The 72,089-nt window shown below is 41.1% G+C and overlaps 1 protein-coding gene across 1 annotated transcript; it reads right to left on the bottom strand.

Moving 5' to 3' along the window:
• Nucleotides 1-19,946: 19,946 nt before the first annotated feature.
• GYPC (glycophorin C (Gerbich blood group)) lies at nucleotides 19,947-51,584 on the bottom strand. Its single transcript, XM_082484630.1, has 3 exons — nucleotides 51,420-51,584; nucleotides 24,185-24,235; nucleotides 19,947-21,593 (listed from the first exon to the last, which is right to left on the bottom strand). The coding sequence occupies exons 1-3, from the start codon at nucleotides 51,451-51,453 to the stop codon at nucleotides 21,397-21,399; spliced, it is 282 nt and encodes a 93-aa protein (XP_082340756.1). The 5' UTR covers nucleotides 51,454-51,584; the 3' UTR covers nucleotides 19,947-21,396.
• Nucleotides 51,585-72,089: the final 20,505 nt, after the last annotated feature.

Raw genomic sequence — 72,089 nt, 5'->3', positions numbered from 1 at the left:
GTTCCTGGGCTTCAGCTCCAGCTCTCTAGACTTTGTGGGACACGTTCATTTCCACCAAAGCACTTCTGAATTCTTCACATTTGTAATTTGGCAGGAAGAAAAGCCTCTGAAGAACAATGCAAGCAATATGCCTATTTACTTCCTCCCTGCTCTAAAAGCTGATGAAACTAATGAGAGGTTTTCTGTTGACTTCTGGAACTGGCCCATAGAGGGGTGACATACTTACAAACGGTGCTGTTACAAAGACTGGCAGAAGAAAAACAAATTTGCTAGAGGTATGCAACATGGGAGGTAACTTCAAGGGGCAATTGAGTTATGAGGCAGCAATAGAGAGGTCTTGCTGATTTATAAATTGCAAATCTATGTACATTGCGGTGGGGACCCAGTCTTCCACTGCCTATTAACTTCCATCGTTCGATTTGCAAATAAGCAGGCAGACATGTAAGTTATTTTGGGCATGCTGCTATCCAATTTGCATAGCAAATAGAGCCTGAGATGTGCATGAAAAATTCCCTGGACAACTGTATGCAAGTTTTTAAAAACTTTGGTTCTACCTTGAGACATGCAGGTGGCTGAGTGTCATCTCAAGGAATGGATGAGATTTACAACATTCATTTTAGAGGTGTTTGCTCAGAAAATAATATCCTAAGGTTGTTTGGAGCTTGCAAATCACTCCCTCACCTTAAAGAATTTATGACACAAAATGCATGTGAGTTCAGTGCAAATTTGGGGAAGTACTTAATGTCCAACACTGCAGAAATTTTATTCCTCTTTCCACAGAGGCTGCACAGCCCTCTGCTTGCAAAGATTCATTTCCTTAGTGTTCTGGCTTTACAGAAGGTCTCAGATTTCCAGAGTACGGACCACATCCTGAGGAAGAACCGCCCTTTGAGGCACTCTGAGCTGGACTGTCTTCTGTCCTCTGTCAATCAGCCGCTATCCCTGTGGCAACCCATACGGCTACTCAACTGGAAAATAAACACTGGGAAAATATTTATTCTTTAGATGTCTTAAAGCAAAATTACCTACCTGAAAACAATCAGAACAAGCCAGTCTTTCAGAGTGGAAGATCATAGACCTCGTTTTGGTAATCTGTGCTACCTATGCTGACGTATGGCAAACCACTGCAGGAGAACTTCCAGCCTTCAGCCACAGGGAAGCCAAACGCTGCTCCTGGAGCCAAGCTGGCTGTGGTAAAAATCCTAGTAAGTGGATCTTGTTTGCATATCAGAGAGACAGCACAAGCAAGATGTACTGCAGATGAAAGGACTGCAGTACCAGCAATGGTTACAGAACTTGGAAAAAGATGAAACAAATTTCAGACCTCTGTGTCACCTTCTTTTCCAAATACCTCACTGGGATTATTCTCCTCGTTCTTCAGCTGTGAAATGAGGCCCATACTGCCTCCTTTTAGTGATTCTACTACTTAGCACAATATCTCACTGTCAGCAAATTTTCATTAAGACTGCCTAAATTTTCCTTTGCTCAGCTTGGTTTTAATAACCTTCTCTGTCAATTCCCTCTCCAACAGTTAGGTCTGCACTTCCCAGTTTTTCTAATCTTTTCTTACAGATGCTTAGAATAATAATAATACTCATTTGAACATTTTTCCACATTTAGATATATTTACTGCCTGGGAACCTTATCTAGGCAGAGTTTGAGGGTGTGGGGCATTTTTCCAGAATTCCTAGCTGTTCCAGACATATGCATGTGCACAAATGGTCCAAGCTAGCCTCTGTTTCTCAATTCCCTCCTGATTTTATCTGTTCATGGACTGGAAAGCTCAGCTTGAAATTTAGGAGTCCCATTCATCATGCATAATCTCCCACATGTAATCTGCCGTTGTGTTGAACCTCCTACTTGAGTAAGCAGTCCAGCTCAGATACAGTGGAATTTCTCAGCTGTGGGGTGGACCTCAAGGGTGAGTATCAGAGGTCCTTAAGGCAGAGCTCTAGAAGAAGGCATTCTGTTGGCAACAAGGAAACAAGACCATTTGCAGGCAGGAAAAAGGGATGCAAGTTATGAAACTAATTTGGAGGGGGGTACTGAGGAGTATAACATCTAGGAGAGACCGAGGCAAACATTGCTCATATCAGCCTCTACACCTCTGCTTTTGGTGATTCTCAGCAATAGGACTATTTACTAATTCATCTGTTTCATCACCCTATTTGTCATTCCCATTTCCCTTCTCTGCTGATTTGATTCAAGCAAACAGCAACATCTGAAGCGTGTGGGGAGAAATTAGAGCATTCATCTTTAAAGTGACCTGTTTTTCTTTTTAAGTAACTTCTATGCACTACCCAGGCTTTGGAAGTTCTCTGCTGGATAATGCAAAATGACACTAACTGGGCTATTTATATCACTGCAAAGTGACTACATGATGGGATAATTAGCAGTGCTATATCTGCTGGAGTGAGCGATAACACCGTAACACATTTTTGCGTTAAACAACACGAACAACAATGCCTGCAGGTTAAACAGTACCTGAGCAACTGATAGGCCTCCTGCACTGTTATTTCCAGGAGGCAATATCTACTGGCTTCATTCATGCGTGAGTCACAGTTGTAATGCTGGTTTTATTATGTCTTGAAGTACCTGCCCTCTATGCAGGTAAATGATTTTTGCAAACAAGCTTGCTTTGGGCAAGTATGGGTACTCAAGACATTTTGCAAATAGGTATGGTTGTGTAGATTTGTAGATCTGGTAACTAAAACATGACCCTTGGATGAAAACGTTCAAGTGCTTGGCCAGTCAGTCTCACACTGTTACTTCTGGATGGAGTCTGACAGCTTGTGCTGTGTTCCAGCACACATATTGCTTCAAAAAACACAGCTAGTCTTGACCTGAAGCCATAGAAGTGTGTGTGATCCATTTAGCCCACATCTAGGTAGAAAGATTCCAGCTTTTCTGATGAGAACCTTGGCTTCTTTTAACTGTTAGTACAGCCACAGCCTCAGAGAACAAGAACCTGTTATGTTCTGATTCAATGTATTTCAATGGTTAATCACACTCATTAAAAATGTTTAATTTGAATTTGCTCAATTTACATTTCCATAAATTGTCTGTTATGTCTTTCTCTGCAAGATTAAAGGACCATTTTGTATATGCTATTTTATCCCCAGGAAGGTTACTAATGCACTAATCATGGCTGTGTCAAATCTTCTTTGAGATAAGATCAGATTTGCTCCCCTTAAATATTATTCTCCATCCCTTGAGCTATGTTTGTGTCTCTTCCCTGCACACCCTGTAGTTTTTCAACATCCTCTTTCAAATGTCAACACTAGAACTGGACATGCCATTCCAGTATGCAGGACACGTGCCAGTATCAAGTAAGCAGTGCCAGACCGGGAACTAAAATCTTTGCAGTGCTTGCCTGCTGGTGCATCCAAGGAATGAGTATGTTGACCCATTATATCGCCCTTGCAAAGTATGTTGAGTTGTTTCTTTGATATGAACTATATATATGACTCACCGGTTACTAGGGTTTGGTTTCTCACTTCTTATCTTTAGATCAGTAATACTGCATTTCACGTAGCTGAAATGCTTTTTTTTTTTTTTTTTGGATGGACCAAACTTTCAAAGCAAAATCTGTAACTGCCCTTATTGACCCTTGTTCATCATGTCACCCCCTCTGATGAGGAGCAATTTTATATTTACCTCCAGCTCACCTATGGGATACCCCATAGGAAAGTGGACCAGGAACTGCATAACTCAGGCTTGTAATTCCCTGGTTCTAATGCAGAGCTGTTTCATGTTTCACAAAAAGACAAGGAAAGTCCTGTTTAACCTTGGTAAAGAATAGCATTATGATTGTGAAAAGAAACTGGAGAGCGACGTGTAGGTGAAACATTCTGGTAATGTTCCCATGCTGTCAGCTAGTGTGAAATATGCCACCTCCATGACTAGGATTTATCCTGTCTGCAGTCTGCAGCTGCTTTGTGTTAGTAGAGATTCCTGCCACCAATTTATCTGGATTCCATAAGCAAGTCCATCCAAGATAAGACAAGCTTTGGGCTCAAGTCTGTTAGGTATCCATCAGGACTTTGCCTTGCGTATTATCCTGGTACAGTCCAATGAGTTCTGACACAACAGTTCATTATCTGGGGAAGAGAACAAGTTTTCACAAAGTAGAAGACAAACTTGTATTTTTTTTAATATCAAGGCTGCACATGAAGTCAGTCCTAAAAACCTTCTAGTAGTATATAATAACATGAAGATTAAAATGGTGTGTGTTGCATAGAAGCCATAGATTGCAGAGTGTTATCTTCTTGAATAAAGCTGCTGCCACAAAGTCAGTGTCTTGCTGACTGTATTATGCAGAGAATAGGTGTCAAGTTTTAAAAGAGTTATTTAACAGAAGTTGAGAACAATAAAAAAAAAATCTAAAGAATACAACTTTCTAGGCAATTTACTCTCACATTGTATTTGAAAGTGCTGCTGTCATATAGGACAGGTCATATTACTGTAGCTGTCTTAAGTAGCCACTCAGAAGGTGGTTTTCCAAGTGGCATGAGGATCACCAAGGCAGTAAATGGAATAATTGTTGGTCATCTGTTCTGACGTAAAGACTATCAGGGCTCTGCTGAGAAACCATCAGGGACAGGTTCAGAACAAAGAAAAGGAAGTACTGCTTTATTAAATATGCTGTTGAGCTTTGTCGCTTCTTGCTTCAGCACGTCTGAAACACGACGATTATGTGAATTCAAAACATTACCCTATAAGTTAATGGAAGAAAAATGCTTCCAGTCTGAGAACACCACGACCTTCCTCTGATATAGGAAATCCCTAAATCATAAAAGTTCAGAGTATATTCTAGAGAAAGTGCACCGTAAGCTGCCTTTGTTCTTGTATTCTTCCCTTATGTATCTGCAATTGGTAAAGAATTGGAGATGAGGTACTAGGTTACATGGACCTTTCTTCTGACCTGGTAAAGCTCTTTTATGTTTTGCTTACCTTCTTACAGAGCTACACACATTCCGTATGATACAGGAGTCAGCATCTAATGGCTTCTGCAGTTTACTGGGATATCAGCATGAGGAAGGTGAGAGAGATTTGTTGTCCTGACTCAACTAGAGACAAAAAAAAGCTGAAAGAAAAGCTCACTACACAGGGAACCAGAGTTAGTATTCACCGGCGGGAAGCAGCTGCTCTAGTAGCAAATCAGGGCTAGACGGAGTGAAGAGGTTGATAGCAGGGTGGCAACTGGAGAGGAGCAGGGGAGAGAGGTGCTGCCCAGCAGTGTACTTACTTGTCCCTACAACAGACCAAAGCGTGTGAGCTGTGCCGGGTGTAGCTCATGTCTCAATGGGAATCACGTGATGCTGAGATCTGCCTGAGAAGCCCACATCTCACTGACGGGTGGTGTGCAAGGAGGCAGGAGGGTGGGGGAAATTGCACCCTGTCTAAGTATCCTGCTCTTCCAGAAAATCAGTCTTAGGTAGACTAGACATATAGAATTATACGGAAATATGGACCTGCTCTTCTAATTTAGAGTATCCTGTTCTGCGGGAGGAGCTATTTTTAGGTGCTCTACGCTAAACATCACTGCACTTTCACACTGCAGCTTTTCATCCTTCAAACTTTTCTCCATACTTCATCTTTGGCTTGAAATGTATTCTGAAACCCAAATGAAATACACTCTATTTTGCACCCCTCTAGCCAAATCAGAGGATTGACTGAAAAACTTCCTTATAAAAGCTTCTCCCCAGCTGTAGCTATTTACTAAATAGGAGAGGATTAGCTTCTTAGTGGAAGCCGGCATGAAAGTTAACTACATCTAGTTGCTGTGTTAGATTGCAAACCCTAGGTGACTGGTAGGATTCACGACTTTTGGATAATAGCAGTATTTTTGGGAATGAAATCCAGGTGTGCAGAAATTGAGTCAATATCAAGAATCGAGGTATGCTAGGAGTTCTGAGTCATTGATAAAAAGCTTCTGGTCATTGAAGCCTAAAATAGCTTTGGTAGAATATGGCTTTAGACTGAAATGAGTTTGAGGGACTTAATGGCAAAGTGCTATTGTCAGTCTTAGTAGCAATGCATAAATAAAGTCTTTGTTATTGACCTTACTAGGCAATAAGTATAGGCTTTTTGAGATACCTCAACGGCATAGGTCTGCCTCTCGAAGGCATCTCTTCAATTTTCTGTTAGGTCTAAAGGATCCAACTGTGTATCTCTATTTCTTACCATGAAGCAGTTACTGATAGGAAGGCTGCTTCTGAAGATAGGGTTCAACTCTGACTTAAAAACTCTAATCAAACCAGGGGTCTTCAGGCGGATTCTGTTCTCAGTTATCTCTGTAGAAATTGAGTAGCTTTATCAAAACCAGCTGATAATATAAGAGCCGAGCAGTGGGCAGCGTATACTCTATCTAACTTTGTCTTCTAAATAACCTTCCTTGTACTGCTACTAAATCACAATGTTCCTTTTGAAAGAGTATCTGAAGTCACTACCCTGCAGAACCAAAGGACTAGCAAAATTTAGAGCATTCTTCTGTTTTCTATTTTATTCAGTCCTGCACTTAATTAAAAAAAAGATAGGAAAAATAACCTAAATATTAAAAAATAAATAAAACTGATTTTGTGAACATTGAACCTTCACCCGCAGTTCACAGACTGAAGGGGTGGGAGAAGAAAGTTGCTCTTCCTCTTATTGTACACTTTAAGGGTGATGTCTTTGCTTTGCAAAGAGCTTGGGTCAGGGATGGTGGTAGAACAAATTCTATTTTCTGTTCCTAATCTTCTTGTCTGTGACTAACTCCAAATTTTACCCTCCTTACCTGCCTGTGATAATTTCTAGCTGTCATATGAACAGGATTACTTATTCTAAGTATTATAGATCCGGCAGTCAATTCCCAGATCTCTGGATATTCTGAGTCAGTGAACTATATTGTATATGTCCTTTTAACATTAACAGGCAACTTAAATTTTGTTGGCTTTTTAATATGTATTTTTAAAAAAAAATCAATGACTTTCCAGGAATTTTGATCCAAAGTAAATACACTTATGAAATCTATACTTTTTTCTTGACTGTTTCAATTTCTTGCCATTACCTTAAGCTGTTGCTGTCCACCGAAAATGTAAGCAAAACTGTGTGCCTCCTTAAGAGAGACTCCACAGCTTACACCCAATGCAAGACCTTGTGCAAGAGGTGAAAATATATTAAAAGTTATTTCTTTAGTCCTCTAAGTCATTATGTGCTTGTGATGGATGTAGAACTTTAAACTTTTCCCCTTGCTCTGGATATTCCTGTGAGGTAACTAACTTTGGACAGGACCACGATAGTAAAACATTGTCAGTAAGTCTTTCTTTTCAAATGAGCAGAAAAACTTGTTTAAAGCACCTTCCACATTCGAAAGCATTTTCCCCTTCATAAACCTTGAAGTGCTACAGCAAGGCTGGAGCTGTCTGCATACAGAAGCCTGCCTGTCACTTATGGAAAACTCGAATTTCATATATCAAGGGCTTGTGTGAAAATTGCTTTGATTCTTAATTGCCCAAATGATTCAGCTTCATAAGAGCCTCTCTTATGTACTCAAGTATGTCTTATAGCACGCTGAGTGCCAAGCTCCAATAGAGAGACAGCTGTGCTCTGCTCCCAGATGTTTGAAAAAGATAATTCTTGCCCATCGTTTCAGTCCCCCTCCTAAAATTCTGAGAAATTTGTGTAATGTAGTCATTAATTCACAATAGCGTATTTTTTCTTTTTTCTGTTAAAAAAATACTCTCCCGGGAATGTATGCGAGTTTGCCTTGGCTTATAATTACAGTAGCACATTGTCAGATTAACTGCGCTGAGAAGATAAAACAAAAGCCATCAGTTCTGCAAAATTAAGACTCTGCCAATATAATTTAGAAAGGATCAGATCCCTCTGCTTTCAAAGATGCTGTTTGTTTGTTATGTTTGAGGTCATTTTAATTCTCCAGTTTACCTATTGCAACATGAATTGCTGTTGGAAACCTGACAAAAAATATACTCAGTGCTAAGTCTTGGATCGAAGCCGTTTCATAATTATTCTTCATTCAGATCTCAATTTTCAACATGTTAATGTATCAGATCCTTGACCAATTTCTATTGCTTAGGTTTTTTTAAGTCAAAGTAGCTATGTTGAATTAAGGGATCTGTGTTAATTTATACCAGCTGCCTGTGGGCTGAGCTGAAACCCTGGATCCAAACAACAAGAAAACAGCCTTTTACAGGGAGATCCTGCTTGGACTTTGACTATCGGTGTGCAGGTGCAGAGAATTTCAAGGAGAGGTTTTCTGTGCTATATGGCAATAAAATATTTGTGAGATCCACGGCTTGATCTTCATAGTGAGTGACTACCATTAATTGCTGCTCCTATCTGACTCAGCTGTCAGAAGGGATTTCTCTCAGACTATGTTGTAACTGAGTTTGAACAACCACAGAGAGGTGCTGGGTTAATTCAGCTTGTCTTTGTGGCCAGGCTGCTCTTGCATCACAAGTATATGGCTGTATTTACACAGCGCAGGTGCTTGGCAAGATGAGTTCACTTTCCATGGTTCCCGAGGTACCATGGCAGAGCTCATCTGCCTTCCCAGGTCCATGTGTTTGTGTGTTCACCCACCAACACAGCATTTCCAGCTCACAGGTTGCTCTGGTTTTACAGCATCCGATCCAGCTGCTGTTGCGAGTTATGGACTCTGGCCAGCATCTCTAGCCTCTTTCAGCTGTCATTAAAGTTATTGCAAAGTCCGTTTCTGCTGGTTCAATCAGAGGTGATAGCTAATGGCCCTCACAAGCTGGAGGCGGATGTTGATGTGGAGGTTATTGAGGCTGCACTCAGATCTGAGAGACACGAGACAGCGGAGCTCCTTGTGGCAATGGTGGGGTGAAGCAGCTGCTCTGAAACAGAGCCACCGCCACAAAAAACGGCTTACATCTGGGGAGGCTGGAGCGACTCTAGATGCTTCTCCTTTTTATGAAGCTAATTGAAGCATTTGCTTGTATCTCTATCAAATGAACCATCCAAAATAAGAACATACACACCTGGGGATACAAATTGTCCCTGATCTTGTTCCCACCAGTGTTACTGGGTACAGTGATGCAAAACTTATCTTTCTCTACACAGGCTTAGAAAAAGACCTTAAGAAATATGATTTATATTGCTATCTTGTCCTCTTCGCTGGAATATTAAATTCTGTGGTTTGCAAGGTTGTATCAGAGAGCTGCTGTGCAGCCAGGGTACGCCGCTCACAGTAAACGTGTGAGAGAGAGTGCTGTTCCACTCACCATCAGCACGAACTTAGAAAACACCAGCAGAAACACACGGGCAGAGACTGGCCTTCTCCCAAGGTATAGAGTTCTTTTTATTTCTGCTTTTTTACATTCAGGTGTTGCCTGTAGGTAGAAATACTATTTGGATTAGACTAGTTTAGCAGCCACAGCAGCCACAGACATGACAACGGAATGGGCATGTAAATGTTCTGCATCCCAGCAGCTGCGCATAGCCTTCTGGAGCAGAAGGCTGTGTATCTTTGGAGGAATTACTTTATTTTACTCCTATCAGGAATCGCTAAACTATACTGCTGTTAAAAAACACACCACACCACACCCCCCCCACTTTAATAAAGTCCCAGGGCAAATTAAGGCACGCTCAGAGGCCTTGCTCGTAGGACCAATGGAGTCTCTCTTTCCCAGTTCATTGTAAACTCTATTGTCTTTTTGGATGGGAATGCCAACTTGACCAAACCACCCTGGATAATTCACCTTATAGACTTCCTGATCTGACTGCTTGCTTTTGTCCTTGATTTCACAGAATCATAAAATTAAAGAATACCAGGTTGGAAGGGACCTCAAGGAGCATCTGGACCAATCTTTCCTGGCTAAAACACAGTCTAGACAAGATGGCCCAGCACCCTCTCCTGCTGAGTCTTAAAAGTGTCCAATGTTGGGGAATCCACCACTTCCCTGGGGAGATTACTCCGATGGCCGATTGTTGTCATTGTGAAAAATTTTCCTCTTGTGTCCTATCACAATCTCCACGGGAGTAGCTTGTACCCATTACCCCTTGTCTTTTCCATGTGACTCCTTGTAAAAAGGCAGTCTCCATCTTCTTTGTAGCCACCCTTTAAATGCCGGAACAGGGGTGATAAAATCTCCCCTAAGCCTTCCTTTCTCAAGGCTGAACAAACCCAATTCTCTCAGCCTTTCCTCACATGGCAGGCTTCCCAGTCCTTTGATCATCTTGGTGGCCCTTCTCTGGACTGTCTCCAGCCTGTCCACATCTTTTTTTTTGTACAGCGGGGACCAAAAGTGAACACAGTATTCCAGGGGTGGCCCAACAAGCATTGAGTAGAGTGGGATAATTACTTTATCTCTGCTGGTGACGCCCTTGTTGATGCAACCCAGCATCCTGTTGGCTTGCTTTGTCTCTGCAGCACACTGTTTGCTCATATTGAGCTTGTTGTCCACCGGGACCCCCAGGTCCCTTTCCACAGAGCTGCTCTCCAGCCAGGTAGATCCCAGTGTGTGCTGCACTCCTGGATTATGTTTTCCCAGGTGCAAGTCCTTGCACTTGTTCTTGTTGACCTCCATAAGATTCTTGTTAGCTCACTTTTCCAGCCTATCCAGGTCTTCCTGCAGGGTGGCTCTCCCTTCTGAAGTGTCCACTTCCTCACTCAGTTTGGTATCATCAGCAAACTCTATCACGGTACACTTGATCTCATCATCCAGATCACTTATGAAGATATTAAACAGCATTGGGCCCAGTATCAATTCCTGGGGGACCTCACCTGTGACAGGTTGCCAGTTTGAAAAGAGCTGTTTACCACCACCCTCTGGGTGAGGCCTGCCAGCCAGTTCCTCACCCACTGCACAGACCACTTGTCTAGACTAATGCATCAGTTTCTCTGGGAGGAGGCTGTGGGGAACCACATTGAAAGCCTTGGAGAAACCCAGGCAGACAATGTCCACTGCTCACCCTACATCAACTGAGCAGCTTACTTTTTCATCAAAGATTTCTTAACAGACTTCCTCCATTCCAGTGTTGAGGAGCTGGAAGGACGTGGGAAATCACAACAATCCCAATTTGCCTGAAGGTCAGCTGACCTTATGGACTCAAGTGTTTATCAGCTGATACCTTTAGAGACTTGTTCACCTTGGCAAGGGGCCTTATCTCCTGAGTTCCGCAGTACTAACAGTGCATATCAACTGCTTTTAACTAATAGTGGATATTTCATATGGGAAATACTTTTAATATGAGTGCTGGCTCCTTGTTACTCCAGAAACTGCGAGAAAAATAAGACAACGCTTAACTATTTCATTGTTAATTTGCTGCAAGTGGATATTTCAAATAGTCATTGTTTTCTTTATCATTCTCAGGAAATGCATAATTTCTATTCTGATGGGGTTTGCTAAGCAAATAAACTGTAATGGGCAAATATAACTGTTCTTTTGGGGAAGTCTTTTTTTCTGCTCCTTAACTCATAGAAAGCTTGTTGTGCTTTTATATTGCCTATAAGATATTGTACAGCTGAAGGGAGCCTCCTAAAAATTTTTTTTCTACCTTCAATGGGACAAAGTATTCATGGCAATATGCTGTTGGGACAGAGAACTAAATTCGTGTTTTATTGAAAAGGGATACTTGTTGAGTATGTGTCATGATGATCGTGACGGAGACCTGCAGGAAGTGACTTTATTTTTTATAAGCCATCCCACTGCATGCTTATACCAGTACACCTCTTGTGTATTAAGTGTTCCTGGCCAACTAAGGATGTGAGAGAGGCATCAGTCTCAGCTGGAAGCTTTTAGTTGCTTAGCTAGCTCTGGAGAGGCTTCTGCTTTTAGCTGTTACAGTCACAGTTCCAGTTCATTTTATGACCAATGGCTCTTAATGTATACTACAGAAGTCTTCACCTTTGTGGAAAAGAGTAGAGCACCAAACCTGTTATTGTTAGGATTCATTGAGCTTTACCTGAGAGACGGGATACTTTTGGTTTACTTGCAGAATCCAAAGGGTTTTCTGGTTTTCTTCAGAACCAACTTTATTTAGGAAAGCCAAAGTCAGCTTTGACCATGCCAACTGAAATGAAATGAACATCCCACAAACCGACTACTAGCAACAGAATGTACCGTGACCCAACTGCATCCTTATGCAGCCTTGCACTGATAGATGATACTGCAATTTTCTCAGGCTTTCTGGAAGAATATTGGCTGAGAGTTTAAGGAATATTAGCTGAGAGTTAAGACTGAAGAAATACAGTCTGCAACTTACATTCACAACAACAAGGTGGAGAAGACAATGTTAGAAAATGCTGGAAGACCCTTACCAAATCGAAAATAAGGATACGTTGTTGCAGATAGTCTGGATAGTGACTAGGGAGATACATGTTAAATATACAGTTTTAAGAAACTGTATAGCATTTTCTCAGGGGTTTAATTTTCCATAATAATACCAATAAAACAAAACAGAGCCCTTGGAAAGTGTGAACTCCTGCCTGGACTCAGAGCTAGGCAATGAATGATTATATATATTTTCCCAGCTCCGCCTTAACCCAATGCACACAGAGAGAGAGGGCAAGACCTGGGAAGACACTGCACAAGAAAAATTATTATTAGATAAAATGACACAAACACATTCCATGAATGTTACTATAGAGGGGAGATGAAGCAAAAATATTATTTTGCCTTTGCGCAATGTTAACAAATTTTACTATACAGCACAGAACTTCCAGAAAATAAATAGTTTTGGTTAATAATGACTTCTTTTTTGTCTGTTTGATTAAAAAGGTTTTTTCCTCAGGCTGATTATTTACTCTATATTGTGGAGAGGAGTCAATCATGAGGAGCTGAGGTTAATGTTTTTCAAAACCAATTCAATTTTGGCCAAGAAATTGGTTTATAGAAAAGGCATTGTTTGGTTCATGTCAGAACAATATTCTGGTAATACTTTCTTTTAAATCTGAAGTGTCCCCCTGCTTTGGGATGGGAGATTGACCTTTGTTGGGAATGTGACCTTCACTCACAACTATGCCATTACCTTCCTTACTGAAATGGGGTTTTACAAAAATGTTTTGTCAAGTTGTAAGTTTTTTGTATGGACCCCCCCACCCCCCAAACAAACCAACACCAAAACAGACCAACACCAATCCTCTCCCTCCCCTGAAGACTGGATCTACGAAAAGGTCAGCCAGCACCTAATAAGAAACTTCCTGATCCCACAGCAGGAGAGGACAAAATCGACTGGAGGGCTGGGGCAAAATGAAAAAATTGGGACAGGCTTTCAAAGTCCACGTAACATATCTCCAAGTGGAACAGCGAGTAAGCTGACTTGGTAGGTCAGATAAGGTTTAAAGTAATCTGATCCTGAACTATTTGCTCTTCTCCTTGGGCCTGTAATTCATTTTTCTTTGCAGTCAGTGAAGCTGCAGAGATAAAAGATCTGGTTAAACTTAAACACAGATGCCAGACGCTTTTTGGGGGGAAGAAGGGAAGAGAGGCATTGAACGCAAAGACTAATAAAAAGAATTCTTTGGGGGCTGGGCACAAGTCTCTATGACTAATTCTTGTGGATTAACTTTTGGCAAGTGTTCAGCACCTTGCTGTTCAGGGCAATAAGCTTGTTCCTGATTCTGCGCCGTGCCTTTCATTTTTCATTCTGCTGTCTTACGTCCCGGTGTCAGAAGCATCACTCATGCCATGCAAGAAGAAAGACTGAGAGAGTCCTGAGCTCCCTTCATGGAACAGCAGTCTTTATCCCTTTACCAGAAAAATGAGAGATGCAATAATCTCTCTTATTCTTCGATTTCTGTTCTGGTAGGTAAGTTGTGCTGCTGCTGAACAGAAGGGAATGGAGATATTTCAGCTCTATAGAAGAATTTCTGAGCACAAGGCTGTATTTATGCATAACATTACAGGAATATTAGAAGAGGTATGGAGAGCCCTGAGGGTCACACATGCATTTGTGAAACAAAAATTTATGAATGGAGAGGCAAGCAGAAATTGACAGTAAAGAATGGCAGAAAGTGTAATTTAATCAAAATACAATATAAAATCTTACTTGAGTTAAATATGACTTACAGCGGGCTTTATTAAAATGCTATTGATCACTCCATTAGGTGTTAGAATGAATAAAGATGATTGTTCCCAGTAACCAAGAATATGGTGTTGAGTTGCATTTTATCAGCATATACATACGTCACATTGAGAAGGGCTTTCAAGTGAATCTGCTAGTAATCCCTCAGGGAGATTAAATACTTTCTTTCCAAGATACTGGAAACCGAGTGACCACTCAGGTCTTCCGGTCATTAACGACACATCAGATTTTAGGCAACCTCTCTACCTGTAGCCCTAGCAAGACTGGCTGCAAAAGGTTTACATGTTACATCTTTCTTTTTTATAAAGCTGAAATAGAAATGTTAATCAAAATCTTTGCTGGGAAGCAGGTTCATTACTGCAAGGTCTGGACCCTTTTCTTTCTCTGTATAGTCAAAATATCCTGTACTGAGGCCTTAGGTTCAGCACTGGTAATAGAAGAGGTGTGAAGCAAATCATGTGTATGTTTAAGATGTTGCTATAGGAGGGCATATATTGTTGAAAACTCTTATTTTCATGTATTTCCCTTTATTTGGTATTTTTTTCCTTTACTCAGCTCTTTGTTCCTGCTGTAAGCTTGTCAACTACTGGTCATCCGTAAAGGATGAATTTGGTCCCAACACACTTTCATTATTTCTTGGTAAACAGCCTATGATCAGTCTCCGTGGAATTGTACGCCATGTCGTGACACTGGTAACAGTAAAAGCCATCACAGATTTGAGCTGCTGAAGCACCTCCAATAACACCGTATCCCATTGTCAGATGTGGTATGAAGTCAAGGTCAGATTTCCACAATGTGCCGTCTAACAATGGAGGATCCAGTGCGTAGTCTTCAGGAGTCTTACCTCTCTGCTTGTTATCACAGCAAGGACATTGCTCATGAGCCTTTTGGCTATTGCTGGCCTCCAAACAGTCCTACACATCAAAGTCCTACTGCACATGAATGGTCCATTGGAAGAGCTGTTCTTATCACAACTTCTCCACTTACGGAGTGCAGAACTGAGTTGATTCACAGTCCCTCTGGTACCCTCCAGGTTTTCACCATTTTGAGACATCTTTTTTACCCAATAACATACCACTTAAAGACCTACTGTTTTGTTTGTTTTGTTTTTTTTTTTTTTTTCCACTGATAGCAATGATCTTTGAAAAAAAGGGTGGCAGTGAAAGATTGCAATGCGTATTGTACTCGGCATAGCCCCTGAATATTCCATAACTAGGGATATGTTAAGATAAAAGAGAAATTTTATGGAAAGCATGAAAAACAAAAAAGCAGTATTCACATTTGGTAGCAGTTGGGTTGAAGGCAGGCCGTCCATCAGTAAATACCCATTAGATGTTTTTAAGCCCGCCTAGAATTTCTAAGAATACTGTGCCTTAGATAATAGACCAGTGTACAGGTCCACACTGGCATCCACAGGGTAATGTTCCTTCAGAGAGAATTACTGTTTGATTTCTTATTTGAAGTTTGACTCCTTCTTAGATCTATCAAAAGCTTCTCTTGCTTTTTTAATGCAAACACCAGCAGTATATCTTTTAGGGTTTGCATGTTGTATTAAGAAAAATTCTAGCTACTATTCCTTTTTGATCTACATTCTTATGAAAACAGCATAATTGGCAATTCTAAAAGTTCATGGTATTTTAAAAGAGAACAAAAATGGGAACACTCTTTTAAATGCTGAAAATGACAACTTTAATTATAAAGTTACTTATTTCTTCATATTTTAGCTTCCCCCCACCCCCAATTCAAAATATAGTAGATTTACACTAGCAGTGTATTAATAGCTTTGGTAAATACAAACTTTATAGTCAGCTTTAACACGGAATCAGTAGCAAGCTTTGAACGCTCTGTATTCTCTATTCTTGTAATAGCAATTCTGCAATTCAAATAGACTTCAATACAATATATCAGATACTTTCCATCATATATACAGTTTGAAACAACAGAAATATGGTGTGAAGGCAAGAGGTAAGGCTGAAAAATCAGTGCTTATAAAGATTTCTACTTTAATTTAGTGTGTTTCTGACATGTGTGGGAGTACAATTTTTTTCAGGAAGGATAAATACAGTCATTGAAAATCTTGTCCAGCTGAATTCAGTGGAATTTTATCCCAACCACACAGGGAACAGTCATGTCGATTCCTTATTTCCAGTCACTGACAATATTCCCATCTTGAACTAGAGAAGGACCTCTACTGCTACAAATGCTTCATTTCTTTGTAATATGGTTGGAATTTTTACTCACCACGTATGTTTTTCTTTGATATCATTAGCTTCCTTTATTAACTACCTGTACTTCCAAACATCAAATGTGTGTTCATTGCTTGTTCAAGGATTCTTTAGTTTTCTGTCTTATATGAACTGTTGCTGTGAAGCTTCTCCATTTTCTGAACACACAAAGCTCTCATGTGAAGAACTGAGAGATTTTAGAGAATGCAATAAACAGCTCTTAATACATTTAATGTGAGTACTCTTTGGGTATGTATTTGCCAGCATTTTTTGATTGGACTGGCACACGCAAGGAATTCAAACGCCTCATATAATTCAAAGAAACTTGTTGTCAGCAGTTACCTTCAGCAAATATACTTTGATTTCTCCAAACAGCAATATCTATTTTCTTTGATGAAAAAGTGCTCTCTCTCTCTATTGGTACCTCATTAGCTTCTCCCCCTCTGTATCTTTTTCCTGATTTACATCTTGACTCAGTGTTTCCTGTATTCTGTGAGGAATCCTCGCAGGCTGTAGCTAGTGGTGCTATCCTACTTATTCTGCAGCTATAAATGTTTCAGCACCTTGTCTGCATTCCTTGCTGAAAGGGAACAGTCCTTTTTATTTTCCTGTCCTGGTGTTCCCCCAGTGATCCCTAGATTTGACTTAAGAGAAAAATTGATGTCAATGTTCTAAGGGATCAGTTGGTATTATTTTTAATAGTCCCCCAAAGTGATTTGGTCCTGTTCTAAAAAAAAAAAAAAAAAAAAAAAAAGTAATTATCTGGACTAGTGGCTGATTAAATACTCCTTGGGACTGCATTCATGTGTAGTGGCACACTGGGCCTCAGGAAAACCTGGAATGATAGAGGCCAAGCCCCAGAAAAAAATGCATACCAGATCCAGTAATGGGTAGCCAGACACACATTTGGGACTGACTGCTTTTGGACAAAATTACTCTGCTGATCTGTAATGCTGCTACAGAGGCTGACACTGGCAACAGTAATTTTTGTGTAGGGAGGACTGTACAGGTATCCTCCAAAAATTAGAAGAAATTCAGTTCCAGATGTTAAGGCAGAATGGTAGAATATTGAATCTGTGAAGCCTGTTTTCAACGTCTGACAAGAAGAGATGGTTTAAAAGGAGATTTGTTTCCTTTTGCAAACAATGGTTCTTTTTCACGGAGAGAAATGGAAAGCTCCACACACCCACTCTTAAAGCTCATCAACGTAATTTGAAATACTATGTTTAACTCCTGTCATTTCCATATATCCTTAAAAAATGTCTTGTGTTCCTGCAAGATCCTATTTACCCTCTCTCCTCCAACTCCAGCAAATAGCGGTGGTTTTGATGCAGAGCTTTCCCGTACATCTTTGAAAAGGACTTACGCTTCTAAACATGGGCCAGTGGCTTCCTGTGCAAAGTGGGATTCGACAAGCTTTCACAGGGCATTAAGGCATCGGGACAAAACTGAGTTGCTTGAGGGATCATCATGTCGCTCCCTTGTTTAGTGAACGCTAGAGATTTATAGCAACAGATTTAACTAACTAGAGAGCTCGCAGTACTATTTTTAGACTTATTTTCTGTGAAAACATGGCATATGTGATCACTCTACAAATCAGTCTCAGGCCAGCTTAGTCAGCTTTGATCAAATGCGACATAGGATTGGAAGTCCAAAGGTAAAACCTTTGTGAAAATTGGTTCTTGGCTGGCAGAGAGTATCTTCACTGATAGAAATAAATAAATAAATACATAAATGAATGGCCAATCCTTTGCCATAGGCAAGGCAGTGGGGATCCAGCTGGGAGCCTGGGGGACTGTGGACAAGAATGGCAGTCACAGCTTGGGAGACGGAGCACCAGAGAGCTACAGGACAACAGGTCACAGCAGTGGAGGCACCTGGGGTAAAAGTATGTGGGGCAAAAAGAAACTGTTTCCTTAATTCTCTGTTCAGGAAGCAAATTGTAAAAATAATTTCTTGGTCAGTGATGAAAAGCTGTGGCTGCCAACAGAGTCGTCTTGGCATTGTACATAAAGTTTGTTTGAGCACAGCGTGTTGCTTGCAGAAGGATGTTTTGCTAATTAGTCCTGAAAGTTATAGGAAGTTTGTAATGCACTCTTTTTACAACTCAATTGAATGACTCAAGACAGTAGAGTTATTGTATGAGTAAAAAATAGGAGGATCAGGCCCTTAGAGTCTGCCGGTCATCAGATGTCATGAGCTTTCTTCATTACAAAGCAAAATTTGTCCTGAAAAAACCAAATAAACAGAAAATCTCCACAAATCACCTCTTCTCTCTGTTCAGCATGCTTGAGTCATTTCTAAATACACAAAGCCCTGGAACCCAAAAGGACACTGGAAGAAAATAAACTAACTGAAACTGTAGCTCTTGCCAGAGTCACTGCTCTGCAAATATTCAAAGTAGCTCATTACCGACAGGGAAGTTGTTGCTGTACGCTTGGACTGTTTGTCAGCCTAGATGAATAGGGGAAATGGGATAAAGAGATTTAATTAAGCTACTAAGAAGGAATATAGTCAAAGTCCACTAGTTGCATTAAGTTCAGAGTTTCAGGAAGCAATGACACGACGTCTGGTCTGGTCTTGACTGAACTGGTAAGAATTGGCTGAGCTCCACTGAACTTGTTGTACCACCAGAAAATCTGGCCTCTGTAGTTCCAATGTGGACAGTTAGTCTGCCTCACTCCACCTCATAATTAAAAAACTCACACACCCCCCAAAAGAGACACTAATTCATGTGCTCTTGTGTATCAGGTATGAGCCAGGTGTCTAATTATAATCAGCAGGCTCATGTTGCAAAAACCAGAATTTCAGGACTGGGGAGGGAGACAGGAATTTATTCCCCGTGTCCCTCACACCTTCCTCTGAAGTCAATTTTCTTTAACATCCAGACTTACATTACACGGTTCTGAGTATATGAAGGGGGACAAAAAGCTGGCAGTCCTCTAAAGGTCCTGCTAGCACTGGAAGAAAGTTTTTTGGTGTTCCCATGCCTTGTGTGGGAGATGCAACAGAGCCCAAGTCACCCCATTTATCCTCTCCTCAAAGAAAATATTTACATTTTTATTGAACTGGAGGGTCAGGGGGCTTCAGTTTTAAAACTCAGTCTTACAGCTAAAATTAGTGAATTTCTCTAACGTTTGTCCTAGAAAAATAAAAACAGATTCCTTTTTCAAAAGTAGCAAAAAGATTAAAACAGTGATATATCTTAGAAGGAAACAGTGAGGTGGATAATACCAAAACATTTGAGTTCCGCTAGTGCTGGGCTTTGTCCATTTTATACTGCAATAGGCACAGAAGACAATGTGGTTGTGCAATGGTATGTTACAAAAAATATCTTAAGCATTTAGTAAATTTGGCATGATATTCTTCAGTTAAAATGCAAACACGTGGTGATTTAAGATTTAAAATCAAAGCTATAAGGATTCTAAGAGTAATTCAGAGTCCATTTCCTTCAGGTACTGAGAAAAGACTGAGATTGTGATTGAAAAGACAAAAATATCCCATTTCTACACTTGGGTCCTCAGAGTTTTTCTTTTTCAGATCTGTCTTCTCTTCCAGCACTTTTGGGGCCAATATCAATAATCAATACTGGAGTACAGGAGCTTTCCAGTCTTTGGTGGCAAGAAGTGAGCACAACTGATCAGCAACAACGTCTTGAAAGCACAGTAGTAGATGACTTTACATATATGTACACACATATATAGATCAAAACACAGGAAAAAACATATCGAGTTGAGCAGAGCTCATCAGTGTCTTATTTGTTGTTGTGTATTTCTCCCCCTCTATTTTCAGTAGTCCAGGGCACCATCGCAGCTGGGGATGAACAGGTGCAGAGAACAATTATCCTATTTCCGGAGCTAATTGTGGGTTTCAATTAGGAAGCCAACTTACTGGGGTAAAGAAACTCATCTCCATGGGTTCTTAGGCGAGGAATAAGAACTTTTCATGTGACCCACCACGACTAATCTATTTATTTATTTATAATAAAGCATTGATGGTCGGTGTAATTCTCTTACCTAGCACAATGCAAATGCTATACAGAGGGAGACATCAATACAAGCCAGTGGGATGCAGATGAGCAAGCTTCTTTATAGTGGCAGTCTTACGATTACATTTGTAAAAGATTTATCAGTATCTGCAGCAGAGCTGAATTCCTCCCCCTGCAAAAATCCAAAATCCTGCTGGCGGGTGTGCAAGAGAATTTTCCAATGCAAAATAAATAAATAAATACTCAGGCAAAAATATCTTACTTGAAAAAAATCCAGCTGAGCTCCGTTGTTTGAAAAGGCCTGTTCAAACCAAGATGCTTTACCTTTTAATATCTATCTATTTATACATGCATGCACGGAACCTACCAACTAATTGGAATCATATTTGTAAGTCTACTATTATATACTACATTGTGAATTCCAACAATTTGCAGCTCTCAAGCTGCCATGCAGAGCAAGTTAGAAATAAATCCTTCATTCTTACATTTTCCATGTTTTCCAACAGTTTTATTCCTTTGAAGTGTATTTCACTTTACTATATATAAAATGCAAAAAATTAAAAAAAAGCCCAGTCTTAATCCCCAAACAAAACAAACTCCTCTGTGCCGATAAAATTGCACATTTAAGGGGAGGGGGTAGATATCTGGGCTACAAAGCTATTTTTGTTCCAGCTACATCAGCTTTATCTAGTTTAATATTTGTTCTGTGACCATTTGAAATTCAATTTCAGGTAGTTCTGTATCATATCAGCATAGGATGCATCATTAACTCTAAGAGGATGTTTTCCATTGGCATCTGCTATTTTCACCAAATGTCAAAGCTTGACATTTGCTATCTTTATCTGGTTTTGGTGTATCACTCATACTGAGATTTTGTTTCTTCTTATCTGATATTGATTTCAGCTGTGACAAGCTGTGTTGCTAATAAAATCAACAGGCAAGTATCTGGCATTTAGTTCTTCACCAGTAGAGGAAAAGAAACAACTCAGTAGACAAAAAAAAGTAAAGAAATACTTTTCAATTAGGATGCTTGCCTGTATCCTCATATTATCCATCTCTTAGCATTTCTGTTGATGCAGCATTTCTGATTGATTCCCTTGGGGAAGTCTCCATGGAAATCCTTGCCTCTCAGATGAAATATTCCTTTTTGCTCTCATCCACTGCTTCCTGGAGAGCGGGGTCATTTTTCAAAGCGGCATCTGCACTTTCGGCAAACTCAGTCCCTTTTGCCTCATTGGTGTGGTAGGTGCCCTTATGTCTGTACATGTGCCTGACCATCACTACCAGCAGGCAAATGAGGACAAATACCACTGCAGCAATCACACCTAGAGGAAAGAGACAAGTTAAATGTATTGTCAATAATAAAATGCAAGCAGTATCTCACAGCCAGACGTCACAACTTGAATTACAGGATAGGGGAAAGTCCACGTATCATAAGATGCTCACATGCTGCAGTGGCCAGAATCAGAACAGGGTACGATATTGAAAAAAAAAAAAAAAAAAAAAAAAAAAAAAGATGGGGTATAGATACTGCAGGAATGCAGATCAAAGTCTCACTAACTTTCTTTCAAATCAATGGCTTGATTTGATTGAACTCATTGGAGCCAAAAGTTCATTACAAAATGAGGAGAAATAAAAGAACATAAAGGAAAACCAATAGGTTTCTTTCATCCTTCTGGTAACATATATCCAGGGGAGCTTGGAGGCAACCCGACCCTGCCTCCGTGAGTGCACTCAATTTCAGGAGTTCAGAGCACTGAATGCTTCTTAGGAGACACTCAACAAACAGCAGGATCCATGTGACTGCAGTACTGCTCTGTATTTGCAAGCTGCCATTTCATGCTGTGTTCTAATTAAGGAAGGCTGATTGTAATGAATGTGCAAGTAACACCTGGGAGGAGGAAGGGATTCTGGGTAGATCTTTCCTGTCTCCTGGCCTAAGGCTAATTACTAGCAATGTGTTGACTGGACAAAAATTTCCATAGGTAGCCCAAATGTGCATAGGACTAAATGGTGAACGGAAGCACTCCTAGTGAAGGAAAGTAAATCCATGTTCCAGGGGTGGTTGTGCAGAGAACGCTGTGTTTCCTTGCTTCCCAGACCCCTTCCCTTTTCTTCCTTTTCTGCCGTGAAAGATAGAAGTCCATAAAAGAGAGGAACCCCTGAGAAGTCTATTGCTGAAAAATTACAAGCTGTATCCCCTTCCCTCCAGATGAATGTGTTCGCTTAAGAACCCTGAAAATAAATGAAATATTTCAAAGTTTATTCAACTTGTATGATTTTTTTAACACTTTTGGGTACAACTGGGATGGGCTTATAAACTCTTTAGCTATGATTCTTACAAGTACATGATACTGAGTTGATTCTACATTCACATGACTCCAAGAGTATAACAAGCATTAAAGCAGCACACAATAAAAAGCACCAGAATAGAACATTCCTAGGAAAATCCCATACGTGGAGCGTGAAGCTGCTGTGAGGATGCAATAAGTAAGAATTGATCTGATTCATTGTAGGCATCTGGAGTTCAGGAGGCTCCACCTGAGTAACTCCCCTTGGGCTTTCCCCAACATCAGACACTTTTAAGATACAGCAGGAGAGGGTGCTGGGCTATCTTGTCTAGACCATGCTTTTGCCCAGAAAGGTTGGACCAGATGGTCCTTGAGGTCCCTTCCAACCTGGTATTCTATGATTTTATGATTCTGTGATTTCTCTGCTGTCAGTGGACAGTGTGTGGTGGGTGATTCCTCTTCTAGAACTGAATTCCTACATTTGGTCAGATGAATCGCTCTCTGGAAACGCCTGCTCTTCTGCAGGGACAATGAGGGGTATGCAGACAGTATCTCTCTTCTGTCCCCTGTGTTCAGGATGGGTGGCAGAAGCGAGCATCCCCAAAGCTTTAGACTTATCAGCATCAGTAAACTGAGTGGGGATACCCTATTGGCATGAAAACAGGGGAACGGAGGGAACATTAGCAGGGTAAATAAAAATGGTAACTCTGTCTTAAAAAATGTGCCTGCAATATTATCCCACAGATTTTATGGTGCCTGGTTCTGGAAAGTGAAGTTACTGCTAGCAGAAATGAAACTGCTTATTCAAAGAACTTTAGGTTTACAATAATATCATAGTTGCAGTGGGAGCTTCATCAATTTTTAGGACCTCACTGGTATATCCCTTGACACAAGAGGTTTTAATAGGCTTTGGATGTAGCACAATATTAATAAGCCTAAGGGACTAAGTACAAATCAATTTACCTGCTACTTGTTCATAGAAAGCTGAAATTAAAGTTACAGGAGATGGGACCTGAGGGAAATCTAGCAGAACCTCACCAATTTGCACTAATGATTGGTATACCCCCTTGTGAATGACTGAAATTAGTGCGTTAGCATGGAAATGAACAAACACAATAAAAATAAAAAGGCAGGTTCTCTCTGTGAACATAGCTTTGCTCATTTATTCTGACAACTGTATTTAGTTTAAATGCATGAGAGAGCTTTAATGGAACACCAGGAAATGCACCGTGGTATATTCTGTAAAAATAAAGGGTGAGCTGGTATGAGCTAGCATGGCTCAAATCAAAGGTGCTACATCCGTTTTGTATTAAGTAACAACCTTGGCCCAGTGAATAATGAAGAATATCAGAGGTTGACTTTGCTGCTGGACTCTTACGTATTTTGTCTTAAAATGAGGAAATGGATGGGGGTGGTAGTGCTCACTGTATGGTTTATGCTCATTATCTCATCTCGTTATCTTGCCAATAGCCCCTCTGGGAGCAGATTTCCCACTGGCCTAATTAACTCTAATTGTGCCACTCCTGTTGTCTTGTCAGCAAAGTAGGGGTTTTGCAAAATGCAAGACATCAACCAACCCGCTATTTTAATTTTAATGGTGCTGCTTAGTACGGTCTGCTGCTTACCTCCAATAACAGCCACATCTGCTCCAGCTGTGGGGCTCTCAATTTCTCCATCTATAAATAGATTAAAACATACAAAAGTTAATTAAAGAAAAAGGAATTGGATCATATGTAACAGCAGTGACTATACTGACGGTGCGGTATTATTTTAACCTCTGAAACTCAAACAAGATCTCTCGTTAGCAAAAGATATTTATGAAACATCTCATTAGAATTAGCTGTACTGTAACAGTTTTCCGTCACTATAACACTGGAAAATAAATAGCTAGCACATTATGCAAACTATCATGGCCCTCAGGGAAACACCTACTGTTTATTATGAGCACTTACCTGTAACATCCTCCAGTGAATGATTAAATTAAGAGTGTTCAGGTACTGTGATTACTCTCAGAAAGGCAGTTTGGGGGAAAAAATGTTGGTGCCTATTTATTTTCCCATTTATGGCTCTTCAGAGTATGGTCTGGTCCTTGATTTGATGCAAATTAATCTGGCTCTATTGATTTCAATTAGTATTTATTTATCTGCAATATCCTGTTTTTAATCTTAACATTTGTTTTCTTTTAAACCTGCATTTGGAATCAAGGCAAGCCTGTTATGTGTGTGGTATAAAACACAGTTGTCACTTAGAGTAAGTCTGAATTAGGTGCTGATAAATCAAATTATGTTCTTTACTGGATTATAATTTATAAAAAAAAAAAAAGATAACTTTGCAATTTAAATGCAAAAAAGTACCTGACCGTGTCTTTTTAAGAAGAAAGAAATTGGTCTGGAAAGCTGTAAGCTGCTGAAAGAGCAATTAGAATTTGAATTACATTTTAGTCTTAATTATAGCACTTACTAAAAATATCCCAAACAACTAATGAATAGCCAAAGTGTTTTAAAGGGGAGAGGAAAAAAAATCTTAAAAACCAATATGGATTTTTCTCTCGTTATCTGATATAGACCTTAAATGAAAGTAAATTCATATAGACAAGCATTTCTTCACCAGATTCTCTGTAATTGGCCAGGGTACAATTTTGATCTTGTTTTCTGCTCCTTATTTCATGTCATTGGTATCAGCCCACTTAGTCCTGAATTACGTGGATGTTTGAGAAGGTGATGAACTCCTGGAGTTTTTCCATGCTAGGTTTATGACAGGACACTCCTTTCTTTGTTTATTATTGTACTATTTATACAATTCTAAATTATATTGGTTTCCAAATAAGGCAAATAGCTTTATGCGAGGTCTTTTTTTATTTCCCTTTCGTAAATACAGTGGATAGAAAAGTTCTCTGGAAAAGGTAAAAATGCTAATTCCAAATCCTTCTATAAATTCACAGTGGCACTATGGCTGATATGTGGCTCTCCTTTTGCTAAATCTGTGACAGATGATGCAAGGATAAGACACTACGAGCAGCTTTCTCCTTACTCATGTCCGGCCTCTTATATCAAATTGCAATAAACAGAGGAGAGCTGAGATTTAAAGGATCCTTCTCTTCCCAAACATGGGAGATGCTTTTTTTCTGTAAAGGAGTACTCCTTTCCTCTTGCCCAGAGATCCTTCCCACGTTTTCATCCAGCTATACGCTGATGGGAAGATTGAACACGCCTTGTGTAATTTAAAAACTCTAATTATGTCTACGTCCATTCAAAACCCACGTGCCTCAGAAGAGATTAATTGCTTCAAGGTCGAAGTGTTCTGTATTTCTTTATACACCAAGTATATGCTGCTTGCCAAAAAAGCAGGCTCCTCTACAGCAATCAAAAACTTGAAGGTGTGAATTCTAAAGTGCTTCCCTAGCCACACAGCGTGCTTCCAAACATTAATTCCAGATCAAATCATTATCCCTTTAATTATAAGAAGGTATGCAAGTAACTCTCTGCTTCTTTCCTGTCGTTCCCAGGTGCCTCTCAGATTCAGATAACAGGCAGGTGCCTTATCTCTAGTACTTGCCACCAAAGTACTTTTTGATAATGGATTACAGTATCATCACTTTGCAGAAAAGTTTTCATTTCCATACTGTACTTTCTAAGTTTTCAGGAGTGCTGGACCCACCTTCAGCTGCCGTGTAGTCGGCACTGATCTGTTAAGCTGAAGATGCTGTGCCGTTCAGCGACCAGCTAACGCTGCGATGGGGCTTCACTTACCGCAGTTCCCATTTTACTGCAAGCACGAGACTCTGACTTCTCCTTTGTGTGTTGATTTTTTACCGCAGAAAGTGCTTCCTGTCCTCCCAGACGGCCTTTTGCTGCATCATCCTGAGTGCCAGGACACGGCAGCTACTCACCAGAAGTTTCCAGGGTCTCCCCCCCCGATCTTTTTTAGAGCAAGGACGGTGGAGGGGAGAGTAGGACCCTCAGTGCCTGTCTCAGAGTCCCTGAAATTTCACTCGGTCCAAAAATAGCTATGTGATACATGGCGATATCTCAATATTGCTGGCAGGGAGGAAGGTATCAGTGTCATTCAAAATTCGAGCAGTGTCACCCTTCATGAAACACGACAGGAAAATGCGAGGCATGTGCTCATGAAATGAGCCCCTCTTCCCAGGGCAGGGGTGGGACAGCAGCCATATGGGACAACATCCAGATGGGAATCCATGCCTGGCCAGGAACCTCAGCGTTTTCTCTTTAACTTCAGCTTAGTCTATGTGAGAAATACACTACAATACTGTAGGACTGAATTGTCACTTTCTGAGGCAGAAAAGATATCCAACATACTGGAGGAATTTTTAGCTGAGCAGCGGCTGTAGACTTTGGCCTTCTTGTACCTTCTTTATTCTGTTCTTCTTCATGTGCAGAGTGCTCAGAGGTCTGTGTTTCAGTAACTGCTGTTGCACCTGTTTTGGTTATTTTCCCTTGTTTCAAGGACATCTTTTGTGTTATCAGCTGCTAAATTGTCCTTGCAAAACTTCCTCTTACTGTTATACTGGCCCCTGTCCAGAGCCACAATCTGGTCCCGAAAGTGTTTAGACAGTGTTGTTATTTAGTGCCATCGGTTACCATGACATGCAGAAATCAAAAGATTGTGGGAAAACTTGTTTTTCATAAAATCTCTGGCCATCAAAACGGGTTGGCTAAATCAAGAATAGACCATACAAATCAAATTGCCTCTTGTTGGAAAGTATGATTCTAAAAGCCAGAATGAAGGGAAATAAATGCCTTTGTGCCGTGACCTGAAATTCATCAAATTCCTGTTCTGCCCGTAAACTTACAGATATGGAATTTTGCAACAGAACAACAATTGCTGCCTGTCTCATTCTCATCCATCAAAACATGCTGAGAAGGCAGCAGCCTCTGAAAGCCCCGGGAATATTCTTGACTTAAACACTGCAACCAGATCTCTGGCTTTGCGCTTCAAAGGTGAAAAGGCAGTACAACTAGCTCTTATGTTAATGTGGCCAGGGGTGAGTTTTTCCAGCTAAATTTGTCAGTAGATTTGTTAAACCATCTCCTCCAGGTGCGATTTTCCAATAAAACTTGACTTTTATTAATTTTGATAGTTTTTTTTTTAGTTTAAACTGATCCTGTTGCATTTCGGCTGAGGAGCACTCTTTTGAAGGAGGCACGTCCAGCAGTGGAAATGTTTCTTTGAGGTTCAGCGCTCTCCTTGTTTTGCTATGCACTTCTCCTGGCAGTTGTAGTAGCTTCTGTTGTTCTTTAAATTACAAATCTGAGCCACTAAAAGCTGTAAGTCACTTCCTGCTCAAAAATTATGACACTGGCTTTAAAATAATTTAAAACTTCTTTTACTTGCCCTTTCTTTCATACCTGAGCTTCATTCAAATCTTACTTTCCAGCCCTTTTCTACAACACCAAAGACCAAATGAGCTTTGTAGATGAAAAATAAGGCTTTTGCATGATTTTGTGACACCAAGAAACAGGTCTTTAAGGAAAACACAAAGTATTGTGAGAATCCTGATAAAGGTGCAAGACTTATCAGTGACCTACTTTAGAAGCGTAACCATGTTAAGACATCCAAACTGACAAGCCCGTCAACTTACATGCTGATGGGAAGGGGTATATTCGTTCCCAAAATATTTTCTCCCCTCCAGCATAGAAAGCAGACATTTCAGATCCTGCTGCTTGCAGAAAACAATACCTTAATGCGCTTCTGTGGCAACTGTCTGTGATGGATGGAATAAATTTGCAGAGTTTCAAGCCTTCTAATATTCCAGGCATCATTTTTTCCCACTAAAGATGTTTCTAGAAAAAAAAATCCAGTACTTGCACCCCTAGTGGTTTTGCAGTCAGCCCTGTAGTTAGCAATTTAAGTACCTACATGTTTGTTTGTTATGGATTTACATACAGAAAAGGCATGAAAGGAAAACTGTACCTGCAAAGGGATCCCCAATTGGCGCATTTAATATGAATGCATGGGAATCGTCCTACAGGATAGATCTAATCTACTGGTGCAAACTGCCAAATCTCTGCTGTGTAATCCACAAGGGCAATTGGAAGCGATAACATAGACCTTATCCCAAACTTCTCAGTGTGTCTCTCATTTCCTAAGATAAAGCTCCAAACTAAAGCTGGACAAGTGCTTACTGCTACGTAGTGTTGAATATAGAAAGAAAATCCTGAGATTACAGTTCATGTTGTCCCGATTTCTTTGCAGCTGTGGGTGATACCGCTGTTTTGGAGTGGGTGAGTCAAGTTGAGTGAGTGTACAGATATCTACGTGCGATAAGCGGCTTTTACAACGCAGTTTTCAAAGCCACTCAACACCAGTCAGGCAGCACTGCTCCTGCTCCTGCCTTTCAGGATTTTCCTACCCACAAGCTTGTGTTTTCAATTCTTAGGAACCTAAGCCATCCCTTATCATGATGCTCCGTTGCCGCTTGCTTGTGGTTACAATCTCAGACAAAGCCTGGGCTGCTAAATTACACTCAAGCAGGTCTCTAAGTGCTTTCTTGGGCAGCCCATATTCTCTCTTGATGTGCCTGTTCATTGCATAAGAAGTGCTTGAAATTCATTCAATTCCTGTGAATGAGGAGCTGAGCTCCTCGGGGCAGTCATTTCCTTCTTAGGACTTTCCTAGGTGTGCAGACTAGGAAACGCACCGTAAGATTTCATCTTTAATCAGCTCACCTCACCGCCTTACGAAAAACACTGCTGCCAGCGGGACTTTTCCCGATGAGGAAATGCAGGTATATCCATGGATGTGCTTTGCAGAACCACCCCAAATATTGACCATGTCGTTGCAGGAAGTGAAGTGTAAGCAGTCTGCGGGCTGAAATGTGTTTTTAGAATTCGACTACTAAACGTTCAATGGTTTTGTCTTGCATATATGTGGCCAGGAGTGAGTTTTTCCAGCTATATATCTGTGCACTTCCAGTAAACAAGGGAGATGGCCAAACTGAGTGACATCCAGTTCATGATTCAGGTCAAAGATAAACGTAATTCAGAGAAGGATTTTTGCCTCTGTATTGACTCTTCTTTCATACATTCATATATTTGAAAGAGAGCTTTAAGCATTACTGGAGACTAATGAAATACATCTGACTCAGCAATACTGAGTCTGGTAAATTATTGTCTATTTATTGGTTTGTATCAATGGACCTAACACAACATATCATACTGATTTTGCCTTATTTTAAAAAAGTTGTAATTTTAAAGGAAGATTGCCTTATTTCCTAAAGAAATTAGGCAAGGTTTCAAAAATCATCACTGATCTAATTGCTTCCACTGGAGATGATAGTAAGGTATTTAATTGGGCTTGGTAAAACATTATAAGCTTCTGAAAGTATTGAGGAATCTACAGAGTCCGCCATGATGCTTCTGCAATTGTTAAGAACCTTTACTATAATTTTTGCAATTTCTTATTTTTTAATATCACGCATATAAAAATTTATTTATTACAACTATTCCTTTCCCAGGGGGCTCTTTTTTGTTCTTTGTATGATATTCCGCAGTCATCATTCCTCTTGACTGTAAAAGCAGGTCTTAATGTGTCCCTATTGTCATCACTGATGCAAGACTTTTCTTACCACATGTTTAGTATGGAAGAACTAATGAAGTCTTACCATCTCCATTGTTTATGCAACTGTGGTATGTCCTCCTTGCCCTTTGGTTTATGTTTGTGCCTTGCCAACACGCTGCATTCATGAGAAAATCATTAATCTATTAACCTTAGCATACCGATTTAATTTACAAGCTCTAGTTAGAACTGGTTCACTGCAGCTGCATGTGTAAAAATGAGTTGAACCAACTTCTGAAAACTTCATGTTAAAAATATGTTAATTGCTCAAGCTGCTCCCTGGCCTGTGTTACGCTATCAGATGCATTGCACTGAGGCTTTTCTGGATTAAAAAAAAAGCGCCATTACCTATTTTAGTATTTGCCAGTAAGCGTGCAGTGCCCTGCCAGAGTTGGCATCTCTTATCCCGAAGGGTCATCAGCGTGAACCCATCATTTTGACACATTCAGCTGAAAAAGCCATCACCATCTCCCATTAGATAATGAAACACATCAAGGCTGCTCTTTCAACATTAAGGAACAGTTTCTCATCTGTCAATCTGGACAAGAGACAGAATAATTTGGCTGCCATTTATATACTAAATTATTATAAGGCCAATAACGGTGACATACAACAATAACCACATGATCTTTAGGGTAACTAAATGGACTGTGCTCCAAATGTAAGGTAAATCATGCCAATTAAAAATATCTACAAAATTAAAATCCACTGGGCCCCATCCTCTTGCTATCTTAGCTAGCAAGTACATTGTCATTAATTCTGAGAAGACAAAATCCAGTCTCATTCTATTAAAATAAAGGTCTGTTTAAGACTTTTTAGACTTTGTAACACAATGAGGATAAAGGGGCATTATCAAATTAGTTTAGTTAGATTAGGATTGCCACATAATTTTAGCAGTTCACTTTCGATTCTGATATAGTGTCAGCAAAATATTCTTGTACCATTATAGAATGTTTTAAAGTAAATAAGAAAAAACATGTTTTCTAATGTTTGAGGGAGTAATGGTTTAACGCACACTGTTTCTCCTTCTTTGGGGAAGTTGAATTGCACTTTGGTCTTAGGGAAAATCAGAGATGGACAGATACACTAAACGTCAGTTTGTCAAAAAATAATCATATGATATCCCTAAATGATAAGAGGGAGAAGGAGAAAATGTTCAAGAAATTTGGGAAATTATTTTAGATCAAAAATAGTAAGGATCTTTTAAAAGTGAACAGATATTCTGTATTTTGAAATAAAAATTTTAACTAAAAAGTTAAAAAAAGAGAAGAAAATTGTTTTAAAAGATTATATAACCTAAACAAAATACAGATCTTTTAGTTAAATTAAACTTTTCTGTTTATTCCCCAAAAGAACTGAAAAAATACCCAAATTCATCTTTCATATCAAACCACATACTCTTTTTTTTTTTTTTTTTTTTTGCACTTACTAGAGACATACATTAAAGTACTTTAGCTCCTTAGCTCAGCTTGCCTGAAAACCAACCACCAATTCTAATGGCAATTAAGCAAAGCGCATCCAGTAACAGCATTAAAATGGCAACCTCCTTTACAAGTACTATAAATGTTACAACCTTTAAGTTCCCATACAGCGCAGTCCTTGAGAGACAGCTTATTGTAGGCCCGTGTCCCCTCTGGTAACAGATATTTAATGTATTCTGTGTATTCACACTGATGTATATATACATAAAAAAACTGACATAGAAATTCAGATGGATCTGTCTGCTCCTTACAGCATCAGGAAGGATGAGAAGGTTTCAGGGTCAGCGGAAGAAACCCAGAGCAGAGCAGAAGTTAGAGAAAAGAGCTGCCTCCACTAGCTCTGGAGCTCCTTAGCAAGCAGGCAACGAAGCTCACAAAAGGATGCTGTGGAAATCTTGACTTTAGAGATGGGATGTGGGAAGCCACCAAGGTCCACCTGGTGGTGGTCTTGCTGCTCATGTATAGCGGCCAGGGTTTGCTGTGCTCCTACAGGGCCGCTCAATGTCTGAAGGGCAAACACTGCCTTCTTGTCATAGAAAGGGTGCATGAAGTGTGTGGACCTGGAAGAAGGTCTGATCTTTTTCAAAAAATGCTGCATGTGGCAACTTGCAAGTTGCGCCTTGTTTTGTCTGGCTCATGTTTATAGTCATATCACTGCAAAAAGTTCCTCACTTTCCGTGGAGATCTGTTAATGTAACCAGGCCGTCATTTACATTTTTCCTCCACAACCATCAAAGTCGGCTCACGCTTCGAATGCTCAACATCTTGCTGGGGAAGATAAATTGACCTGGTATTGCTTCATTAAAGAAGGAGTGACAAATGGGGTAGGAATCAATCCATAAAGTACAGTCCACCATCAGGATGTTTTCCTGCATGTGACTCTCCTCCTCCCCCCTCCCCCCTCTTCATCGGAATAGTGTACTCCTTTTGAGGGCTTTTTAATTGTGAAAGAAACACTAAATAACCAGCGAATCTGCCAAATAATTTCTGCCTGTCTTTCCTCCAAAGTTAACAATTTCAAGCTCTAGTCATTTTTGCTGAATCAAAATGGGAACAAAACAGCCATTTGCTCGTTCGCTGAGATCAAAGCTGAATGGAAAGGAGTCACTGGCTTAATTGATTAACCATTGCAAATGTTGCAAATTATCATAGGTAATGAAAGAAGCCGACTATGGATACAGTGAAAGCCCATCTGACAACCTGTGAAAGACGCTTAACTTGCAATTCTTGAGAAACGGTGCATGAAAGAAGCACACCTCGCTGGCCTAAACGTTGCATGTTAGAAACGGAAGTATAAAAATGTGAGCCAGACTGTTTCGGTGGAAAGTCAGAGGCCAAGAGGTCTTGGAGGACATGCGAAGTCCTTCCCAATCCCTTGCGTAAATGGTTATACGATGTAGTAAGACAATTTAACTGCGAATCTGCTTGTAATAATTTACCGAGGCGTGCTTTTAATTTGTACTTATCAGGTCTACCAGCCTCAGTCCTGACTCTCAGGCATTTTGACCGTGTCATCAGAGGATAAGGTGATCTCTGTGTTTCTTGACGTTGCTGTGCTTGGTTTTATGACCTTAATAACTGTTTAAGATTCGGGTTTAGTTTACATTTGACACATACCCTTTTTATCCACGTGGCACTATTGAAGGCAAACATTAATTAAAATTAGTCCCCCCGACTAAGACAGACCGAACTGTTAGTATTTGAAATATTTCCATTGAATACATTCGGCAGCATTTTCGCGCTGATTTTCTCTGTTCCTGCTGCGTGCCTGTCCTTGTAACCTTCACAAGTTTTGACTCCATTCTTCAACCCTAACTGTTTTTAAAGGAAGAGCATGCAAAGATAAGCACTTTGCTTCAACTTTCATGAAAACTCTAGGCTGGAGAGGAAGGAAAGACTAAAGTAGCCCAGCAGTGAAGGAAAGGCAGTGAGGACTCAGCAATTTTAAGTTCTCTTTGGCAGCAGCAGGTTCTCCAGTCACCCCGTGCTTGTCAGTCATCACGCACATAGGTTCAGAGGAGTTACGGCAAGGTGCTTCCCCTGCCCACGGGGAGCGGCTGCGGGAGGGAGGCAGCGTATGCTGGGGGTGGGATTTAGAGGGCAGAGACATAAATCCAAAAGCAAAAATGTTTCACTGGTTCTGTTGCTGGCAGAAAACTTGTTTTAATGCACACCGACATGCAAGGAAAGAAAGATGGCCATTATTCTATTAAGGCTGATAAATGTCTATTTCTTCTTTTGAGATGAAAAAGCTAGATCTTGTGCTTAAATTCCAGGTGATGTGATCAAATTGCAGGTGATGTCATCTAGAAAGTGGTGAAAGCCTGCAGTTATGCACAAAGATATTATTCTGACAATTCAAAGAATATAGCGCCGAACATGGGCAGGTTTTTTCCTTTATGTCTTATTCCCACCGCCAATATTTTGTAGCAAAGTAGTTCGACAGGTGACAATTCTTAGAAACAGCAGCTCTCTGTGCTCCATCCCCTACCTTATTTGATATGAATTGTATTCAGCTACATCCAGCTCATACAGCAGTGCTTGCCTAAGGCACTGTCTACTAAGCATTGCAAGTGGAAATGTCAGGATGTTTAGCATATGCTCTTTAGGGACACAAAGATCTTTCCTGGAGCACTGACGAGGTTAATATTATTAATGGAGATATCTGTAGTGGAAACAATCTTCCAAATGCTTTAAATATTGAGCATATTAAACAAAGAAAATAAAACATATTGAAACACCTTAGAAATTTGCAAGGTAAATAGTGGCTCAGGGCAACAACATTTCTCGTTTTCCAAGGATTCTGCAATGAATATGCAGATTTCTTTTGCATATCTGCTCCACTTAAAAAGACAAAGCCCATTTTATTATCTCAAAAACCTTTATGTATCAGTCCAAACTCTTTGAATTGAGTTGAGCTATTTTAGCAAAACTTCTTTACCATCTATCATTCATCTGAGCAATTCTAGGCAGGTTGTGCAATAATTGTTAAAAAGAGGGGGGAAAAAACCCAAGAAGTCTTGCTTGTGTATTATTTTGGGACAATTTTTTGGCATTATTTGACAAATAGCGTACTGAATGCATACTGAAGAGAGCTGAGCATGAAAAAAATCCCCACTGAAGCCAGATACTGAATGTTTTTCAGCATAGGACTTACACTGTTGTGAGATTCATTAACAACTCATTACTAATGTTCCTCTCTCCTAATGAAACATGACCGGTGAGTACTGTGTAGGTGGAGAGCTAATAACCACGCTGGTGAGATGTTTGACTACTGGAAGGGAGTATATGTGACCTACACTGTCTCCACAGGTGCTGCAGAGGACGCTAGCTGGCAGTTGGACTGGATGGTTGTTGTAAGTCCCTTCCAACTGGAACTATTCTATTCTATTCTATTCTATTCTATTCTATTCTATTCTATTCTATTCTATTCTATTCTATTCTGACATGCCTTCTTGCAAGGAGATCTGTTCAGCTCCAACAGAGGTGTGATGAATCCTAGGGGATGGAGTGAGCATTTCTCTTCCCACCAACCAAGCATCAAACCTAGAAGACTAGCTTAGATCAGAAGCCTAGATTTCTGGAGCCTAGGGAAAATAAATCCCAACCATTATTGTTAGAATTGCTCAACCATCCCTTTCCAAAGCCTGTGCTGAGGGCTTAGTCTTTCTATACGGGAGTCAGAGCCTTTCACAGAGCTTTCAACATGTACTGGTAAGAAGGGCTAGATTTCTCCTACAGGTGCTTAAATAGTGTCTTACACTCTGCTTTTGCCTGTTAAGTTGCAGTCATGTTTATGCAAGTAATCTTATCATGCCAAAATTTGATGCTATTACATTCCTAACTAGAAAATAACTCCATTTAGTTTAGTATCCTAATAAGGAGTCCTTTTTGTGTACGGCTCCCTTGAATGGCTCTCTGTAGACAAATGTTGACTTTCATACAACTTGGCGAATGATAATGATTTCTGAGGCTTCTGCTTCTTTCAAATCTGGTTGAAACTGGCTAGGGGATCCAACAGTTCTTGATGGGAAGTGACAGATGGATGAGCAGATGATTAAGCAGACAGATAGACAGCAGGAACACACAAGACTCATTTCATTAGGAAACTGGACTGAAAACAGAAGTAGCAGTGAGTACTTGGACAATTTTTATATTTTGGTCACCAATTTAAAAAATGCCATTTCTTTTGGCGACAGTTTCAAAGCTTGTAGACCATTTCCTTAGTGGTTTAAACAGCAAAGGAAAAACCAAAGGGGCATCACTGAGATTTTTTTGGTTGGAATGCTACATTTTTACAGTTTGGACTATATTTTAAACCTTTAAAGCCAGATTCAGCTTGGACAGCCCTGGCAATTTCAACGGAGGATTAATGTGTGTCATTAAGCAAAGAAACATGGTCTAGTACTTTTCAATAGCAACAAATGCTTGCTATGGCACTTCTCTGATCAACATATTTTTGACTTACTGTAAAGCCTTTGGGCGGCTCCTTTCCCAAATGTATGAAATATACATGCAGGAAAGCTGAAAGTGAAGTGTTGTGATTTGAGCTGGCTGCTACATTCCAGCAGAAAAGGGCATGCTTGTTCTTAACCCTTTTCCTTTCCAGCAGATCCAGCAGAAAACCAGCCCATCAAAGGGAAAGAGGTGGGAGGTTTTTACTTATTGGCAAACTGATCCAAATCACCATGTGGTCTGACTGTGGGTCGCTCTGTTATCAGGGGGAGGTTTGCTAGGTGCAGACAGAGAAGGCAAAAAGCAGGAATGCTCTTTTGGGTGGGTGGAGTACCTGATAAATCTGCACTCGGTAAAAATAAGTTCCGCAAAAGGGAAGAACAAGGAGAAAAAAAAAGTGGATAAAGCTGGAGATTTCCTTGCTAGATTGGTCTGAACAGAACAGAAAACTCCAGATTTTCACGGCTGAATGACTCCATTGACATACAGTGGCTCTAGAAGACCATGGAAAAAGTTGGGCTTGGTATTCCTTGTGTAAAAAATTATTGGAATGCATTAAGAAGTAAGGGTCCTCTCTCAGCTGTCAAAATAGGAACCCCAGGGCAAAGCTGTTACTCTGTATGCCCCTCCCTGCCTGGAGGGATGCTGCTCTTCCATAGCTGAATCAGCAGCAATCACGCTCTGCAGCCGAGCAGCAGCAGCAGTCACTGCTGTCCCATTTACACTTGTATCAAAGCAGGGCACTGTTCCAACACATGAAGTGAAATAGCGAGTGGTATACATACAAGGTGGGATTTGCGAAAGCTCTCTCTGTTAAACTGCTTCTGCTCCCTTTGAAGTTGGTGGCAGATCTCCCACGCGTTCCAGCTGCTCAGCTGAGCCAACGGTGAAAGCTTTTAAAAACTTTATTTTACAAATATTAAAAATATGATAGAACCAAGGATTCATCATCGAGATCATATCTAACCTCTGCCTATTCTCTCTGTTTTCCAGCTTTCCAGTTTAATTCACCAGCTGACACTGCCTAACAGGCTGCAAAAATCTGCCTTCTCAAGCAGTCATGAGAGAGCCTGCAAATATCTCAAAGCCCTTTCATAACATACCCAAAATATTTACCATTGCCTCCAGAGAAGTCTGCTTTGGAACAGTATCATAAGGTCAAGTTATCCCACTGAAACACCTATTAGTATAAAGAGAATGAGAAAAAAAAAAAAAAAAAAAAAAGAAAAATGAACAAACCAATAGCACTAACACAGCCCTGGAAAATATGAAGTCATAAGCAGAGTTCAGCCAGAGCAGACTCCCATTAAACGTTGTTTAAGAGCCAAGTTCCAGCCCGAGATATGTGTGAGCTGCAGTTTATTTCAGGGGGAGCTGTGCTGTACTTCACGTCAGGGCAAGGCTTGGACACAAGTATGTTACAAGTCAGAGAGGAGTAAAGCCTACATCCCTTTTGCATTTTTTGGTTCCGTCTGCATGGGTGGAGTAGAAAACTGAAAAAGGTGGATAAAACAGTTCACACTTCTACAGGGCCCACCTGTCAAATTTAATTCCTTCTTCCACAGGACCTGGATGCTTGTGTTTCTAATTCCACTAACCTTCTTTCACGAGACGTGGCAGCCTTTCCCCGTGCCCCTGCCACCCCCACAAGAGGCAAAGACACAGGCAGAAGCTGTAAGGCTTGTCTTTCTACATTCTCTGCTCTTGGGAGTCCCTTTAGGAAACAGTTGGCATGAAGTATTCCCTAGGTTATGCGCATGTTTCATAACGGAGGGACATACGCAGCCGTCGGGCTTTCCTTCCTTAAAGCCTTCCGCTGATCATTTTTATCTGACAAGTAGGAGCTCCGCTGAATGAGGAGGGAAAAGGAGTGGCAGAGACTTTCCCTATCCCGCTTGCGTTCCCAGACAGGGGCTAGGCATGACGGCACCCTTGTGCTGTGCTGAGTTACATGGACAGCTTCAGGCAACAGCCTTTATCGTTTCTGGGGCTGGCTCCTGCTGCACAGCTGGCTGTTGGAGGGGACAAAAGGATAAAGTCATGGCCACACGCATTTCTGTGTGGCTCCTGGAGGCACTGTGGTTACCAGGGGGGAACAAGGCAGAGGAGTGCCTTGCTCCCTGACACAAGCTTCAGTAATGCTCAGCTCCCGAGGTTGAATTCCTTCAACCACGAGTTAAAAGAGCTCATTCAAGAAGCGGGAAGAGGGGGAGGTAAGGCTTAGTCCTGCCAAGCGCTGACTCTGGATGTGAGCAGGAGGTTAAAGTATTTCATATGAGAAACTCTGGTAAATGCAAAAGCTTTTATACCCCAAGGCAACACTTTAAACACTGAAATACTGACTGGCTCAAGAATTTCCCATGGCTCAGATCCCTAGATGGTTGCCCTGTGCTTTTAACCCTCCATTAGGCATCTGCCACTGGCTCTAGCAGGGAAGACGGACCATCAGCTCCATGCTCACTACTGCACTTTCATGGGCAGAGCTGAAAAAGTGTTTAAGTCCTGGTTAGGCAAGAATACCCAGCACCATCAGGATCAAACCTACGTTGGCAATCACTTGTCGTGGATACTGTAGTGGATGGGAAGAGGTGGCAGCATCCCTGGGAATGAAAAACCTCTTTTTCTTAATGCTGGTGTAACCTGACAGCCAGCTGGTGAGGGCCAAGGGATACATACAGGCAGCTCTGGTAATGCCACAACACCACAACATGGCTCCATTGTGCAATGCCAGTGAAACAAAGGATGGGAAATATTGGTACCACATCCCATTAGCTAGAAGATGGATTGGAAATGTCCCGGCAAGGATGGGAATGGAAAAGACAGATAATACGTGCCCTGGGAGCCTGGAAAGCTGACGTGGCCCTCAGCCACAGCCGGCATGCCATGGCCTTGCGCCTGTCAAGGGACTGATTTTGCATTTCTTGCTATGTCTCCCCTCACCCAGGAATGTGTTCAGTGTGGGGAAGAAGTATCCTTTTAGGGATACAGATGCTCATGCTCACAGCCAGCAAGCTGTTACCTTAACAAGCCAAATAGCGGCAAACAAAATCAGTTGCTAAACTGGACACCCACACTTATCAGTATCTCCCTGGCAGACTTCCTTCAGCCGCCCACACATCCTGGACCTTGCTGTGTGCTGCAGACAGTAGGGCATGACCAGGGAGGGTTGACCCCTTAGGGTTTGAGAGGCTCTTCCCAGGTGTGAGCTGTGAAGGAAATCACTTAGGTGGAAAACAGTATGTGCTAGATGTTCTGGTTTCCAAGCCTATTTTCCTCATTCAATGAGGAAAATACACCCCTCTCTTCTGGAATGAATCACAGGCACAATCTTCAATTACAGGACATGTTCTCTCCCCTCCCCCCCCCCCCCATGACTGCTTCAATTCCATATCTGACAAAAATAGGCACCCAGACCTCCAAAGGGAGTAACTTGTATATTCCTCTCTGGCCACCTCCAGCAGCTGCTGGACTCTGCAAGGTCCTGGGGCTGGGCTGCACCACACTTGAAAGGGATGGAGATTCACTCAGCGATTTGGTAGTCAGGTCACTTAAAAACAGCACAGTGGAAGCAGCGACGACGTGGAAGTCATGCTCCCATCTGCTCCGCTAATGGCCTCTGGAGAAAACAGGACACAGGATACGCTTCCTGCCCGGGGAAGGCTTGGAGCAGCCCGGGAGAGAAGGCATGACCTTTTCCTTAAAGGAAATGCAGCTCATGAAGAGGAGTTGGGGGTAAAATCCAGGCTGCGTTTTGTCTTAAAACCAGTGTTATGCAGTCATACCTCCTCTTGCTTTCTCCCCTTGTGTTTAAAGCTGATCCTTACTTATTCAGCAATGATGCTTTTTAAAGTTTCATCTGTGTCTGCCACCCCATTGTTGCTCCAGTCAGACGTGAATCTTCTGACACGAGTCAGACGCTGTTGAAATGAAAGGTTTCATTCATCGTGAGCAAAGGAAAGCAGCGGAGGTAACCCAGAGGAGAAGGGCTCATGCTCTGTTTCCAGCACACAAACGGTTATGTCCACAGGATGCAGAGATTAAGCATCTCACACAGAATGTGGGAGGAGGAAAAAGAACCTCTGTCTGAGAATCACAGATTTTAATGGATTCCAGAAGGGGAAATCTTTTACCGGGGAGAAACAGCAAAGTTCAGAGAAATGCAAAAGCATTTATGTCCCCAGTTTCATTCCTGCCTGCCAAAAGCGGGAGGGGTGATTTACTCCTCCTTGGTACAAGGAGTCCCTTATGGATCATTAATCCACCGGGAGAACGAGCTCAGGAGCCATAGACAACTTTTCTTAATGTGCAAGAACTTGAATCAGGAAGAAATTTTCTTCTTTGGGAGCATACAGGATCAGTTGATCTTTATTTGCTCCCCACTACCCCCTGCCTTCAATGGTGGTTCCTGCCAGAGCTCTAGTTACTACTGATAAATCACTTTGCCTTCATTAAAATCTGTGGTGATAGCGGATGAGGCTGCTGTGAGCTAAATCAAGGCATTTGAAGCAAAGAAATATTAAAAAGTGTAGATCTGAAATCAGCAAATTCTGATCTAAAGTCCAATGAAATCAATGTGAGAAATCTCAAATTCTGTGGTAACAAGTGTCTCAACACCACTGACTTCGGCAATGGAATGCCAACTCGCAGTGAGTAAGGCATTTCCTGAGAAGCGCTGCAGAAACGTGGATGAGATAGAAATGGTCAACTATTTGTTTATGCGCCAGGACCTCAGGTGATGAAGCTGCACGTTTGCAGCTAGAGCCGATCAGAAAACGTGCACCAAAAGTTAGTAGGAAAAGGCGCAGATCTGGTGGACACGTCTTGTTATTATGTTCTCCTTTCTTTAGGGGTAAAAAAAATAGTCTCATTTTGCCTTGCTTAGACTCTCTGAAACCACATGAATATATTTCCAGAATGCTTCAGTTGCTAAGTGAGGAACATTAAAGACTGGTTATCTCTTTTCACAATACGCAGACATTTTTCTTTTCACAAAACGCCAGTAGTCTGTAGTGGATGGCATTTTATACTCTTTACCTTGGTGAAAAAATGTGCAGCAGAGAACTACATTTCCGTATTCAAATCTCCCAAGAAGCACGAACTCCATGCTCAGATTTGCCAGGTTCCACATAAGTCTGGTAAATCCACATCCTTATTACTGTAAATGACTTACAAGATCCAAAATATGGCTGAATGAAAGAAAAAATCCAAAGCTGGCTGGTGTCCTTGGGTTTCATGCTCTCCTGTGTGTATGTGTGCGCGTGCAGCATCCTTTATTTTTGCTCTTTGTCAAACGTGTCACAGAGTTAGGCTTTGACAAGTTGAAAAGTATGAAGATTAGAACAATCATGTTTACATGTCTTACCACCTGCTACTTCATTTCTTCCATGGCGCTTAAGTGTTCAGGCATGTGGCTTTGAAACACTCTACCTTTAATGCACTTAAAAACTCTGCTGGATTTCCAGTTTGCTTTGAACTCCACAGTCTAGAGACTATCTCAGAGAATACAAATGAATATGTTCAGGGGAAAAATATTTTCAAGGAGAAAACCCTAAAGTCCTTCCAACTTGATGTGCTTTTCCAGTTGTTGTCATACCTAAGGTTGTTTTTTGCATTTTATCTTTATGCTTCAGGAGGCCCAGATCTCGGCCCAGAATGAGCAACCTGATGAGACAAGTCGGGAAGACGGATGTGGTCAGTGCCCCTTATCATGAGCACCGAAGTGGCAAATAATTGTTTGGTGATTCTTGTTTCGAAAGGAGATGGAAGGACAGATGATTTCTGTCTTGAGGAATTTACAGACTAAACAAAGCAAAACAAAAAGGGCATATTTATGCAACAGAGAAGACCGTATTTTGTTAACCAGGGATGGGAAGGATGTGAGAGGAAAGATGGTAAGAGCTTGCTGTTAATCATAAGTAGGAAGGAAACATTGATTAGAGAGCTGGAAACAGGGAAGACTTGGCTAACCCAGGCTGTGAGCAAACCAGCTTCTTTTTGGGGCAGTTCAAGACCATCTTTTTCATCTCTCACCACGCAAAGTCACAATGCATCACTGCCTTTGTGGTAATGGCTTGGACTTGAAGTAATATCAAATTGTCCCCTGTACAGCAAGTAAGCCGAAATGAGAGCTGAGTTCTTGGGTCGGGGTGTGGGATGGTTAACTTGAGAAGGAGTGAACATAGACTGGGGAGATATGGTGAAGTGGGTGGGCAAGTAAGGAGCATGGGAGAGGTGTTTAGAGGGACCAGCTCTATCCAGCTCTACAAATGACGAGACAGAGGGCGATTTTCATTTTTTTAAAGAATAATCAAGGGTCCTGACATTAACTGTTTCTTGAGCTCTAGGTATGGAGGAGAAGACACCTCTCAGTGGAAGCCGGGAAGGTGCCAAAGGCAATCAGCAAGAATTGGTCGCTTTCAATTAGGTGGACACAGACTGCACAAGAAGGACCCTTCCCCTCCCTGACCCGGTGCTATTCTTCTTGGCCATGTTGATGTTAGCAGAAACCATTCACTCCACTCCTTGTGACTGCAGCAGGGATAGGAAGAGTAATAGGGAAAGCAACTGGGTGTGCAGAACACACTGAGTGGTTTTGAAAAAGAGCAAGAAAACCATGACTTCCCCTTTTCCCAAAGCAAAAGGGAAGCTGGAACGGAAGACGGCTCTCAACGGCAGTTTTGTTTCCTGGTCTGCTCTGCTCAACATCTTATGCAGGGTTTTCTGCAGAGATGCATCCTAATTCTGTGCATATCCCCCTGTTTCCACCAAAGGCTTAATTGCCATTAATAACTACTAGTACAGGCTTTTTTAAAGTGAAAAAAATCCTGATGTGTTCAGTAAGAAGAAAACTGGATTCGTCCACAACAGACTCGAAAAATCAAATTGTACTGACATAATCATGGAAATTCAAGGGAGACAGACAGTAAAAAACTCTCCCAGTCATGGGATCCAGGATGTAAAAAGTGTGTCCCAGGTTATAAATAAAAATTCCTGTGTGATGACAGGAAAGATCTGGATGGGGATGAGAGAGCAATGAGAAATCAATGGAGAAGGGAAAAGGGAGGGAGATGGAAGAGGGGGCGACTCCTAAAGAAAACAAGGCCTTAACCCAGAGGATGACAAGGAAAGATTTATATCTTCCTTGACTGTGCTTTTCTTCCTTCCCACTGCCAGGATTGTGGAAAGTCCTTGAAAGAAGGGAGGAAATGGCATTTGAAAACTGGGACATGCATGTCTCTCCCGTGTTGAGATATGAGCACTTATCTTGTGGGCTGAGAAAGGGACAGGCAGGAAGGATTAGGAGGCGCAGAGGATATCTGAACTAGACAACCAGAGAGGTCAGGTGTGAGTTAGAGGTAATGATAGAGACTGGTCCACTCTCCAAGAGCACCCCTGCATCACGGATACATCAAGAATTTAATTTTCTGTTCCCTGTATTGGATAGGAAAGGGACTGTGCCCATGACATTTGGATGAACCATCAATAGTTAGAAGAACAACCTCTGCTAGGTCACGAGTGCTGGTTATTAAAGCCTCAGGAAATAACAGACTCTACTGAAAATGTAATTTCATAATAAATTGGTAAATTTCTTGCCCTAGTACATGCTAAGAAAACCTTGAAAACAGACTTCAATAACATACCCGTACAGATCCCAGCAGATAGAAATAAAATACAAAAATCCAGAGTGTCATTTTAAACATACTTCAGAATTTTTGAAAATTCACACGTTTCCTTCCAAGGGTTGACCACAGTTTTATGGTAACTCTTCACAATCCACTAGAAATATTTTTTCTCTCTACTCATTCATACACGTAAGTCTTTAATCACCTGTGTTTAAGTGATTTGTGGGCTATTTGTTTTACCTAAGGTTTATTTGGTTTAGTGAAAGTTAGACATTAGGAGCTGCTTTTTCATCCCTTGTTAAGTGACTGAAATTTTTGAAATATCCAATTAGCAGATGAGAAGCATCTTGCTTTTGTTTTAGTAAAAATGCTTTTTCAAAGAAAACAAGCTTATTCTTCCTGTGTACGGAGAACAAATTTGCCTACACAAAAGGATCAAGTTAGCCTTGAGTAACAATTTTGTGTAAACTATTCCAGTATAAATTCATTTTCCCATAACCGTTTGAAGTGGACACAGAATTACGTAAGATTAAATAATTCCTGAATAAATATTCTGTTTCCAAAGGAAGGTAGTTACTCTATAAAGAATAAGTTTTATTTCAGCATGAATATCCTAAAATGTCAGTTTTTCTGGAAAACTGTCTGGAAGATGCAACTACCAAAAAAAGGTGAGTTACTAGAGGAACGCAACCCTGACCAAATCACCTGCCTGCCTGAGGTTTAAACTTGCAACATTCACTGCATCTAGAAGAGCGCAGACTTGCCCTTTCCTCATCTGAATTCTCCCCTTTTAAATAACTATGGAACATCTACTTCCTCCTTGTTTCTGAAGTCATTATCGTTCCTTTTCTCTGGATCTTTGCTTACGCGGACTGGGTCCTGTAATATCCTCCAGGATGGATTCTGGAAAATACAGTGATGCCCAAATTCAAAACATGGAGTGATTCAGTGTCTACACCATCGTGACTGCTAGGCTCCGACTGTATATGCAATCAGCAGAGAGACACCCGAATCTGACATCCGCAAGGGATAGTTTACATAAGGCCTCTTCGCTGGTGTTTCACTATGTCATATACAAGGGATATTTTGTAATATTTTCCAACTCCTTATACGTAGTCCAAACCTTCTTCTCGCTTTCTCTCTTGTCACCGATTTTATGCCTCTGCGAAGCCTTCAAAAATCTAGTAATTTTTTCTGCTACTTTTGAAGGTATCTATCGTATAAAGAGGGAAACGTGAGCTTGTGGGTATTGGTCTGTGAATAGAGATGTGGTCAGGGAAACAAAACTCTCCAAATCCAGAGGTCTGACTAGTGAAAAGCCATATAAGTAGTGAAGAGGGTGGTGTGGTGTGTGCGTGTATGCATATGTATGTCTGTGTATATGTATGCATGTAGATATACAGTATATTGTATATACATACACTGTGTGTGTATATATGTACATATATAAAGAATTCAAATGGATTTTCTACATTTGATGTCTCTGCAAATCTGAACGCCTACACATATGTAAAGACTTGATGTCTGACTCTGCATTACTGTGACCTTGTCACACATGCTCTTTATAATGTGGACCGTCTCATAAAACTGGACATTTTAAACATGCAGTCCCCAGGAAAATAGGCATTTATCACTCATGATAACATGGAGCTGTCTCAGGGTGTGTTCAAAAGCCCCCCTGCAACTTACTGATAAAAAGCTTAACTCCATTTCAGGGCTTATCTGAAGAAGAAAGAGGTGGACCCTCATGAAATAACTGAATTTACTTTTTTTTTTTTCTAAGATGAAAAAGAGAGGGAGAGGGAAGGAAAAAAAAATCACTTTAAAGCTTCAATGCAGCAGAACAAGTTTAACCCGTTGAGATTTTAAGTGAAGTTTTCTACTTCATCAGGAAGAACCCTGTGGTGAAACATATGTCAGAAGAGAAGAAGATATGAGAAACTGGCCTCCTTTGCAGATGAGAAGATTAATTAAGAGGAAAATCATTTAGCCAGATGTCTCGCTGGTGAAACTACACGTGCAAGGTACATCTGCAATAAGGGAGCAGAGTAGCACAGACAGTATCCATGCTAACATTGGAGAGATGGGAATCTGGTGTGAATTAGATCATTCTGACTCTTGGAGTAAACGGAGGAGTAGAGATCTTATTTCAGCTACAAATTATGAGCTGCACGCCTGTTGTTATAACATTGCCATACCATTACTTGATGCAGTTGAGTTATGGGTTACAAATAAATTATCCAGAGAAGACAGTCCTTTTCTCCATTCGTGTTCATAAATTGTTGGCAAACCAAAACTGATTTCTCCCAAGTGCCACTTTTCTTCATTGACCAGGTAGTTTTTCAGAATGCTTAGCAGCTGCCGAATTTTTTGTCGACTTATTACTGGGGTGACACTGTCAAATTCATGTGACTTAGGAACTTAAGCCTTTCGGAAGTAAGCAAAACACAGCCTGTCTGCTGTCCAAATACTCGTCCAGCTAAGGTGCTCACGTATTCTCGTCACTGCAGCATGTGGGTGTCCCCCAGTTTTTCATGCATTTCCTATCACAACTTGGATGTGAAGCAAAAAAAGGCAAACAAAGATCCTACTAGTACGAAACGCAGTGCTTAAATGTTTTCAGGTCTTTCTGTGGGAAGCAACTAGGCCAGTGGCAACTGACTTCTCAGCTATTTTTTCCTGAGCGTGTATTACAAAATTAGACAGTGGGAAGCAAAGAGCTGTTGCCCCGCTGGATCTACTGGAATCAATACTAATTCCTACCTCCTGGCTGCTGCAAATGTCTTCCCATAGCCAAAAGCTGCCTCTCCAGCAGTGCCCCTGGAAAGCAATCATTTCTCTCCTACCTGTAATCTGTCCTCTCTATGCAGCCTACCAGCCTTTTGAGGAAAGGGCGCCTGTACAGCACCTAGCACAATCACATCCCTCCGTTAGCCTGAATTTCTCTATGCTATAGGAATACTAATCCCTCCCCAACAATAGAGACAGGCACTCCGCAGAGCAGACACACAAACAGACTTTCATTAGAGAATGCAGTCCCGAAAGCCTGTTTTACAAAAGGCTTTGCTGATTGGACTCAGTCATTCGAACAGTGATGGATACAGGGTATATTCCACGAGAGCCTAGAAAGAAAGGTGCAGCAGTATCAGCAATGAGATGCAGACACCGCACATTTCTGTAATACTAATAGGCTTAAGCACATAACCAGACGTAACCTGAATCTTTAACATCTACTGTGTAAATCATTGGCTTTTTTTTCTTTCTCTTTCCTTTTATTCTTTTTTATTTCTCTTTCCTTTTTTTTTTCTTTTTCTTTCCCTTTTTATTCTTTTTTTGAAAAGCGGTGCCCAGAAATGCTGAGAACTGCGTATAAAAGCAGACTCTTATTTGGACATCCCCCCCATTCCCTCCAGCTTAGCAGTTTGCCAACATTTCTGCTGTTAATTACTGAAATTTCAGGTGCATTCTGAGCCTTTCAATTTGCAGACTTCCCCATCGACATCTCAGGCAGTGAGGGTGTCAGGGAGAGCCCTGGGGTACAAACCCAAATTTTCCAATTCATATGCACAGTGGTGGGAGAGAGACAAATACACAAGCAGAGGCGTTCAATTTACATAAATGCTTGTGGGACATTTCTGTGCTAAAAATGAGATGTTATTATAATCTATAGGTTTCCTTGCTTATAAATGCTCACAGGTTTACCAGCGAAGACCAAAATTTTCATAATCAATAGCCTCCATTTTTGTTTATTTGTTACTGTCACAGACAAGCGCTTCTGTTGACGAAGGGCAATGAAATCAAATCTATTGCCAAGGCAGTGAATAACATGATTAAAAGCCTACGGGGATCATTTGTGGCTTTTCACAGGCCCTGTGTGAAAGGTAGTGGTATCGCTCCAGGAACATTTAAAGGACTAGTTTGCAGTCCCAAAATATATCTCATAATGAGGTAAAGATAGGGAGAGGCTGTTCTCAGAACCAGACTCACCATCCACAGCTATAAATCACTTTGCCTTTACCGGGGACCACTTTTGCCAAGCTCTCAACCTCCCTGGAGGGGACAACCCACACTTATTTGACTCTTTTCTCCAGAAGCCCCAGCTGTCGTTGTGGCAGGTGGAGAAGCTGGGCACGGTGGAGCCCAGACCTTCTGCTCCCCGGACCGCGGCAGCACCAGGGTTTGCTCCCCCCGAGGAGGGTGAGCACCTGGGCTACTGCTGAGCTACCGCTGGCAATGCAGATGGAAAGCGTAGAGCTCACAAGGTTTGCTTTGCGTCACTCTGGTCCTGACCCTCTTCCTCTCTCTGCAGCTGGGACGTGGCCTGAGGTCCAGCCTTCCCTCCGGCTCTCCTTTTGGGCCAATTCCTCTACATAACACAGACCGCACTGCTTCCCTACCCACCCAGAAGGAAGACCTTATCTGCTGGTAGGTGATGAAGAAGAGCAGCCTCCATAAGCTGCTCTCCTTAACCACTGATTCCTTTGAAAGCTGGCATTTCGAGTATAAGAGGCCCCAAATAAAACATTCCCAGCATGCCGAGGACAGGTTAAATCCTGTAAGGTGCAGAGCACCTTCTCCAGGGGGATGAACACCTTTGACCCCCAAAGATGTCTTTGCATAGATCACTGCCTCCCCAGACTGAACCTTAGACCCGGTGACGTTTATCTGCGTGAGTCCTTCACCTCATTTGAGCTGTCCCATTGCCTTGGAACAGGGTCACGGCAGTCTAAAAGCAAGAGGGCAGAAGCTGCAGTCTGAAGAAAGATTGCCAAACCTGTGGAATTCCTCAGACTTTTGTAGTAAATCAGGCAGCTACCGCCTGTACGTCTGAGCAGAGGTGGGATGAAGCATATACATTTAAAAACGATGCATTTAAAACCCAGGAAGTTTACATTCCTGCTGTCAGGCGCGATCCCTTTTATATCAGAAGAAGAAGGAGGAGGGGAAAAAAAGAAACTGGACTTCTATTGTGCTATTCACAGCACAATATTGTATTGAATCCCAGCCAACCAAACTGAAGCCCAACTCCATTTTTGGCTTTGGTAGCAGACTCCTTTACTTAGGTATTTCATTTTATTCCAGCCACACACAAATGTCCATTAACAATGAACGACGGACTAAATATACATACAGTGCCTTCCATCAGCAGGCTGAATTATTGGCTCCTTTGCCTCTCTGTGGAGTATACAGAGACCACTCGGTGCGATGGGATACCTGAGCTGGGGACGGGAAGTGCTCGAGCTTAGCTGGTGTGCCATCCCCATAAAGAGGCAGAACATATTTGCAGAGTTCACAGAGTTGAATATTTTAACTCTGAAACAGTAGCCTGCTCCCACCTGGATTGCCAGGATCATACTGTATTTATAGAATGAATAAAAATTCCTTATCAGCTGCGCGCGAGTACAAGGAGATAAGCAAAGAACACGAACAATTAGGTAACTTAACACTGTTCAGTTTGCATCAGTAGGCAGCTGCTCTGGGGTCTCACCTGCAGGTACTCAGCAAAGAACTAATACGTTCAGCATAGTCAAAGGTTTTTGCTGATTCTTTATGCATTTTCACACCCATTTCAAAGATTTTCACTATGGGTATGAAGCAAATTTGTTTTCCCAATTACTCTGCCTATCTGGCAAACATCTGCTGTCCACGCTGTGCAGTGCCTGACAATACACTGATCTTTCGATACCTTGTTTCTTGCAAAAATTGCTGGAATTTTACTAAGAAAGAAGTGCCTGTTTCCCAAGACCTACCCCCAAAACCTCAACCACTATAAAAACAATGCACCAAACTTGCATGATACAGGTACTATCGGGATTCCCTCTAATTTAGTTTGTTCTCAATCTGTAAATTTGATCCATGTAATTTGAAAAAAAAAAAAAAAAAACAAAAAACAAACCAAAGAGAGACAGACTAAAACAAAATACGGGAACATCCTGGCTGTATCAGTAAGGGAAATTATGAGGACAAATAAAGAATAGGTAGTCACTATTTTTCACTCAGAATACTTCTTCTAGCTAGATTGCGAGTCATTTATTTTCACTGGCAATCATATGATCTTAAAATGATTCAGGCTGAGAATTCCTGCCTAGATTTTGGAAAAAACAAGAGAACCTGATGCATCAGCCTTTTTTCATTATGAACAGACAAAAGGCACCACGGGGTACTAACTCCTCATCCAGATCCACCCTAGGGCCTTCTGTGGGGTCCCCTGATGACCCGAGTCTGTCAGAGAAGTGATTTGTAACGCATTTGGGACAGTAGAGCTGGTCCGGGACTTGTCACCCGGCCAAGCCTGTCACTAAAGAGACAAGATTGGGTCCGGACCCTTGTTGATATTGCACAATGAGCAAAATGCACCTCAGTGAGTCACTACCACCTTCCTGCATGCTCTTGGAGAGCAAAGGCAGTAATTTACTCAAGCTTTTCCCAACCCAGACTCTCAGAATCCTGAATTAGCCCGCATGTTTCTTTCCCATCAATAACAGAAAATAAGCTGTAATAGAAACAACAGAAAACAAGCTATAATATTCTAAACTGCTGAATAAAATAGAATAAAATATAGTGTAAAGCTAGCATCTAATCTTTCTTGTTGGTTAGAACTTCCAAAAAGGTCTAAAGGGTAAATAAAAATTGCCGCTCGGGATTCCAGAGATGCTGCTTACTGTGCCTTTTCTGCTGGATCAGCCTGCCTCATTCAGAGCTTGGGAAACACCGTCAGTGTCAACGTCCATACAGACCCGATATTCTCACAGCAATCTCTGGATCAAACCCTGAATCGCAGGCAGCTCCCAGCAACGCCGTCTGTACTTTCTGCCTTCATTACAGATACCACGGTATGATAAGCAATTCTGCTATCGGCAGTTTGTTTATTAAAAGTAATACACAACTACTGTCTTGAATTAAAACAGGAAAGATTATACTAAAGCTATAAAAGAGTTATGGAGCTGCTGTTGCAGCACCAAAAACTCAGAGTTTTCCCATGGACTTTTCTTGGCTTATCAAATCAGAACTCACCCCCTTTCCTTCCGCTTTCTTTTTAATGCCCTCCCAAAATGAACGCTACCACGCTGCAGCTAAGCCTCTGTGCTCACTTGACTGTTCGGGACAAATTCTCCCTTTTCAAATGTACTGAAATATGCAGAGTTACGCCAGCAGAGGACTTGCCCTCCTGTACCCTCTCTTGCTGCAAAACTAATTTGCTTGTCCTTAAGCCCACGTTTCTAAATTTCCAGGAGAGAAACGCATTGTGGCTTTAAATATAGACTGTCAGTTTGTGGCTTGCATCTCATGTTACACACAGACAGCTTGCGACTCTAAACACGAGTTGGGCAGCACCATGAATATCTTAGAAAAGCGTCAGTACGCTTTCGAAACGCTCTATATTTTCATTCCTGAAGGCGGGGGAAGGGAAAAATACTCAAATGAAACTTTTCTAAGCCAGGGTTTAGGCGGAAATGTTACTAACTTTACTCGATCCGACTCAGGAGCCGGAGTTTGCAGAGCCCATTTCAGTTCTTCACACACACACACGCGCGCACAAACACAAAGAATGAAAAAGGAAAACAGTTTCATCGTAACTTTTTTTCTTCAGGATTAGTCTCAGACATTATTTTTCTTTTTTTTTTTTTTTTCAGCATATGAAATGCATTAGACAATCTTTTCCTTAAGCGGCAGACTGGTAAATCCACCCTTATTGTAAGAAGGGGGGGTATAAGGGTACTCACGTGGTTGAGATGTCGTATTGTTTTGGTAACTCATAATTTACGCCTTTGAAAAATGCCTTATTTGTGTTGACAGTCTCTCTTCCCTGCTCAGAACCGACGGCGGGATTGAACAGAACAGCTGGAAGAGCCCAGGAAAATGCTCCTCTTGTTCGGGCTCTCCTTGCCTGGCTCCTGACCCCTTTACAACTGGAAAAGGAAACAGCACATGTGTCATTCTCTTTTGCCTGTGTAGCTCACATGAGCGGGGAGGGGCACCCATTTGCAGATAGCAGTAACCGTGTGCAAGTTTTGCAAGTTGGATGTATTCCACCCCTTTGCTTTTACTAGCCAGCAACCAGTGGAAAGAATATGCTCTTTTCATTCTTAGCCAAATCTAGACGCACCTATTAGATTCGCTTCCCAAACGCCTACCCACCACCATTGATATTATTTCTTTTAAGCGCAAAACTTGCTGCTGACTCCCTTCCCAAAATGCCTGTCATCAGTGAGTGAGATCGAAAGTAGGGCTTTCGATTTTCATTGCCCAGCAGCATCCTTAACACTCACAGTCTAAGTGACTCTGTCCTTTTAACAGGTGAAAATTGAGAATGACATTTACTGGGTCAGACTATTTACGTCAGTGTATAGCATGAATCTACACTGTGCTCAGAACAAGGAGGAACCTGTGGCTGTGGCACAGGCTGAGGGACAGGTAACTGCAGTCCTGGCTCTGACACAGGCTTCTTATGGCACCTTGGGCAAAGTCTCTCGTCTCTGGCTCAGTTTTTCATCTGTGGAATAAAGATGATACAACCTATTTCCTCCCAGTCTTGCTACTTTTATTTTCATCTGCAGGCAGGTTTGTAAATAGGATATGTTTATTGGTCTCTGTGGGTTAATTTATTCATACTCCGCAGCAAGATTGTCAGCCTGGACTAGGTTACCAGCTCCCTTGTTTATATTGCTACCATTTAAAGCTATCTCTTTGGCTATCTGCATGCCATACTGCAATCAGTGTTATGCGGTGGTCGTAAGTGTGCACACACAGTCAGTCTGCGGTTGACATGGGCTGGGACTTTTAGGTCACACCAAAATATAGGTAATTTATAACACATATGTCTTAGGCACTAAGAACAGCAAACAAAGTTTTCATTTTCCTGGTCTCTGTGAGTCGAGCTGAATTGTCCTCCCGCCTGTGACAGCAAAAACACAGTAACCATCGGAATGGAAGTGGAAAAAACCAGTCATGAAATTCAGGCTGAGACTTATCCTGTTTTGCAAAACTGTTGCAGGATATTTCTGTGAAACCATCTCAGTGACCTCCTACAAGAAATCAATGCTGTGAACCTGGTTCACTGTATTTAACAGCTATAAGGTGGAAAGAACAGTGACTTATTTACATGCCAACGACAAATAACCACTTGTTTGTGAGCACGGATACAGTAAACGACTTTGGTCAGCGTTTTCCACACTCTGGGCTCGTGGTAGAGAGCCCTGGAACATTTAGTGATAGACAAAGCAAAGCAAGGCACAAAACAAAGAGGGAAAAATAATAGCAAAACTCCTGACATTGCTCCACTGGCTTCAACTCTATAGACCAACATTGATTTACACCAGAAAGCTCCTCTATGAAAATACTGACGGTCATGTTTTCTATTACTTCTTCTTCTATATTTGAAACACAATGTGCACATGTAAAATTGGGGCTTTCTGTCCTGGGGCATACGAATTGTTGTCATGCAAAGTTATTACATTTAAATCTTTCATCATCTTGATCCCTGAGAAGAACTGCTGGCGAGAGAAGACCTCTCAGCCACCACAGCCGAACTGAAGGATGGGAGGTATTGGTGCCATGTTAGTGCCAGTGGTCTAGACCCTTCCCAGCAGTTTTGTGGCGGACTACTCAAAATGGCATACGCACAGCCAAGTGGGCTGCCCTAAACTGAGCCCACTTAACTCCCAGTGCTTCAACCCTTTTGCATCTGTGCAACACTTCCTGTATCTGTCTTCTTTGTTCTTGTAAAGGATAGTCTCCTACCACCAAAACCACTGGGGTGAGTTATACCCAAGTTTACATAAGAGGATTCTGGCAGAACCAAGCCAACATGGGAAAGTCCCCTTTAACACCTTGATATCTTCACTTCTCTTAACACGTCTTTCTTTGCTTATTGAATGGGACCAGGAAAACAGAGAGCCGTTTCCCAAGGCTGTTGCTTGCCCTCAGAAGACCATTAAAGAGACCCTCCCTGACCTTTCCCACTCATCATTAATGGGAAATATGTGATGGTGAAAAGGGAAGCGAGTGTGACAGCTCCACCCAGCCCAGCACACTTCCGGAGGAGCCTGAGACTGGGTCGCAAAACAAAGAGCAGCCCAGTGCTCTCCGCCTGCCCTGACCCTCAGCTGACTGCCCCGGGGGGACAGGAGGCACCAAAAAAACCCAGAGCAAAAGATGGGAGTGGAGTGGTGGTGGGCAGAATACGTGATTAATTGTTAATTTCCAGCTTGTCTGAATGCTCTCCTAAACTTTAAATGCAGCAGATGCTTCTGGCAAAAAAGCCCCCCAAAAAGGTGAAAGGACGAAGATAATAGAAGGGTAGCTGAAAGCATTTTTTATCTACGGGCTGTGACATTCATACAGGATCCACTGGATCTGTGGGATAACACAGGGACGCTGGGAAGTGTGTGTGTCAGCTGTGTGGCTTTCATCAGCCAATTACTTGATCTTCTGGGGCCATCTTGTTCCCATTAACCTACAGAAGAAGTATCAGTTTCCTGCCCTGGTGAATACTTTTGTACCTCCATCGTTTGAAAGCTCAGAATGTTTTTCTGAGCAAAGATGACCAAAAATCCCGTTTTGTCTCCGTAGTGCTTTGAGATGTGACAGTCCTTTCAGGTCCAAGAGTTAGCTCAGAAGTGGGACCTCTTTTGCTTCTAATACTGCAACTTATCCTACTCCTCCTAAGCACAGCTATGTAATGAATTCATCGTCAGGCCCACACGGTTGCTCTCTTTGATACTATCTTGCTCCAAGATAAATGATATTTCACAGTCGTTCAGGCTTGGCAAGCCGATGTCGCATGCTGCAGCTGTTGCTCCCAACAGGAAGGGAGGGTTTAGGCTGCACTCGAAGGAAAATAAATAAATAAGCCAAAGGAAAAAGTCTCTCTTCAGGAAGTTATGCCTGACAACTATAGGACATCAGACTAGAAATCCCCGTCTTTGCTGGATTTTCATGACAAAACATAACGGAAAATCTGTAATCTCAGCCTGTAAAAACTGTGGCAAGATTGAAAGAGGCTGAGTAGAAAACTCTCAGTAATATCCTTTGTTGTCCACCCTGTGCAGCCTCACAGCCTTAGAGAGGGTGTTTGGATCCACCACCTGGACCTTTGAGGAGAGCACGTAGCAGCGGCTGAAGCAGTTCTTGCCTAGTTGTGAGTTCAAGATGGTCCTCATGCCTGTACTGATGGCCACATTTCCATGAGCCAGCGGTGCGTCCCACCAGGCTGTGTGCTGTGGTCAACCTGGCCAGTTGGCGTGAGAGACAGTGTTAGCTTTCTCATCTCCTCTGCTGGCTAGACACTTCAGGCTGTCTTAAACATGCCAGGCTGGTGAGCTATGTGTGGTTGGGACAGATCCCAAACTTCGAAGACTTTCTGCAGGTCAAGGAGAGATATAGCCATGGTGCAGCAGAAACTAGGCTGAATCCTGAAGGAGGGATATTTCATTGAGGGATGCTTCAGGAAAGCATTTGGCTCTGGATGCCCTGTGAAATACCATTTTTTACTGATTATCTTCCCCTCCATCTCTGGAAGGAATAATAGTCTATTTATTTGTTACGTTGTGTGTGGTAGGGTTTCCCCCCTGACTTCTGTTCTGCTGTTTCCTTTCTGTTTCCCATTTATGTTTATGCTAAGAAGGTGGGGATTACTGGCCATAGTCTACCCATCCCTTGTGTGGGCCAACTCAGGTCTGCTGTCATGTCATAAAGAATGAAACCTTTGTGATCATGCAAAAGGAGTCAAAGTAGTATTATTACCCAGGATAGACTATGATGGTAATATAACTCATGTTTTGTGTGGTGCCTATGCGGCCAGAGACTATAAGTACAACTATCTTGTGAAATCCTTGGGGCACCCAGTAGGAATTTTCTGTCTGCAGTCATAACAGTAATTGTTACTGAACAAGTTCTTGACCCTCACATAAGGCCAAAAGAGAAGGATTTACTCTGGAGATAAGAGATCAACTCTCCTTCCTACTTTGTATCTCAGGCACATGTCTTTATTTTTATCGCCCCTCTGACTTCTGCTTCAACCTTTGGGATATATTCCTGTCCCTGGAACACAGCGTACCCCCTGGTTTGTCTTATCTGAGAACTATTTGCAGTTAAAGGACGTAGTGTGCCTGTTTGTGTTTAAGGCGTTCCGGCTTGGGCTGTTAGCTTATTTGGGGCAAGTTCTTTCCCATTTGCATCTGTAAAGTATCTGTGTTCTCAGGGGAACCTGCAGTGTCACTACCATGCAAATCCTTCTGAAAACACACCATCACTCTGTGAAACGGAAATATATGAAGACTCAAGGTCTTCTCTACAGCCCTGTGCTTGGCTTTCCATGAACTCAGTGGACAAAGTGTTGCAGATTCTCTGTGACTATCTCTAATGTTGTCATGCCCAAAGATCAGACAGGATGCCTTAGAGCCACTGATTCCTGCCTCCTCGCCAATCTAATACTCGGCACTGCTGAAAAGCAAATCATCTGCTCATACCCTAGACCAGTCAACAGGATGTTGACATACCGTTTGATAGTGCACGTTTGGGACAGTGGTAACATAAGCTGGGTAGACGTGGAGGGGGTGAATCATACTATCGGTTCTTGCTGAGTTCAAGAAATCTGAGAGCAGGCTTTGGTACATAGATTTCTCATAACAAAAGAACTAAAAGATAAATAAAATAAAGTTAATCATGCTGAGCTTTAAAACAAAAGGCAAGACTTGCTCACGCAAAACAGAATTAAACACTGGAAGTCATTTTTCCTAGGAGATCTGGTGTACTTAGACCTTCAGTTTAACTAAAAACCATCATTCTTGTTTACACAGTTGGAACTGTAGCATAATTTCAATCGGTTGGGGTTTTTTTAGGTGTCTGCATAACTCCAAAATCACTGGAAAACTGAAAGTCAAGAGTCCCGGTGCCCGTGGAGCCTGGCGTGTTTTGTTACCCAAGTGTTAAATTACGCTTTCACTGCTAGTTAAGTGCAGTTCAAAATCCTTTTAAACGTTGCTTGTCCATCACCTGGACTATCCTTGTGTATCATGAACTATGGGCTTATCTCAGCCTGAGCTCTCTGGGAGGTTGGATCCTAAGCGCTCTTGTACTTTAGCAAAGCCTTCAGCCTCTTTTCTACCCTTTCTAGTCTGGATGGATCAGGCATGGATGGGACGCATCCAAAGCCGAGATCTTCGTAATCACAGTGTGAATGCTTTGACCAAAGCAGTAGCTGGGGTATGTCCAACAAAGGTGTTGGATAGGTGTGTGTGCTTTAAACCCATTCCTGAGCCTGCTTCCCACATTGCAGCAACACAGAGCCAAACAGACACAGCCAGATCGGCAGATGATATTTCCTGAAATACAGTAACACTGAGGTATTTGCTCTCATTTTTAGCTTGCATGTGCTATCCTCTCTGGAGAAAAAGGCATCAGATTAATACTGCTTTCTTCTATAAGTGCAAGAGCAAAAAGCTCTTCCTTCTCTTCTCTTCTGTACCTGTGGTGAAGCCACAACTGGCAGTCTCTATGCGGGACCGAAGGTTAAATTTACTCAAAGGTACTTATCCTACCAAATTAATGCTGCCCAGGTAAATTTTACAAGCACACTTTATAATAACTGCGCTAGATATCTTCCTCATCATATTGATGTTGTAACAGTCTTCACTTTGGCTATCAGACTGCTTTCCATAGCCTTGGATCAATTATAAAATCAGAGACACTTCAGTGCAGTTTAGTGTTTCAACCCCCTCTCTGAGCACAAAGCTGGCATGTGATAAAGGCATAGTTACACTGAATGAATCTAGGGCACCATGAGGACCTGTGTGATGACCCTGAGACCCTGTCGTTTAGCACTGCTCCTATCACTGCTTTAAAAATAACTCCACAAAATTCCTAGCCTAAGGGAGGCTTGAACTTCATTTTTCTCATGAGCCATGTGATTTTAGATGTTTTTATTTTAAAACAACCTTAAACTTGCATAGTTTTTTTCTTCTGTTCTGCAACTTGTCTGAGTAATCATGAAGATGCTTGTGTTTACTGCCTTCATTAAGTTGCTTCCTTTGTTAAGCGATTAATTAAATAACTAGAAGACATAGCCAGCAATCCTAATGGAGTTCATTAGAATCACACCAATGGCTCAGCACTGCAGCAGGAAGAAAGGGCTTGCGAGCAGTTAGCTCAAATCTGGGTCCTCCCAAGCTCCTTCAGGGTGTGTTCTCTTCTGATCCCTGACTTTAGCGTTTGCAAATCCTTGGGCTCTTGGAGACCATTCACAAAGTGGCAAGTGGTTACCATATCCCACAATCTGGACATCTCTTAGGACCACAAAAATGAAGTTTGGGAGCTCCTAAAGCAATGAATGCTTTTGTGCTGGTAGTGTTGGGTTTTGGGGTTTTTTTGGTTGGTGGTTTGTTTTCATTTGTTTGTTCTAAATCTTATTCTGAACAATTCCTAAATCTACGGCATAGGATCCAGAGAGTCCTGGTTAAAAACCTGGTGTAAACTTAAGGCTAATTAGAAATATTTTTTCCTTATCTGCTCACTGGTGGTGTACTCTAAGGAAAACAACCTGGTTTTTGACCCCTGCCATGTGAACACGTCTCTTCCCAGTGTAGCCATGTGACTGTATTTACTAACATTCCACAGACAGTTCCTCCCATTGCTTTCAAAAGACTATTCACAGGAACTAAGCAGATGAGAAAGTGACTGTAAAACCAGAGCTCCAGGGAGGGCTCTCAAAGCCAAACCCAAGCATTAGACATGAGGTTCCCCATTGTCTTTTAGTGAGACACAAGTGGGTGCCTCATTTTTCCTGTTAATTTTAAAGGAAATTCACCCACCCCTGCTTAATGGGTAGTTTGCAGTTCTCTCAAATAGTAAAATATTCATCTCACTGAAGTAATGTTCCTAAGCCACTGATAATAAATTGTTTTACAAGCTTTGTACAGGGAGCGGGAGGCAAAGAGTTCCCCAAGTGCAACTAAATGCACTGGATGTGGCTGTCCTTGAGGTCCACTCCCTACTGAGTCCAGTTAAAACAAGATATGGTCTTAAAGCCAGCTAATCCGCTGTTCCTTTTATTTGGGCTAAGTAAGTTCTTATACAAAAATGGATATAGCTGTCTGCTCTGACGGGAGTAAAAATTTAGAATGGTCTATTCTAATAATAAATCGCACACTGATCATTTTTTTTTTTTTTTTGCTGCAGCAAAAGCAATTCAGCTGTATCTGATTGGCACCACTTCAAGATTTTTGACGTTCAGCAGGAGAAGAATATACAGCTGCAAAACCAAAGCAAAGCAAAAAAACTCCCAAACTGCACATGCTGGAATGGCAACAAGCCCAGCTGCGACAGCTCACCAGACCCACTCACAACTAATCAGGCACTGGGACATACAATGAATGCTTTTGCTGACTAAATTATACAATGCGTTTTGTTTTCTTTTAACGCAGACTCCAAATGTTTCACTATGGATACAATGCCACAGACTTCCCTGAAACTTATTTAAATTACATATATGAACACGGTTGAAAATTTCGGCTGCCGATTCTGCAACACTCCTGCAGATCTAAATTTTTATCGTCCTTGTGTTCCTGTTGGACGTGGTAGACATTAAACTGCAAGGAAAAGGCAAGATGCTGAAAGAGACTATGCAGAGATTACTCCTTTCTTGTAGTCATCTGCAAGCAAAGTCTACTGATATATGCATACTTCACGGTGAAATACGCAATGCTTTATTTAGAAATACTTTTCTTCCTTATTAATTCAAAGAGCTGCCCGGGAAGTTGTAAGTGAGAACAATAAACTTAACTACAGGAAAAATACATGAATAATCTAAACATATCTTTTCTCTACCAAGTATATTAATATGAATTTTGGCTTGTGAATTCAGACTGAAAGGAGATCTAGATTTGACAGGGAGAGTTCAGGAATAGAATTGGTTTAGATCAGGAAGTTTTAGAAAAGATATAAGTTCAGAAATCTCTAGGAAGACTGGATCTTGTCAATTTTTTTTTTTTTTTTAAAAATTGAAATGGAGAAATTCAGTGAAGCACCGGTGCAACACTGCGGATTTGTCTCTTGGAGGTCAAATCTGTATTAGGAAAGCATTGAAGAATGTCCTTATGGCTACCTTGATTTAAGAAAACACAAAGCATACTCTTAATTTTAAGCACATGCTTTGGTCTCTTTCCAAGTTTAAAGCATGCTTAAAGATTTTTCTGATTACTGAAGGCTTCCTATAAATATTCATATATGGACACTTCCTCTACCACATCACCCAAATTAAATTTCCTAATTATGCTCAGACTCTAAATGAGGCAGTCTATTGAAGAAGCTTTTTAAAGATAAGGGGTTAGTGTCATTTTATGTAACTTCAGTGACTGAGATATTAGTCACATAATCTATTCCAGTCTTCTCCATTCCCTCTGGAGTCAAAGGAGGAGACAGAGGTTTCCAGAAGGTGATTCATTCTATGGCTAAAATTAGGTGCAATGAACTACATCACGTCCAATAATTTGGTCTCTCCTCTAAGGAAAAAAACAACACCCTTCTTTGCTGAGATCCAGAATTAAAGGATAATGCAGCATTTCTAGGAATATTTAAATTTGCTATTTGCATTCTGATACCATTTCATGCTCCTCACAGAGGCCATTCCTCTTGCACTTAGCAAACACAAATGGACCGAGTCCTTGCCTTTACCATGTAAAAGTGCTGGTATGCTTTGGAATAGTGGGCAATCAAATCCTCATTTACTAAGTGTAACTAATTATATGAACCATGTAGCATAAATAAACACTTTGTAAATTAACACTCTATATCAATATTCCATCATTTGAAATTTCATCTGCCATCATCTTCTGTTGTTTTTTTTTTTTATTGTCAAAAATCAATTGTCAGATATCCTCTGAAATGTCCTTAAATAAAGTGGTGTTATTGCATATTATACATAATGCCATAAAAGCTTTAATTGCCGGAAAAGTACAGTAATTACAGCCAAATAAATTTTGACTTATTTTGTTTCTTTTACTGTTAGGTTTTTTTTTTTTTTTTCAACATTAATTCAGATCCTGACCTTTCTCTGAAAACATCTATGGTTTTCTAGTCATTGTAGTCCTTCTTAATATTTGCATCAGCGAGAATGGTTGCTCTCAGCTGTAACGCATTCAAAAATTTACTCAGCAATATCTTATTAGTACTGTTAGTAGATATTTAGAACACAACTTTAGATATTCTTTTTGATAGTGAGATGGAGGTATACAAGTTCTAATAAGAGAGTATAACTTTTTGAAATAAAGTAGGTAACTTCTACTAAAGAAAAGTAATTGCGAATACTTAATAAATTATCCCTCTCTGTCATATATTGGATCTAAGACCATCTTCTTTCAAGTCCAGAACTGGGAATAACCCCTATGAAATTGAATTTCACTAGCTACTATTAAATCACATTTTTTTCTGGAGTACCTTCAAAGTTTCAGAATTTTGCTGTATCTAATAGCCTAAAATAATTAATCTTGGAGTTGTGAGATCACACATTTGATATCTGTACCAATATTGCAGTGTACTTTTTGTAGGTGCAGAAATAAAGAAGATAAAGAAGTGTTTAAAGATATCTGGGGGATCTGGACCAATTCCACTGTAAGTGATCTAGCTTAAGATTATCTCAGCTAAAATATAAAATGAAAAATTAAATGGCAGTGTCTTGCTGGTATCTGATCTTGCTGAATAGAGTACCCAGATATTGTGTATGGATAGGATAGGATAGGATAGGATAGGATAGGATAGGATAGGATAGGATAGGATAGGATAGGATAGGATAGGATAGGATAGGATAGGATGAAGGTGCACAAGTCCATGGGAGCTGATGAGATACATTCGCAGGCCCTGAGGGAACTGGCAGACAAAGTTGCTAAGCCACTATCCATCATATTTGAGAAGTCGTGGCAGTCTGATGAGGTTACTGCTGACTGGAAAAGGGGAAACATAACCATTATTTTCAAAAAAGGAAACAAGGAAGACCCAGGGAACTACAGGCCAGTCAGTCTCACCTCTGTGACCAGCAAGATCATGGAGCAGATCCTTCTGGAAACTCTACTAAGGCACATGGAAAATAAGGAGCCATTCTGTGATTCTATGATTCTATAAGATAGGATAGGATTGGATGATAGAATCATAGAATCTTAGAATAGTTTAGGCAGGAAGAGACCTTGAAGATCATCTAGTTCCAAGCCCCCTGCTGTGGGCAGGGACATCTCCCACTAGACCAGGTTGCTCAAAGCCCCATACAACCTGGCCTTGAACACTTCCAGGGATGGGGCATCCACAATTTCTTTGGGCAACTTATTCTAGTGTCTCACTACCCCCAGAGTAAAGAATGTCTTCCTAATAACTAATCGAACCTCTCGTCCTATCACTACATGCCCTTGTAAAAAGTCCCTCTCCAGCTTTCCTGTAGGCTCACTTCAGACACTGGAAAGCTGCTATAAGGTCTCCCAAGGCCTTCTCTTCTCCAGGCTGAACAACCCCAACTCTCTCAGGCTGTCTTCATAGGAGAGGTGCTCCAGCCCCCTGATCATCTTCGTGGCCCTCCTCTGGACCCGCTCCGGTGGGTCCATGTCCTTCTTGTGCTGAGGACTCCAAAGAATAAATAGAATAGAAAATAGACTAGACTAGACTAGACTGGACTAGAATAGAATAGAATGGATTTCAGTTGGAAGGAACCTACAATGATCATCTAGTCCAACTGCCTGACCAATTTTGGGTTTACCAAAATTTAAAGCATGTTGTTAAGGGCGTTGTATAAAGCCACTGTAGTTTATAGTGGTTATTGAGCATGATTTGTCTTCCTTGGGTATTCAAAATGTGCAATTCACCTGAAAAAAAGTCAGCAACACCTCCACCAAACACCATTGCTTTTTTTCTTGTGTTACCATACATTTCTTTTGCTGCTAGCCCTGACCAGTTAATCCTTCCATCTAATTCTCTTAAATCACTGGCAATCCAGCACAACTACCCTGCTGTCAGTCCAGCCCAGACACGGACTGTGTTAACAGCTGCATCTAGTTAGTTGTACCTCACAACAAATCAGCTGTGCACGTATATGAGCAATCTAACTCTGTTGTTATTATATCAGTTAACGTTTTTATATTGCCCATTTAAGTCAGCATTGACTTACTAGTGAATTCAATAGCAAACTAAATGGCCATGGGCAATAGCTAGACATTAATTCCCCCCCCCCCCAAAAAAAAAAAAAAAACCACCATTATTTATGTTTATTGCCAGCTTTTTAACAATGTAAGGTCAGTGTCTTTCAAGTTTTGGAAAGTATGTGGAGAGATTCAGAAATTCTGTTCATGGGTTTATCCTAATAACAGAAGGCAGACAGAATGTTTCTAGCAATTCTCCATACTCTGCTAGTGAGCTGATATCATAAAACTGCAGTTTGCTGGCAGAGAGCTAAAAATTATTTGGATTCCTTAGAGGAACAGAAGATCACCAACAATGTACTGACAGAAAAGGTTGGAAATTTTGAATTTTTTGATCACTGAGAAAAAAAAGATTTAAAAGCATCCTGCTCTGCAAGATTATCTAGAAAGAGAAACACACTATAACATTGAGATATGAAGGGCTTTTGTCCATTTAGAAGTCATGTTAGTTTAACCTAAACCAGGTAAAAAGCTTACGTCATTTACATTCTAAAAGTAAAAAAGTGGACAAATCTGTCAGACTAAAAATTATATCAACATAGCGTCTCCTTGTAAGATGTACTCAAGCACAATGATAAGTCATTACATGTCCACTTTACTCTTGTCTTTGCCACAGATAGACATTGATAACCCTTGACTTTTTTTTCACTTCTTGGCTCTGCATAGTTATCTTCCACTGGGGTCATGGCATAGTGCTGTGGTTAGAGCCCATTGTGGACAAGTGAGATCACTGATTTCATGCTCTCAGGGTGAAAAGCCCCTAGGAGGACTCTGGGTTTCTGGGTAGGTGCTTTGGCCACTAAATGATTTATGTTCTTCCTTGCTTTTTCGCTATCAGGCGTCTGTTTTGAATAGTGCATTTGTCATTGTGAATGCAGAATGTTTGCTATACAGGACTTATTTGGGTTCACGTTTGGACTTACCCTGTGCTCCGTTTCTATGATGTGAGGTCCATGTGGGAACTCGTTCAGTGTGAGGGGGTCTGACCACCCCACGAAGAAGTGGAGGTTACCTGTTGAAGCAGAGGAGGAGGATTACCTCTCTTAGGCATGCTAATTTGCCTTTTGATGTAATTTAATTTTCTTCCATTGACTGTAGAGGCACTTTTGCCCCCTTACATAGACTGTCTGAATTCCCCAGGAAGGCTATTTAACAGCTTGAAAATAAATGTGTGATTTCATTTCTAAAAAAAACCTTAACAGCTGCAAATCTTTATAAAAAGTCTGAAATGAAAAACCAATGGCTGACCTCACCTCTTCTGGGAAATGTGGTGGCTTGAGCTAACTTCTGTGGTCTTGTCAACATCTTGGAAAACAGAAAGAAGCATCACGGAGGAGTTCATTCTTTTCCATTTTGAAAGTATGGAAGGTGGATATCTTTAAGTATATTGGGTTTATGAGTCATACAAGGCCAAGGCCTTGCTGCAGAAATACATCTGCTTAGCTTATCAGAAAGAAGATCAAGAGGTAACATGATTATTGCTCACACAAGTATCCATGGGAAGGAAAAATCAGGTACTAAAAAGGGTTTTTAATCTAGTAAAGTTTAATGAGAGTTAACAATTGTAAATTTACTCTGTAACAATGCAAATAAGTTTTTTCTTTTTGTCTTTTTTTAGACAATTTTTTAATAATCGAGAATTGGAACAAAGTACTGAGAAAAACTATGATTTTTTTTTTTATTATTTCTTGAAATCTTACAGACACCTTGCTGGAAGATTTATGAGTCAAACAGAAGTTATTAGTTCAATATCATTCTGTGGCCTGAGCGGCCTTGAAGATATTAATCTGTGAATCAGCCAATGAAAATCTATGGCCTGTAAAGGGCAGAGTATCCAACAACATGATCGTGATGTCTCTTGTGACCGTAGAGGCCGCAGGCTGATGAAACCATCTGTATTAGCTCACTCCAGCATTGGCTGTTGTAGCACTGCTCAAGAAATTCACTGTAAACCACCTTCTTGGTTTTCCCCTTGTAGGTATATAAGTAGAATTGAGACCTACAAATTAAGTCATGAGCACAGCGGGTGGGGAGTGTCACCAAGCGAGCTATCAGCGTGACATTTTAAAGCTGCTGACTGAGTGCAGAGTGATATGCAAGCATATACATGAAGCATATGGGGAGGCAGGAGACGTATATCAGAGACAGCAGCTGGCATATCAGGTCCAGGACAGCTTCTACCGGGAGAAGAAAATAGATTGCAATTCCAGGCAGAGTGTCTTAACTCTTCTCTCCTTGTCTATGGAGATTTTTATTTCTTGTATTTGTACTATCCCAATAATTTATTTCTAAGATTAGTCCTTTTACTGTATGTTACTTCTGGTCTTAATGTCCTGAAGCACAGCTTATTTTCTGTTATCTCGCTGTAAAAGTGGGATAAACCTATTGGATTTGCGCTTGGTACTTTGAGCTCAAAAGAGTAGAGTAACTTCAGATTTATCACTATGTAACTGAGAGTGATATTAGGTGTTAAATTTAATATAGCCCTTCCCTGGGCAAAAGAGAGAGGGCCAAATTCTCCACTCGTGTAAAACGGTAGAGCTCAGTTGGAAATAAAAGAGATTCTGACCTGGGGTTCAGAATACTTAAAAGCTACCCAGAGAGAACAATTGAGTAGGAGGATATATTGTTTTCTACTTTATTCCATGACTTCAGCACAACTACTTTACTCAGCATGAGCCCAAGTCATCAAAGTTTCTCACTGTAGAGTCATTCACTACAGGCTTTCTCTGCTATCCTGCTGTGGATGTTAGTACGATGCCACGAGCTCTCTCACACCTGCAGTTATGGTTTCTAAACAGATCGGTGTCCCCTGGAAATCATGGCACATTTGTCCTTGCGTTGTAACCTCTTCTTCCCTGGTGCGACAAAATGCGCTTTACCAAAAATAACCTGCTTGTTGTTACTTTCCCAAAATGCTCTCAAAAGGACGTGGCGTTACCAACAAACCTTACGCTGACAAAGCATATGGCAAACAAAGGGGTCAAGGATGGTTTGGTGCATGAAAGTGAGAAGTTGGAGGCAATCATATGATTTAGTAAAAGGTAACAAGATAAAATGTAATAGTAGTTGAAGTATTGTAGCATGTAGTATTGGAGTAAACAATAAGAAATTAGGTAATATTGCAGAACAAAGATGAAGTGGGGAAGAGCTCCAGAAAAAGAAGCGGGAAAGAAATTCTCCTTTCTGCTAGAAACAGGCAAAAGAGGAGCAAAGAAGTGGACGACTATTTTGTCCACCGTAAAGGTGCAATAAAGTAAACCGAGCTACCTCTGAATGCGACGGTCGGTCTGCCTCTGTCGCTCAGGGTGTCAGGAAGCACAGGTGTGCCGATACTGTGCGGAGCTCTTCTAGAAAGGAAAGCAGCCCTGGCAAAGCCCTGTACTACCACAGCTGTATTGCTTTTGGACATAGCGCTCCTAAATAAACTCGCTTTTCATGGCACACCCTCCTTGCACAAAGTAGGTGTTTTCTATGTCCCCTGTAAAAGGTTCAAACTGGTCATCCTCCTGAGTACGGTTCAAATACGTGAACCGCAAAGGCAGCCATCCTCTGTTTTAATGTAATCAGAAAGCCAGCTTTGTCTTGGAGCCAAAATTCATGGATAATCATGCGACGAGCCAGCTCCCCACTATCTCAAATACCTCTCAGGAATGGTGTCCTTCTTCTCTGGTCTGACTCCAAGGAATGCAAAATATACCCTTTTTTTTTTTTTACCCTCCTCTTTTTTGTTTATAACTTGTGCAGTTCATACTCCGTGTCTGGTCTGTCTTGCAAATTGTTGTCACCTCAAGTTTCACCACTGTCAGAAATGTTTATCTCATTAGAAGGGCTGGAAAAGCAGTGCAATAAAGTAAAATTAAATGACTACAGTAGCTTGGGTATTAGTGATAATGTAGGAAAATGATAGCAACAAGAATGGCTGAGGAAGTTTTACAGCTCCCCAATGCCTAACACTGTAGCAACTATTCAAAACAACTGTTATTTCTTTTTGATGTTTTCTTTTAATATCTGCTCTTTTTTTTGGCACCAGATTTCTCCAAACCATGGATTAACGTTGCTTCCTTTTATGCTTTGTGAAGTCCTCGGGAGTCCTTGGGTTTTCTAACGTCTGGATGCTATTTATGAGGCATCTGTTTTCAAAGCTGAGGGCACCTGTTACTAAATTCACTCAGTTTGAATTATATAATGTACAATTCTACTGAAGTTTTTGGAAGGAGCTTGTATAAAAGCAGTGCCACGTGTCCCAGGATAGGGGTGCAGACTCTGGAACCAAATGCCACCCTCTTGGAAAACTCTTTGTAGTATAGCGCAGGTGACGATTTGCCAGTAGGCTTCAAAGGTCTGAGCTGTACATATGCATTTCACCAGAAGGGGAATATATCCTTGGGAGACAATGAAGAAAAAGATGGAGACCAGTGCTGATGAACTGTCATTGAGAGCATTTAGACAGAAAGGAGGCTTCCAAACTGGCAATATCAATGATGAATCTTGGTATTACTTCTACAGACTGCTGCTGTGGATGCCTTCACTAGAAAAAGGTTGCTTTGTTGAGGTCAGGGCAGATATTTTACTATTCCTTTAGGTAGAGGAACCTGTTACAGTTTTTCATATACAGTTATGCCATTGCTTATCTACGTGTACCAATAAAAACTGTCTTGGCAAAAAGCTTGAATTATAATTTGCCTTTTGAAACATCTCCGATTCCTCATTTTCCTATGATAATTATTTTTCATGTTTTTAAAACTCGAGTTTTGATAATTCTATATCAAACAGTTAGAAAATCCTGTAATTCCTGTCTGTGCAGAAATATCTGAAGTCAAAAGAAATAAATAAGACCACAAATCACTGTAAACTTTGAGGGTAAGATTTTGTCTGTGAATACGGAAAAAATTCGTCATCTTATCTGTGAGGTTTGCTGATGCGATAGTCAATTAGGATATAACACGTAAATGAAGTGAATGTATTTACACACTTTATACGTGTAAAAGAATAGTTGTATATGCACATCAGTCACATAACTATTTCTCCTACTTTTCTGCGTATGTAGGTCCAACACATCACATTTAGAGTGGCACCAAGTTCCAGTTCTGGGAGACTTGTTCTCTCTTGTGATATCATAATCCAGCACCCAGAAGAGCAGCCAGCATCTCTTAGCATGTATCATATAGTTCAACTCCTCTAAGTGCTGAAGACTAACGTGTAATCTCACCCGGTCATATCTCACCTGCTTGGCTGCAAATCAGTCACGTCCATACTGTGGTAGCTTAGCAATGTGCTAATAGCCATTACAATTTACAAAAGCTGAAGGCTCTTCTCAGTGCCCTTTAATACAGTAGAATATGCAGCCACTTGATATGGAACAATGTTAAATATCCGGTCAGAAAGATACACAAAGGAAATGTCCCAAAACAAAAGGAGTGCTGAAGCTTTTTTTGTTGTTGTTGTTTCTTCTCAGTTCTCTAATGTGTTGTCCATTTGGTGAAGTACGCTGAGTGCTTGCTGCCCGCTTTCAGGATGTCCTTGGAAAGGAGAGATCATCTCATTGTTTTTTCCTGTTGAAGTAGGCAAACTTTAAAAACAGCAGATCTTTGCTTCCCTTACTTATTTTTTGGAGATGATCCATGAAAGGAAGGACCAATATTTAAATGAGTTCCCAGAGACAAACCAGATGGGTCACTCTAAAGAGCTGCACTTTCCCTTTAGGTATCTGAAATGGGAGTAAAATCACCTAGCAGTTTCCTTCCTAAATTCCACTTGTTTATTCTCCTGAGCTTTTTGGAGCCTTTCCCCGTTTCGGACCACAAGCCTGTTCTTCCTCTATCCATTCATCTGTCATTGTCTGTTGGTTATTGTGGCCTGGCTCTGTGTTGGATACCGTTAATGGTTCTGTACATATATAACAAAAAAAAAATACTGAGTAGGATGTAGTTATCACATTGCTTGTTGAGAACCTCACCAATTCCTTTAAAAGAAACTGAGGGGTTTTACTTAATTGACGGCTTGTTTGCCTGCTTTCTTCTGATGCATTGTCATATGCTTTCTGGAACCTTGGAAATCTGTATCTTCATCAGCTTGTTGTTCCCCAGCTAGCAAGTACCATTTGTAATTATCTGATATTTTAATTGTTTCAACTAGTACTCTTAAGGTTTGGCTTCTCCAAACAGAGCATCTGATCCTGCATATCCTGACCAAATCCTGTTTTTTCCAAAGAGCTGCCATTAATTGTGCTGATTCAGAATCAAGTCCAAGAAAAGCATGGATAAATAATGATGCCCCTCATTTTTTTCTAGATCCTCATGCTGCGTTTACCAGCAATGATTTCTGTGTACTTACAGTGCCTAAATATTACATCTTTGGAATTCTGCATACTAAGCCGCTGGTCCTTTTCTCTGCCTTCACTGATCTCATTTGCCACCTACCTATGCATAGTTGTGTGTTAAAGATTCTGCTGAAATCCATGGAAGTCACATCCACTCCCCTGCGCTTCCAAGGATGCTGCATTATGCCTTCAAAGCCATGCATTATGTTGTTTTCAAGTGATGTACCCTTAAAGATCCTTGCCTGATAAATGCTGTCGCTTTCCTGGTAACACATCGCTTCCACATAAGTTAGCAACTCAGAAGGTTGCTTCTTAGAGAAAAGTTAGTCATATGAACTTATAGTTAATGTTCTGTCTTCTGTGACCCAGTTTTGAAAGTTGGAATGAATGGTTGCATTATCCATCTAGGTCTCACCCCTCTGCTGACATTTAGCACAAATGGAAAGGGCCTGAGCCCTTAATACAGCCTCCAGGTCCCAGGGAATGGTGGCATTTCCAGGGGCTACTTCTATTCCCATTAGGTCAGCAAAGAAAAGCAGAGCAAGACATGGCAATAACCTGGACACAACTTTTGTTTATCTCTGTGGATTGTCTGGGATATGTCAGCTCCAAGCTTTCCACTGAGGTTCTTTTTTCCCAAGTTTGAATATGTGCAATACTGATGGATATACCCATCCTTTTATGACTAAGGAAAAGCAATAGATGTTTCCAGGCCATGATTCATCTAATCCTTTTTAAACATGTAATTTAGGCTGCGACAAATTACAACTGAGAAATTCCTATTTCCGTCCACTGTCCATAAGGGTAGTCTGGACTGCCTACTTTAGATATGGATGCTAACCCTGAAACTTTACAAGTTAGTTGACGTGCTTCTCGCCATCTGTGACGTGACTCTCACCATCTGTGTCTATATTGCTCATTGCTTTTTGGCATTAGATATAATAATAAAGAATAAATCTACATTAGATCCTGCAGTAGGTGGTCTGAACGTGGTCTGGAAATGTTAGCTAGGATTCGCAAGTATATATACACAAATATATTAGGCACAATAAACCCACAGTGCCTGGCACATTACAATAAAACAAGGATTTTACTGGATTCGGTGTCTTTGAATAGCCCAGACTTCAATTCTTTATTCTGCTCAGTTTTATTGATATATCTGGACTAGATTTTTGTTTTGACACGTCCTCCTCCCCCCGCCCCACCCCCAGTAGCATGTCCCCATAATCCATGAATAACAAGACAGGGGGAATCTGGCATGGCTGGACAAACATTTTTGTACATCCAGGAAGAAGGAAATGACTGGGTTCATCATTGGTGGGACAATACTAGGAAGCTATTTATGTTCTTTAATAGGAAGAGGTATTTTCCCAGGCCCCAGGAAAAATGAGGTGATGCTCTGTACAGTTTGTATCAGCCCAGCAGCAAAGCGAAGAAGCAGGAGAAATTGGGTCTGGCAGACTTGTGGGCAGGCATTGAGGAACACTGAACAGTCGAACCTCATAGGGCATTTTCCTGTTCCTATGTTTTGCCCTCAGTTGTGAAAAAAAAAACCTGCTAGTGGGGAAGGGATACACAGGGACTCTGTGAGATACATAGCAAAAGAAAATTGAGTGAAGGAAGCTGATATGATGAAACTGATATCCAGTCGGTATCAACTGAGAGAAAAAGTAGTGATTTAGTGATTCTGCCTTCAAATAGAATATTTCGCATGTAATTCTGCAGGCCTATACCCCCAATCTTTTAATTTTTTCATTAAGAACCTGCCTGATGCAATAGAAATCGTGTTTATTAAAACTGTAGAGCGTAACCTGGGAGGGACTTGCAAAGACACTGGAGAAGAAGAAAAGAATTTTGGTAATGTTGGAGACATGGTTGGGAAAAATCTGGGATGACATATAAAAACAGGAAGTATGAGACACCAGAGTGAGAAAGGAAAAATCAAGTGCAGAAACAGAAGATGGGGAGTAGGTAGCAGTTCTTCAGACAGCTGAAGAGTTGTAACAGTTGAACAAGTCATGTCATGTTTGTGATGTCATAGGAAAAGCAAACATAGAAGCAGGAGTATCACCTGTAAAATATAGAAAGTTATCTGAGGATTGGCAAGGCTTTAGATGAATTACCATGTACAGCTTTCTACAGTACACTGCAGAAAAGATATGATGCAATTGAAGAGAGTTCAGGGGGGACCAAATGAATTATCATTACTGTAGTAAACATGACCTGTAACAAAAAATTGGGAGGAAAAAAAAGGTCGTTTAGGCCCTTGGCCTAAAGAAAAGATGCCTGAGTGGAGAAATGATCACTAATATGCAAATACTTGTAAAGCTGCTCTTTTCCATGGTCACAGAGCCAAGACAAGAAGTAACAGGACTAAAACGCAGTTCCGGTCTAAAGGGCTGCGTAGTCACTTGACGATAACAATACTATGTGGTGTGAGAGCCCATATTACACCAGCTGGTTCTAATGGAGAAAAAAAAGCCCCTTAGTCCACCAGTAATTCCATACCTAGCTCCTGTTCTAAACATTTTATTGCCTTGGCTTAACTTGGGCCTGAAATAATGTTTATATTCTACCCCAAAATCTAGAATGCTAGAGAGAGAAAAAGATAATAATAAGAGAATTACAATATGAGGAGGAAGCCTAAATAATCTTAGATCAAGACAATGTTCAGCGTGAACGTTTTTTTGTTTGCATATTTGTTTAAAAGAAATAATTTCTCCCAGCTGCTATCCTGAAGGTCTAAAAAACCCCACTCAGTTCTCAAACTGGGTAGTATCAAAGGAATTAATTAATTCCACTTGGCTAATTAATTTGGTTTGATGGACTTCAACATTGCAAGGCAGGATGGCATATTAGATTAGGTTCCCCTGATATGCGTTAAGTAATAATAATAA

Source organism: Vanellus vanellus (assembly GCF_965231255.1).
Source record: "Vanellus vanellus genome assembly, chromosome: 5".
NCBI lineage: Eukaryota > Metazoa > Chordata > Aves > Charadriiformes > Charadriidae > Vanellus > Vanellus vanellus.
Note: the sequence above shows the minus strand (reverse complement) of the source record. Positions and strands in the feature narration are given on the sequence as shown.

Bases quoted from the DNA above. Each gene is read 5' to 3' on its own strand.
- GYPC (XM_082484630.1), bottom strand. From the start codon at position 51,453: ATGAGTTACCAAAACAATACGACATCTCAACCAC. The intron at 24,236-51,419 runs GTGAGTACCCTT...ATCTATTTATAG, and splicing joins CAATACGACATCTCAACCAC to ATGGAGAAATTGAGAGCCCC. The intron at 21,594-24,184 runs GTAAGCAGCAGA...TCTTTCCTCTAG, and splicing joins AGATGTGGCTGTTATTGGAG to GTGTGATTGCTGCAGTGGTA.